The 72089-nt window shown below is 37.4% G+C and overlaps 3 protein-coding genes across 8 annotated transcripts; 2 read left to right on the top strand and 1 right to left on the bottom strand.

Annotated features, from left to right (window-relative positions):
• Positions 1-18290: 18290 nt before the first annotated feature.
• tmem81 (transmembrane protein 81) lies at positions 18291-25453 on the bottom strand. 5 transcript variants are annotated; one of them, XM_028009996.1, is made up of 6 exons: positions 24928-25451; positions 23284-23421; positions 22293-22456; positions 21950-22065; positions 21613-21806; positions 18291-18444 (listed from the first exon to the last, which is right to left on the bottom strand). In XM_028009996.1, exons 1-6 carry the CDS (start codon positions 24928-24930, stop codon positions 18313-18315), a joined length of 747 nt encoding a protein of 248 aa, XP_027865797.1. In that variant the 5' UTR covers positions 24931-25451; the 3' UTR covers positions 18291-18312. The 5 variants fall into 5 exon arrangements, with proteins under 5 accessions (XP_027865797.1, XP_027865794.1, XP_027865796.1 ...); XM_028009993.1 differs by having other exon boundaries at positions 23284-23503; positions 24928-25449; XM_028009995.1 differs by lacking the exon at positions 24928-25451 and adding an exon at positions 24346-24911 and having other exon boundaries at positions 23284-23503.
• Positions 25454-25522: 69 nt separating this feature from the next.
• LOC114140244 (ras-related protein Rab-7L1-like) lies at positions 25523-31890 on the top strand. Its single transcript, XM_028009998.1, has 6 exons — positions 25523-27057; positions 28048-28119; positions 28211-28392; positions 29705-29826; positions 30530-30666; positions 31135-31890. The coding sequence occupies exons 1-5, from the start codon at positions 26940-26942 to the stop codon at positions 30654-30656; spliced, it is 621 nt and encodes a 206-aa protein (XP_027865799.1). The 5' UTR covers positions 25523-26939; the 3' UTR covers positions 30657-30666; positions 31135-31890.
• A 4448-nt stretch (positions 31891-36338) lies between these two features.
• Positions 36339-70676, top strand: LOC114140307 (cryptochrome-1-like). 2 transcript variants are annotated; one of them, XM_028010086.1, is made up of 15 exons: positions 36339-36498; positions 39514-39677; positions 45318-45426; positions 45930-46072; positions 46902-47086; positions 48606-48694; positions 49428-49568; positions 50575-50886; positions 51731-51882; positions 55966-56168; positions 57372-57476; positions 57564-57722; positions 59032-59112; positions 59463-59590; positions 65571-70676. In XM_028010086.1, the coding sequence occupies exons 2-15, from the start codon at positions 39520-39522 to the stop codon at positions 65577-65579; spliced, it is 1974 nt and encodes a 657-aa protein (XP_027865887.1). In that variant the 5' UTR covers positions 36339-36498; positions 39514-39519; the 3' UTR covers positions 65580-70676. The 2 variants fall into 2 exon arrangements, with proteins under 2 accessions (XP_027865887.1, XP_027865885.1); XM_028010084.1 differs by having other exon boundaries at positions 59029-59112.
• The last annotated feature ends 1413 nt before the right edge of the window (positions 70677-72089 follow it).

Raw genomic sequence — 72089 nt, 5'->3', positions numbered from 1 at the left:
TGTTTTGAAGGAAACTTTGTCATGTTAAATTATGTAGTAAACCAAGAAAGAAACTAATGAATACTAAGACCTGAGCAAGGCTATCAGAACAAAATAACAAAAGCAGAAAAAGGTGTAAAATGATAAAGAACCGTTTAATAGCAAATAAACTCTAAAGAATCCCTTAACATTTACCTAAGAAATATTGAAAAGTTGGAATACATTTATTGCCTTAACAGAATATTTCCCAGACACTGAAAAGCTCTAAATATCAACTGACTCACTGTTTGAACTGCAGCATCACTTCTTAGCGTTGTGTGTGATGTGCGTCATGCCGTGTCAAATATTCACTGTTCCTTTCCAGAGCTTCATAATTTATCACACTGGACGATCATTGCTCACAGCTCTGACGCTGATTCCACAAAATGCTTCTTCTGGGCATCCGGCGAGCTTCTCATTGCAGACGTTGTCAAGCACATTTTCTATTTAACCTGTATCATGATTGCACTCTAACAAGAGTCTAACAAGCTTTCCCAGAGTCTGGGTCTGCTATGTGTCTGTATAAACTGCAAGCAGCAGCAGACGTTCACAGAAACACCTTCATTGTTCTGGTTTTGAGAAACAAATAGCATGTTAAATTTGCACAGCGTGACTTCAAAACACCAAACTCCAGTCTACACAAAGACACCAACATTTTAAATAATTAGATGTTCATAAACATTTAAATGCTTCAACGTGTGTTTGGGAGAAAAAATACAAAAATGTTTAAGTTAATGTATGTAGGTTAGGGATAGTTTTGAAATTATTCTTTGTTTTGTTTGGGACATATTGCACAAACCTGCAGCTAGCTGATTAGCCCATTTTATTTACCTGCTTAATCCTGTTCAGGGTTGCACAGGGTCTGTGTACATTATCCCAGCAGTCACTGGGAGATGTGACAGCTACACACACCACCATGCTTAAAGGCATTTTAGATTAGCAAAATGCAGAGAAACCCACAGAGAGAGAGGAAGAGAAAATGTAAACCACACGCAGAATGGCCACTGTAAAGAGACATAAAGGTGCTAACCAAAGCACCTCTGCTGAATATTTATTTGAAATCAATATTCAACATGCTTTCTGCTAGCAGTAGGTCCCAGTTTATTTCCCTTTCACCCATTCATCCCCTTTTTTCCCTCCAACTGGTTGCCATTTTGTCCAGGCTACTTCCATTCAGTCCCTTAACATTTTCATTTTATATTTTGATGAATTGTGAAGTTAATTAATGACTTTAATGCTCAAATTTCATATATATTTCAGTTTATTTGTATGTTGTTTTCCAAAGACTTTTCAGGTCATGTTCTCCCATTAACTTTGGTTCTGTTTCCATTTGGACCAGCTGAAAAATGAGATCATTACGCCTGACCAAACCAAAACAACTGAGTGATTTCCTGCTGGTAGAGAGTATTTATTAAAGACACAGAGCCATATTTTCTTTTTATACTCAAGTCTTTTTATGTTGGCTGATTTTTGTAAACATTAACATCATTTAAGAGTTGACCAAAACAGAAGCAGAACAATTTAGTAGGCAGAAATTAAAGATAATTTAAACAACAAATTCATGGATTAGCTATTTGCATCATACAAGAGCACAAAACTATGTTCTGTGATGAAGTTGTGGTATTTAAAAAAAAATAAATTAAATCCCTTCAATACAATTTTGAAAACAGAAACTTTAACTATGTATTTGCATCAAATCTTCACTGAGTTGGAAGAAACCGATCTGAATGTCTGGTTGGTCAACTGTTAGTGATGCAAACTGCTGGGGCATGTCAATGTAGCATGATGCATTTTTTAATCAAGAACAAAAAGCCTTCAGCCAATACATCACAGCTTTCCAGCTGCTTTCTCAAAGAAAGGTAAAAGCAAAACTGAAGAAAACATTACAGATGTACTTCCTGTACTGCGTTCATGTCTGCAGAGTGTTGATCTGCCATCAGTCAGGCTTACATCGTTATTCCTTATCCCAACAGAAATGATGCATCTCTGAGAAGCTCTGCAGCACTTGTCTTCATGCCTCACACACGTTGTCTTGACAAATGCTTTGGCAGATTATTCAGCTCAGAGAGGGTGAGAAATTAGATCAGTGTCTCTGGAAGAAGATCTTTGTCTCCTGCTTGCAGAGGTGCTGAAGGAGAGATTGTAGGTTTCTGTATGACGTGTGCTGTCACCTGAACTGCAGTGAAGATCACAGAGAGTCGCATGGATCCATGTGGGCCAATGCAGACCGTTCTCTGGGGCGCCAGAAACTGAAAATCCTGTTTGTGACTCCAAAATGTTTATGGAATTTCTTAATGTATTTAATAAAAACTGAGAAAACACAAACCAATTCTATGTCATTTATTACCAGTTGAAATGAGGAGCGATACACTGAGCTGTCTGATATACACCTCCGTGTATATCAGACAGCCAAACATAAAGAAAAGGTACCTGAGTGAAATTAGAGGCCACTTAATGTTTATGCAACAGAATACAAATCTGGATCACACCATCAGGTAACACCTTTGAAAAATTAAATATAGTGATATTCAACATTTCACACCCTGCACAATATGCCAGTGAGAAACTTGATGGAATCACCTCTGTGTATATCAGACATTTCCTGCACAGTGCATGTGACAAAATTAGTTTTTCAGAGATTGTTTTCCTGTTGCCCGTAGGTATGCTACTGCAAAACCTACCGGAGAAGAGGGGAAGCATTTCATTGTGCAGCTGCAAAGTGAGTTGTACATCCTGATAGATGGCTGCAGAAAACTGCTGTGCAAGACCTGATTGCATGCCAGTTGCTCATCCAGATCATCCTGCAGTCCCAGAGAAACAAGACTGGACGGAAAGAGGGAGAATGTATTGGCAGGAATTCTGTTGACGTGTTAGGAGATGTGGAGAAACACCAGCAACACAGCAATGCTGAAACAAGAGTTTCAATCTGTGAACTCTGCTGAGTCTCAAACAAGAAGCTCTAACCACATTTCATCCCAAATCTACAGAAGTGGAGAAAAACCTAAGGTAGATGGATTTATGCATCCAGGTGGATTTATATTTTCAGACCAGAAATAAACAAACATGGCGATGCTAACAGTTGAGAAACAACTGCTGGTAAATCCAAAATGAATATTGCAGTTTAAAATGAAGTATGTGGAAATGCTCGTTGTTATATTTCAAGTTGCAATGCTTGAACACTGCATTGCATATTTTAAGAAAATGTTGAACAACCATCCACAGAAACAAGCCCAAGTTGCAGATCCGTCAGCAGCTTGAGGAAGTCACTGATTTTGAGACATTTTTCATCGTCTGCAGAAGGATGGACTATCCAACAACAACAGTCACTCAAATAAATATTAATTTCATCCATCCATCCATTTTCTGTTCACCCTTGTCCCTAATGGGGTCGGGAGGTGCTGGTGCCCATCTCCAGCTACGTTCCGGGCGAGAGGCGGGGTTCACCCTGGACAGGTCGCCAGTCTGTCGCAGGGCAACACAGAGACATACAGGACAAACAACCATGCACACACACACTCACACCTAGGGAGAATTTAGAGAAACCAATTGACCTGACAGTCATGTTTTTGGACTGTGGGAGGAAGCCGGAGCACCCGGAGAGAACCCACGCATGCACAGGGAGAACATGCAAACTCCATGCAGAAAGACCCCGGCCGGGAATCGAACCCAGGACCTTCTTGCTGCAAGGCAACAGTGCTACCAACTGCGCCACTGTGCAGCCCATAAATATTAATTTAAAAAATAAAAAGATGTTACACTCAGAAGCTGGTGTCAAACTGTCACATATTTTTAAAATGTTTGCAGATTTTATGACATTGAAAACTGAATTTTAAATAATAAATTTGCATCATATAGTTTCTTTCAGGCTTTACTGTGAAAACCTATATATGATTTATGAGAGATCATTTTCAGAAAGGACAATAAATATTGAATCAAACTGATTTAACCAAAAGATATCAGAATTGAAAAACCAAAGCAAATCATGTTGTGTTGGCCTTTTAGTTTATGCAAAAGTTTTTCATCTCAAATCTTCACATGGTCACTTGTTTGAAAGTGAAGGGATTTTTTAAAATATTGCACCACTAAAACTCCAATGTTTTGTAAAATCAAAGCAAGGCTCGCAAATGCCAAGTTTTCGACTATGCAATAACCATTGTAAGCATTTTTGAATGTTTTTTATTTTATTTTATTAGAAACCTTGATATTTAAGCAGTGAACATACACTTCAGTTAAATCTGATTAAAACAAACCATTCACTAAAGATCAAGAGGCCCCTGACACCCGGAGTCGTTCAAAGCAAAATCCTTGAACTTTGAGTCAGACAAAAGTACAGGATGATGGGAATGTCACACATGGAAGCAGTTAATTTATAAACTGTACATGTTCATTTCAAAATCTACATAATCAGCCATTTTATTTGTCCCATAAGTGTTAGTATGGAAAATTAGCATTTTACAGATACAAACTTCAACAGTCCTGGAAAGCAGATTTTCTTCCAAGATAACAACAAAAAGTGACAGTTGCTTTGTTGTTGTTTTGCAGCCATTAATGACCAAGGATGATGAAAAGAGAGAAACAGAGCAACCGCATACTAACTGTAATATTTAATTAATGTGCAATGTGGCATCTAATACAAGGAGGGAATAAAAAACAGTGATTAAAGATTAGATTTCAATAAACAAGGAAGCAAGAGGTCAACACGGTGCTACTAAGGCCAAACTGAGCATTTATCTTTTATTAATGTTCTATTTATGAGGAAAGATAAACCCTGCATCATATATAAATGAGACATAAATGCCAAGAATGGGAAAAAAAAGTTGTGAGCAAAGAAACTGCGTCAAGAACTCTGATATTCAGCTCTGATATTGTTCAGAGTTGTTGTTATTTTAATATTTGTCACTCATTTGGATTGATATTTAAGCTCTGCATCCTCCCACATGTTGCCATCCATCAAACTCTTTCTGTAAATGCTGCCACCCAAGGAGGTAAACAAAAAGCGACAGTAACATGACAGGCTGGAAACCAAACCTCCACTTATTTAAAACAATGATGGTGGAAAAAAAAACCTGAATGACATTTTAGATGTTTTCTTGTTTTTCTTTTTCTTATCTATCTTTAAAAACAAAAAGGATGCAATCTGGCAGGCTGTGTGAAAGCAGCAGTGTGTCTAATTTATTTTTCAGAGGCAAGGAAAGGTTGTCAGAAGCAATGGGAGAAGTTCCTAATGGACGTGCTGCAAAGAGACAGACAGCGGGACTGACGTGGGTTCTTTGAGTGTTTTTCTAAGACTCCATGTCGAAACAAGCTCACATTCCTGACTGAGGTCTCACTCTTATTTAACTCTTTTAAGCCAGCTTTCTTGCAAAGAACCTGCAAAGCATTGAAAGAAAATGTATTTTTTAAGGTTCAGACCTGGCCACAGCCATGTTAGGACAAGTTTGTCAAAATAAAAAACAGAATTTAATCAGAGAGGACTGTCTCCACTTTCTTGTTCTTTGCTGTGGCGCTACATGCATCTCCAGGTCTCATTTGTAAACGGAGTCGTTGTACCTCAGCTGTGCGGCTATCGAAGGCAAATATAAAAGAATCGTCTTTTTGCCCTCCAGCGTTGTCCAGATGCGTAAAATGTCAGGATGTAAACAATAACATGCAAGGGGTCCATAGATTCTCTCCTTTTTGGCTCAGAAACAGACTAAGCAAAAGTTCATACAATGGTTTGATCTCCCAGCTGAAATCCAACATTGAGGTGTTTAGTGTTCATGTCCCTCTAATTATGGTTCTGGAAGAATCTAAAATCTCCCAAGAGATCAAGATGGGAAACCAGGTGAGTTCAGAGACACAGGTAGATGTGGTTTGGTCAAAGCCATATTAACTGTTGAATCCATTTTTGTGCCAACAGGGACCTGGACACTTGAGAATCAATTATGATGCACCAATGGAAAAACGGCAACTCTACAGTCTGAAGTCTCAATGTCTGAAAAAACTGGCAAATAAAAGTCCAGCAGCAGGATGATGATCACCAAAAAAGAAGACTTTACTTTTAGAAAAACAGCAGGATGTGGGTTTAATATACACCATCTGGCAATATGAAGGACACTGATGAAGCCACAATTCATTACTACAATTACTTTATGAGGAAAAAACAGTGCTAGCTCCGTCCAGCCAAAACAGTAATTTTTTACACAATGAGTAACATTGAAACCTTTCAATTTGAGCCGCAGCGCATTGAAATAAATTGTAATGCAAAAATGACAAGGAGAAATGAAGATGAGGAGGACCAGACAGATGAAGAAGCAGCTGCTGTTTGTGCTGGAAATGTAAAACCGAAACACTGGAGCAAAGAGTTCCAGTTTGTAACTCGAACTGCTGACAGTTAGCATCGGGATCAAAACATTTTCTCAAACATATTAAAATATAACTTAAAGACGCTCCAGTGTCACTTTAAAGACCTATTTATTATCTTCCAATTTGTTTTAATTTAGCATCAGCTAAGTGTGTTAGCTCCAGCTAATATAGTAAACAGTAGATCACAAGCTGATCACATTTGTTTGTTAGTTTCAACAGTTATCTTGGTATGATGGCACATTTTGAGGCAGCTTGTGTCCATCCAGGTGTTTTATGCATCAGGTGAAAAAATGGAGGTTAAAAATACAATAAAAATGCAATTTATGAAGTAATCGTGAGTTTTTATGTACCACAAACAAAATGTTTTAGTTCAGGGGTGTCGAACTGATCTACACAAGGAGGAGGTAATTAAGCCATTTCATTCCAGCGTTTTGTATCTGTGGCACATCTAAAGCCTGTAGGTCCATTGAGGACTGGAGTTTGACACCTGTGTTTTAGTTCAATAGTAAAATTACAACATATTTAGGCCAACATGCTCAACGAGTCATGGAATACTTTACAGCCCAAATGCGAGGCTGGCTCTACTGGTGATTTATCAGAGGTGGTCAATTACAATCCTTGTTGATGTCCTGAATTATTTAGCTGTTTTTCTGCACCAACACAGCTGAAATAATGGATGAATTACTTCCTCCGTCAGTTCTGAGTTTGAACTGGAAGATTGTTGATCACTGCCTCTATTTTTGAGCTTTCCTTTTGTCTGTCTGTGTTAGCTGTGAGGCATTGACCAGTGCATCATTTGATGTCAGAAGGAAACACTGAATTATAAAAAGCTCCGACTCTGCAGTGGGCGATGAGAACTGAGAATAAATCACCACTCTTTGTTGTGCGATGGGACACAGTTGTGGGCTTGTTTCAGTCTTTTATAGTTTCTTTTTAGCAGAATGTAACTTTAAAGATCTAAAGTCGACACCAGTGGGAATCTTTCTTTCCTCCAGAAGATGCTGCCTCAGAACTGCCTGAGATTTTTTGTTTTTCTCCAAAGGCCTCTTATAATTATTTATACCAGATGACCAAAAATATCCACCTAGTCTGTACCTGCTTTTCCCTGGTGGGGGATGTCAGTGGTTGAAAAGTGGGGCACACCTTGAACAAGGTGAAGGTCTATCAGTAGGAAACAAACAAAAAAGCATGAAGACACACACACACGCACACACACAAACTTTGAGAGTAATTCATTGAGACCAGTTAACCAAGGTCTGGGCAATAAATCAATAACAGTACATAATGAGATAAACATCAATATCAACAGGTAACATGTTCGGAACACGGCATTCTGTGGGATGTAGGCAGAGAAAAGGTTTTAGCAGCTCAACCTCTCACAACCAGCTCAACTAGGTTGGTGACTTCAACTAACTAACTCACTCTTTGGTTACCTAGCAACAACCAGTTAAGTAACTTGCGCAGCAGCAGTTTCAGGTTTCACCACCATTCCTCATAATTGCTTAAAAACGGAAACAAAATTTATATTTATACACAATATCTATATCTCTTTGCTATAACCCCTTATAGTCCATACATACATAGTCTTGTACATCTGTAAATATTTATATCTCGTAGAGCACTTCTGGATAGATGCAAACTACATCTCGTTGCTTGTACATGTGACAGTGCAATGACAATAAAGTTGAATTCTATTCTATTCTATTCTAAAAAAAATGTTTTGGAGGGAAAACTGTGGATAAGATCAGAAAGTCTATCCCATTAGTTACTTACTTACTTATTTACATATTTTATTGTCTTTTCGCAAAGACACAACAGTGAAATTGGCGATAAAATGTCATTGCTTGGCCCCTAGAGAACACACACACAAAAAGTTTGGCAGTATTTCAGATATGTTTTTCAGTCATTTTGTCCAGCTCCAAGTTAACCCAACATGAACATTTTCTGAGAAAACCCATCTCAGGGAGAAAATGCTAAAATGAAACTGGAACTTTACATTACTAACACACAGCACATAAAAACCAGAAATGCATACACACATTCATCTTTCTACATTTACAAAGTGCTGTTGGGGTTTTAGTTTCAATAAATGCATTTTCTGAAGGGGGATTTTTGTATCGGTTATTACCTGATTATTAATAAGATTGATATATTTGAGGAAAGTCCAATGGAGGCCATTTAGGAAACATGTTTTTGAACAGAAAATTTAAAAAAAAAATTAACATTAAAATTCCAGTTCCCGCTTATTCACACCTCCCAAGAAAAAATGTGACCTAGGTTTTTGAATGCAGTTTGTTGTTTTTGTAGTGGAATTAGAAATGCTGGTGTGAGGTTTGCAGACCGTGTTGGGGAATGAGAAACATATTCTTTTGTCAGACTTCTCTTTACAGCTCAACACAGACTGACAGTTTGCTTGGTTTGATTTGGACTCAGCTGTTGGGGAAGAGGTCAGGAAGGTGAGTTCAGGGTGCAGCCGAAACCGCAGCTGCTCCGGCTAATCAGTCTGTTCTAATGAATAAATGCACAAACGTCAGGATGGAAAGACATGCAGTCTTACTGCTGTATGTGATGCAGGACCAAATCTATCATAAATGCAATATTAACATTAACAAAATAATCTAGACATCTTTATAGGTCTAAAATACTATGGTAAACTATTTAAACTAATAATTCTGCTGCTTTACATTTTTTTAGAAAATGTCAACTTGCCTTTCCTCTAAAGTCATGACTCAACAGATGTTTGGCACAGTTTACCATCAGCTGCTCCATTTTATCCGTCATTTAGGGTAAATTTAGGGAAAAGTGCACCAGATGTTTTCGTTAAGGGGAATCAAACCAGACCAAAAGCAGATCATTAAAGCCATTTTAAATGTCACTTTACCGGAAAGACAAGAAAATGAACTGAATGTTTGCTGTAACACAAATAAAAAGTTCAGAATTTATTTTAAACAATCTCCCTATCATAGTTTTAAGTATCTTTGGCATCTTTTGTATCATATATAATTTGATCAGCATCTAAGCAAGTCTAACAGAGAATTTTTTTATGTCAAAAATGTCCATTTCAGGTTTATAACCATACAAACACTGCTTTTAAATTAGCATAAGAACAACAGAAATGTCATTGGAATATCCTGCTACCCTATGCAAACGCTCTGTTTGCGCTGACAAAGTTTCATTCATCTGTGCAGACCTTAAAGTGACGACTCATCCCATTTCCTCAATCTTTCAATGCATATTTGACCATTAGGTGGCGCTCATGGACTGCATCCACTATTTAAGTTTCATCCCTGATGGTGAAAGGATTATTAACTGAAGTTTCAGCAAAACTTCAGGTGGTATATCTGACATATTTTTCCTAATCTATGCCATGAAAAACAGAGGGCACATCATAAGTTTCACATAAACCGCATAGACAGACTTGATGTTTCAAAATATGTGCTTTTCTGCCTAAATAAATAAGCATCACAAGAGTTTACGATCTGATCTCAGATTTGTCTTCATGGGACATTCACTCCTGATTTGATTGTCTTATTAAAACTGAAATATTTTAATATTTTATTTTCCTTTATTCCCAACTGACAGGGGTGCATTTGTTAACATGTACGTGTAAGTAATAAAACAAAACTGTAGATCACATTAATAAAGACTGAAAAGAAGTTAGTCTAACAAAACTAGTGAATTGTGAGACAAGTAGCAATTTGATACTGAAACCAGCAATCAAAATTAGATTTTAGGGAAAATTTGTGTCAGCTTCATGTCTTATCCTTGTCTTAAGTACAGACTGTGTTTGGCACCAAGTAGAGAACTAAGAACAGAAATAACCATGAAGAGGAAATATATGGGAGAGCAATCAGGAGCCATGGCAGCCAGGAAGGCGTGAATGAGTGACAGCATCACAAAGACGAGCGAAGAAATGGGAGGAATAAAGCCACAGTGACTGACTGCTGCACCGGGAACAGGAGCACTGAGGTAAGAAGTTACGGTTAGAAGAGCGACTTGAGTCTAGAAAAACGAAATGATGAACAAAAACTCAATTCATTTCAGTCCAACTTTTATATAACACAATTTCACTACAAATGTCATGTCAAGGTACTTTAAAAGAAGAAAAATCAAATGTTTAAATACAGAAATACAGAGTCAGTTCTATCCAATCATGCTTTTCTCACCTGAAACTTTATCTAATTTTAATATTGAATAAAGATCACATATTAAAATTAGGTTGACTTCACGACAGACACATTCAGATTCATTGTATTTATTCTAAGAAAAGAGAAAATCAAGTTGGTGATTAACATCAGTCCAGCAGCTTCTGCCTCTATACATTAAATAAAATATAATAAATAATCCTAAACAAACTACAAACCAATAGCAGTTGACATTCGTGAAATTAAACATAGCTAAAATGGACAGCATTAATAATGATAACAGTTAAAAACATAAACAAAACACTGAAAATTTACTCATGACTCACTGCATATTATTAAATTAGCCTAAAATATATGTTAAAATATAATATTTGTAAAGAAAACACAGCTAATCCTAATACATACCACAGTGGGCTCTTTGCACCTGCCGCGCTGACGTCACAACCGCATGCTCAAATGCGGCTCTCTTTTTTAGGCTTTGAGTTACCATGACAGCTAGAAAAGACAAAGTCTTATTTCAGACGCAAAAACAATACTATGAACATTGCTGTCTTCCTAATATAATGGGCTTTTAAGTTTTCAAGGATTTCCCAGCGGTCCTGAATCAAGAAAACTTGTAAATATTTGTTGCTACCAGTTAAAGCTAACGTTGCACACACAGTGAAGGCTGTAAAGCAACGTTTACAGCCTTCACTTCACTCTGGATCAGCTTCTTCAGCCTAAGGAAGAAGGTAAAGGAGCCTCCTGTGTTATTTCCATGGAATCACTTCTGTATTCAGCCTGAAAGAGTTTATGGGAACCAGAGAGCAGACCGGAGCCAGACAGCCGAGCAACTGATCCGCCTGGACACACTGCTGTAAACACCGTCCTGCTTCACAAGAAACATGCAAAACTAATAAAGCGAAATAACACGGAGACCTTAAGGAACACGGCCATATTTTTCTAAAAGCAACAACTTTGAACCTGAACCGTCAGCTGAACTAGAACTCTGACACCAGAGCTGCTCTACTGTTAAGCTATGGGCTTGTTGTTCCTCAGGCTTCAGAAGCAAAAAGCCTGAACCGTAAAATCCCCGTTACTTGGTCTCTGACACTAACGACAATAAACGCACAAATATACTTGAAAACAAGGTAAAAACATTGTCCGTTAATGAATGATGAAAAATGTTTAGATACTCAAATAGCACATTTTTACAAGAAAAATGTCTAGCATAAGCTAAAGCTAATGTTAGCCACAAAGTTTAAAGAAAGTAAAACTCACCTTCGTATCTGTGTATAACGAGGCGAACATCTTAAAACCTTTCTCCAGCTTATTGTCGGGGCTTCGGCTTGATGTTCATCATTAATTGTTACCTTGGACAAGCCCTGCAAACACCCAGTGGAAAGAGCCTTTTTCAATAGATCGGAAACGATTGAGCCGCTTTTCCCCGAACCCGGAAGCTGAGGAGCAAAGAGTCCGTCACAGAACAGCAACAAAAAAGTGGGCGGGGCCTTCATGGTAACTCCCAACTGTCAGGAGCAGCATAACAGAACTTGATACACCAATAAACGTCTGAAGAAACAACTTATTGACTAAGCAAAATAAAGTCACAGAATAAATAAATGTGACAAGCTTCACATTTAAAATATTATTAAAATAAAACCCTGTTACACATTAATTAAAAAAAAACCTATCCAAACCAACATGGACTACTGGGAAAAGGTAATCGCCCCATAAACATAACAACTGGCTGCACCATCCTCAGCAGCAGCAGCTGTCATTTTATCTTCCCTCTGATTAGACTGAATGTATTGGTTTCATCTGAAGCATTTAAGTAAGACAGAAAACAAACAGGAGATGGTTACACTAGTGTAAACACTTCTTCTTTTTCTTGATAAAACCAAACTTGTTGAAACAGCAGAAAGAGGCCATTTGAAAAAAAAACCCAACTAAACATACATTGAAAAGATCTTGCTCCATTTTCATGGATGGCAGAGGTTAGAGTTTTAGTGAAAATGTTAAACAATTTAGTAACAAAACAAACACTTTCAGTTAATAATACATTTGTTTTCAGAGGGAGGAAAGCTGTACATGTGTGACCCTAATAACCTTTAGGTCAAATAGAGATATTTCCCTGCATCTTCATGTGATTTTTTTTTTTTTACTGTCCAGGCACAAACACAGTCTCACTGAAGCGGTCAGCTCTCAGCAGTAGCTCCAATATATAAATGTCAGAGCTCAAGTGAAATTAATTTAAAGTGCTCAGCCATGGCTGTGGGACACACACAAATGGGTGCAGGGAGACTCCCCTCTGTGCCTGTGTCCAATTACTGAGCAGGTGCACCTAACAGGTCTTTAAGAAAAGGTCAATCACCATGTGACGTGTGTGTGTGTGTTTGTGTGTGTGTGTTCCCAGTCTGCCCTCAATTTCAGCCCCAATCTTCAGTGTTTTCTTTTAATCTACCTCAAAGTCAAGCCAATACCAGAGATGGTTACACAGCTCTCCGGAGTGTTCTGCTGCTTTAACGCTCGCTCACATCAAATTTAGCAACATGGAGCCCAGTAGCCAACAAACAAACATTCTTCACTGGAGCTGGAGCTCAGCAAAAACTGCTTTTATTCTTCCCCGTAATGCTCAGAGCTCCACCGCTGTTGGGCTATTTAAAACAAAAAACAAATGCAGGAAACAAACTAAGTTCAACGTTAAACCAGAATGTTCTATGAAAATGCATATAGCCATCAGTTTGTGGGTGCAGACATTTGCACATCAAAAGCTCTGATGACTTAAGTCACACAACAGTCAAACTGAATACAGATAAGGTATAGGTCATAAAATAATAATAATCCTCTGTTATTAATCTGTCATTGGTAAATGATACATGCAAAACAAACCTGTTGGGATGTTGCAAACCTGGCAGGAAGGACATTAATCTGAGCGCTAACACTAAACAGATGACAGATGACCTTCATAATGAACACCTCACCATTCCTTAACCTCGTCTCCAATTAAATCTCCTGGCTGACATTAATATTCCAACAATGTCAAATTAATTTATAAAACACATTTAAAAGACAATACTAATGAGTATGGCAAAACAATTGAGCAATAATGAATGCAGAAAATGTAAATAAACATTAGAAAGTAAGTAAACAATTAGGAAATAATAAAAACTCATGAATCATGACGATATTGCTGCTTAGAAAGATGAAAAAATGTAAGATTAGTTTAGGTTCACAGTTATCTTACTGATATCTCTTATGATGTTCCAAAAACATCAGAATGTTTTAGGAATTAAATTGAAAAACATCTATAAGTGCGTTTCATTTTAACTCAGATGTGGTGAATTAACCAATCATAACAATCCCATAATTCAATTCAATATCTTGTTATGGAGTATGCATAAATATCAGGTTCAAACATTAGGTGGGTGTAGCTTTTCAGCTATTTCAAATCTAAATAAGAAATGAATCTTCCTGATGAATGAATCACCTTGAAGAGAAGTTTAAAGACGACTCAGCAATAAAATGTGGGGTGAAAATACTTCACCAATGCAAAGTTTCTGTCATTTTGCCAGTATGGAAGATGCTCTAAGGAAGCCAGTGAGATAAATATCAATCAGGCCACCATGAGTGACAGTGCATTCCCTTTCTGTGTTATTATGTTGAAAGAGGATACTTGAGCAGCTGAGAAAGGCTGCTATATATCCAGGGGATGATTAAAATTCTGCCTGCAAAGAAAATGCATCATGAAGCATCATTAAGGCGCATTGGTTGGCCTCTTTTAGAGATTTGAGTGTGACTTGAAAGAGAGCAGTGAAATAAATGGCTGCTGGACAACTAGGCATACCTACTATTAGTGCAGGAAATGTTGCAACATACTTTTGGGATTGCAAGGAACCATCTCTGGGTGCCATCAATGAATTTGCATTGTTATCATTCTGGGTAGAAACAGTTATTTGTCCTTCATTTACTTAAAACCAGAAATCAGTTGAGGGCTACCCACACCAAGAGGAAGATGAGTTCTTTGACATTAGTGTGGAGGAATGTTGGCCTACTCTTCTTTATGGAGTGATGTTAAACATTAATGGCCTATTTAAAGTCATCTCCCAGAATACCAATCAAATTTACATCCAGGCTTTGACAAGGTAACTCCAAAATATTCTTCAGGCTTTGTTGCAGATTATTCTGCAACATGAACCAAATTTACTTGAGCCTAAAGAGCAACTAACACCAAATCAAAAAAGAGAAAAAAAAACTTTTTTATAAAAACTAAAAGTTGATTAAAACTTGGTGCTTACTATCTTTGTTTCTGTATAACATTTTGAGTAAAATTGTTTAATTCGGCAGTTTGTGGCCTAAAACTACCTCAGTGCTGCCCTCTTTGGGTTGAACAGTTGAACATTTGGAAACACAGCTAATGCTACAGCTTGGTTATTGTCTACATCGCTCAGCGCCATGTTTGGAGATAAAACTATCTCACTCAGACACACGCCCCCTGGTGGCGGGTCAGGAATGCTTTTACATGTCGCCAAGAAAGTCTACAATAATTCATAAAAATTTAATTCATTGCTGGTTGCTTATTTGACAAAAAGTTGCTAAGTTTGCAACAGCCCCGCTTAACTCCCTCCACCCATCCCCACACTTGACCACGCCCCTTCCTGTCTCTTGGCCCTGCCCATTTTGGAAATGTTCAAATATGGCCTCCACTTTAATCTCAGAAACTTCTGCCTGGAGATTGGGCTTCAGGAATATCTATTAGCGAGCTGAATTCACCACTCAGTCAGTTATAAAACCTTGACCAGGTCAGATGTCATCCATTCAAGCTTCTGCTTCCATGGGTCTGAACTAAAACAGATTAAGTTTAAAAAGTGAAGCAGATAAAACTTGTTTTGTTATTTCATCTGTTAGTTTTCACAATATATTCCTCCAATTGTCCTAAAATGTGGCTGCTGTGAGGAAACCATGTAAACAGAATTAGCCACAGGTGGCGTGTTACACGTTAACGACATCAAGGAAGAGACGGCTCAAAGGTTTGCAAAGTGTGAGATCGCAGAGTTCTCCATTTTTCTGCCATCTGGTGATCTGGGCGTTGAAAATGGTTTTTAAATAGTCTGGCAGTGGAAATTTTAGTCATCACTGTCAACATTTTAAATGTCTTTGCAGTGACTAATGAGTTATTCACAAAAACAAGAGTCACCTTTAAAGCTGAATACATCCAAGAAGAGATTCTAACTCAAATTGTTTCAGTTTGTCAGAACTTCTTAAGGTGATAACGTGGCAGGTACTTACATTAAAACTTAATAAAACTTTAAATCACATCTGGATAAATATTAATATAATGAAAAGTAAAATACATGGAGAATATGACAGGATTAACGTGAATAGACAACCACTGAATGCTCTCAGCCTCGTATTAATTTTAATTTCCACATGAACAATAATAATTGATGCTCTCATTTCCCAAGAGCTTATCCAGAGCTTACTGAATGTCTAACTTATGATCTCCTCTGTATTTTCCAAAGTGCTTTCAAAAAGCAACATTTCCATGTGTGTTTTAATGCTGCAGTGAAACGATGATTAAACTGCCCTGGAAAGCGATTACATCTGCTAAAGTCTCGTTTTTAACTAAACACACAAAGGGAAACGGCGTTGTTCAGGGATGAGCTTGGCGACTTCCACAAGAAAATAAATGAATTATGATGAGCATATATTCATAATTGCATTGCTGTTATTTCCCTAGAGTTTCTCCTCCCAAAATAACTCAAACCAATGACTATGTCACCATAATTGGCTCTTAATGTCCCTCCCTGTTTAGGTCTGGAACCGCTGGGATGATGTTGACTTTCACCTTGTCTGGGTATGGCGGCCTGTTGCCTCTTTGTCATTTTAATGAATGAAAAAGTCCCAGATTTGCTCCGCTCAAGGTGGCAGCATGTTGGAGTCGCTCTGTTGCCTTTCTCTAAACTTTACTTCCTCCATTTCAGGCAGAAAATTTGTGTTTTTTGCACCATTGTCTTCTCTACTTTAGGATGCTGTGCAGCTGGAAGGATTATAGCTGATACTTTCTTTGCTTTAGGGCATTTGTTGTGACGCATAACCATAGCAACAAGGTCGTTTACAACCAGGAGCAGCTGATTACCATCAGAAAAACTGAAATAATACCTCAACTGAAGACACAAAACCCAGATGAGTTGAAAAGGAGGCGTAGTGATTGTAGAGGAAAGAAAGAAGGAGGAAGTTCAGACTACGTCTTCCAACAATCATAATGAGCAACGGGAGATCGCTGGCTGACAGGCTGGATGAACTCCAAGCCCTAAGAAGGACTCAGCCAGAGTTTTTAAATGAAGTATTATGTGTTTTACTGAGACATGGCTGCCGGATCATACCCGCTTCTCTCTCTGCCAGGCTTCCTGACAGAGATTTCAAGAGTGAGAAAAGAAAAGGAAGTGGATTAGCAGTGCTTGTCAACAACAGATGGTGTCATCCAGGACGCGTTACTGGGAAGTGTCGTCTCTGCAGCCCAGATATTAAACTCCTGGCAGTCAGTTTCCGTCCGCATTATTTACCAAGAGAGTTCACCGGTGTAATTTTGGCAACTGCTCACATTCCACCCTCAGCTGTTTCCCACAATGCATGTGATGTCATCAGTTCAATGGTTGCTAAGCTAAGCAACACCCCAAAGCCTTGGTGGCAATATCTGAGGCCTCGTTTATAAATGCGGTGTACGCACAAAACCTTTCCACACAAAGGTTGTGATGTATAAAAAAGCCCAACATGATGGAAGAATCTTGGGTGCCAGTTGTATAATTATACAGTCAAAAATTAACAGCAATAATTTGGGTTATTTAGCCTGTAATAAGAAAAGAAAATGGTTGTCATACAGTTACATTGTTCATATCAGTTTCAAGCTAAATATTTAACTTGCTAATAAAGTATTTATAGGTCAGAGCTAAATATTTGCTCAAACTTTCAGCTCACTGGCTAAATATTAGCTTAGCATTATGTTTCTTGCATTAACCATTTATGGTTGAATGTGGTCACGTAGAACATGAAGTGGAGCTTTTATTAAACGTTGAGGTGCAGCTGTGATTTGTAAACAAAAAATTGCACATGGTTTTATGAGTCCAGATATTTTTGCGCTTCTGGGCGTACATGTCCTTATGGTACAGATCCCTTTTTCCTCCAGATGTGATGATGCTCAACCACGTCAGTTTTAGTTTCATTACAATAATTCAGATTTTTGTTCATGAGGGCATTTGCAAACCGTACTCTGGCTTTATGTTGTTTTTGGAGCTTCCTCCTCTCTGTTTGGCCTTTCAGCTCTTTCACTGTGGATAATGAAACTCCAATCAGCATCTTCACAAGGTCTCTTGCTCTTTTTCTGGGATTAATTTCACATCTATTTAATACATAAAGTCATGAAACGTTTCTACTGCATGTGGCTTCTTCAAGAGTTTTAGTCAACGACTTTTTTTAAACAAGTCTTAAACATGTGGAGCATCTATTCCTGGTCTGCCTGCTGTGTTGCATAAGTCCATTAAGGAGCCACATGTTGTGCTTTTGTGTTTTCTCCTCTTTAAGAACTTGGTTCCTTTGTGGCAGCTGGATCACGCTGTGCCCTACGGTCATGATGTGGGAGGTGATAATTGATCTGCGTTGTCGCGCTTGACTCAGAACTTTCCTGTTAGCCAACGCTGCCATCTGGTGGAGCAGAATATGGCCACAATGATTATACACTTGTACACCAGCAACCTTTTTAATATTTTACCTGATATAATAAAACTGTGCTGTCTATCCATACGCTTTGCGCTTTGAAAAACTTTATTTATTTTAAAATATATTTTTCCAACTGCATCATCTCTGTCTTTCTTTCATTTTTCTGCCGTCTGCAGCGTACTGTCTTGTACAGGAATATTAGTCCAATCCAGAAGCCTGTCAAGATGAAACAAATCACCACCTGCGTTTTTTAGACACACAAAACAAAGATTGTTGGGTCAATAACATAACAATCAAGACGAATTTCCATACTAACCACCTTAAAAGGTGAAACTCTTCCTCACTACTTTAAGAGGTTGAGCTCTCTATCTTTAAATCCATTTTTATTTCTTCTTCACTCTCTAAGCCAAACTGGAGATATCTTAACTATATTTGGATTCTACAGCAGTCAGTCCAGATCTGCTCATTCAGGTCTGCATGTCTCCCTCTCTGTGGTCATTTATGCCGCATCCTGGCCAAGAGTCAAAGTTTAGTCTAAATTGTCTTCAATGCATCTGAAAAAAATAGAGCTAGAGCGTCTTCCAGAGTTGCTGGAAATCATTTTAAAGATGTTAAAGGAAATAAACCTTAAATAAATTCAGATTTTCTGACAGTTGTATAATCAGACACAGAGAAATTCAGATATTCACAGAGGAAATGTATTTTTCCTTAAACATCATTGTTGCTATTACTATCATGTACAACTCAATGTGTCAATAGGACAATACTTAGTCTTCTTCCTTCACACGTATTGAACATAATTCATGTTTTACTGCAGAAATACTAAGACTACACATATACAAAATTATTTAATTGGAGTACATTGTTCTCTTCTCCACAGATCACCTTTCAGACTAAAGTCTGGTCAATCAGATCAACACTGAAGCTTGATTTTGCTTCTGATGAACCAGTCCTGCTGAAAGACCCAATAAGGTCTAATACTTTTCAAATTTCCTGTCACATTGTCTTGATACTTTAGAGATTTCTTTTACTATTCTCACTGCTTTGTCTGAGAGCAAAATTTAATTTTTATCACAGTTCCAAATGTTTGACATCTTTATTGCCCTGATTGCCAATTACAGCAAATTGAGGTAAACAGATTTTGTTTGTTTGCTTGTTTCATTTTGAACGTCACACTGTAAAAACATAAAATCATACCAGATCATTTTGGTCTACTGTAGTTTCTAGTGCAAATATCTTAGCAAACTGGAAATAAGGCAAACCTAACTTAAAAGTAACTGTTCAGCAAGCGATAGAGGGTTATTTTAAGTAAATAATTCCTTAATATTGATGAAAACGTTCTTGTTCCATTGGCAGATTATTAAATTTACAAGACATTTTTACCATTAATGTAAATTAATGTATCTGCCAATAGACTAAGAACGTTTTCATTAATATTAAGGAATTATTTACTTAAAAGTAGCCTCTATAACTTGCTTAAAAGTTACTTTTAAGTTAGTTTGTCTTATTTTAAGTGTAATGACTAGAAACTAGACTAAAATTACTTGGTAGGATTTTGAGTTTTTGCAGTGCGACACACATCTGCCCTACATGAATGATGCAACATGTTTCTTGTTTTTTCCATTTTAATGATGAAGCAAAATGTACCAGTTTCAAGTCATATTTGTGCTCTAAAATGACAGACAAATTATGGATGAATAACTACTCCTGTACAAAAAAAGAAAAAAACTAATTATATATTTAGAAATGATTCAGTTTAATGTGCTTACAGAAATTTGGGGGGATTTTTTTAAATTAAAGGCTGTACAGGATTAATGACAGTGTTTCTACCAGACAGGTCCAGGTTGTGCTTTGCTTCTTATTTCATTAGATGTGAGCATCAATAAAAAGTCTCCTGACAGCTGCTGTAATCCCTCTGCAATCTCTGTCTAAACACCCGGCCCTATTTAGAAAAATGGTTGCTCTGCATGCAGGCAGGACACATGATGGGTCATTGGTCATGCTCAGGGTGAACAAAGGAAATCACGTCTCTCTTATGCTGCAGAGTTTTGTCGAGCTGCTGGCCTCCATGCTGCATTTCATTCTGGAAAAGTCTCGGTGTAAGAAACCGATTGGTCTCATTTCAGTGGGAGGAGCAGCGATTCTCTGAAATGCTGACATGTCAGGAGGCAGGCAGGCAAAACGGCACAAAGTGAGTGGAACGACCTGACCCTCATGTCCTGATTTGGGTAGTAACTAGTTACATTTACCTGAGTAACTTTTTTGAATAAACGTACTTCTAGAAGTATTTTTACTATACTATACTTTTTACTTTTACTTGAGTAAAATTTCTGGATACTTTACCCACTGAATGGAAAATGTTTTAACCAAAAATTTACCAGACATAGACACACACCTGCAGTTTTCGCTGAAGTTTCTTCAGTTTTTTTATGGAAATAAACTAATTTGTAAAAAAAATAGTTTGCCAGGTTTTGTTGTTTTTTTTGTTACTTATCTGAATTATTGTCATTTTGGTTCTTAAAATACCAAAATTTTCACCAATTTGGCTTTATAATTTGGCACATCAGATTATGTAATTTTTAAATATTAAACAATTGATAATTTGATCAGTTACTCAGTATTTGAGTAAACCTTTTACCAAATACTTTTTTACTCTTACTTTCTTCAAATTTCTTGAAGAGCAAGAAATGCAAAGTTTGGTAGTAACTAGTTACATTTCCTAAAGTAATTTTTTTTTAATTGACTTTTAGGAGTATTTTTACTACACTGTACTTTTTACTTATTTTTAGTAATTTTATTATGAAGTGTCACTACTCTTACTTGAGTAAAATTTCTGAACCAAAAGTTCACCAGACACAGACATACACCTGCAGTTTCTGCTAAAGTTTCATAAGTTTTTTTTACTGAAAGAAACTAATTTGGAAAAATTTTCTTTTGCCTTTTTGCTATTTTTTGTTACTTGAATGAATTATTGTCATTTTCGTCCTTAAAATACCAAACTTTCTACTTATTTTTGTCCATCTTATGTATTTTGAAGAAAGAATCACATAATTTTGTACTACATATCTTTGCTCTCAATAAAATTACTTTTTTTAAGTACTTTTATGGAAATGTTTCTTTATACACCAAATCTTATGACGTTATTGTCATAGTATCATAATGCTGTGAATTTATTCTTGTAATTTAAAAATATGTCTTAGTCTGACCCTAATACTCCATTGTGTTGTTCTAGACAGGAGACAGAAGCATTTATAGGTGCCCGGTTAAATGAATAGCTAACAATTTTAAGAAAAAAGATGGTGAAATAAATAGCCTTTGCTTTCGTCTACGGTAATAATTCAATCAGCAGGGTTTGTGACGTTTTGGCAAGTTAATGACAAAAGAAAACCAAAGTTAAAGCAAACCGTACAGCGTAGAGGAGAACTCTCCCGGCGGCCAGCTGCAGCACACCGCTGCCGTCGGCCAGTCTTCCAGGCACGTCCCACTGCGACAGAGAGCTTTGGTAGTCCAGGTTGACGACCCCCGCCGGTAAAACACGGACACCCCAGTAAACTGTCTTCCTTCTGCGATAGTTGGTGTCCTGAACGTCACAGCGATACGTACCTGGAACAAAATTAATTTGTTATTGCAAGAAAATGGGAATTTAAATTGTTTTCTCAAGAAAACAAGTGGAAAATGAATTTGTCATCTCAGTATAACATGAAATGAAGTTGTTACCTCGAGAAAACCATCCCAGGTGTGTTTACCTGCATCCTTCTCTCTGACGGGGTCCAGAACCACTCGATGCAGATCAGGGGCCTTCCAGCGATCAAACAGAGAATCGTCCGAGCTGATTACTCCTCGAGCGTAACGCCACGAAACCCTGAGGGACACCAAAACATCACGCTGAGATCCACAGTCACTCAGAAACCCAATCACACCTCACCTTTCCTGTTTAAAACTTTTTGCAGAATAACAGAAAACTTGCAATTTGCAACAATTTGCAAATTACAAATGAATAATACTAATATTAACTTCAGATAAATAATCACAACATTGGTCTGAGCTTTTCATTTTGAGCTGAAAGTGAATTGAAGACGCAGTCTTTACCTCCAGGAGAACGCTCCCATTGCCGCCATGACTTCTCCCAAACAGTCGATCTCCACTCGCTGACCGGAGGTCACGGTCATGGTCTTCAGTCCACACTGCCACGACTCCACACACTGCACTTGTTGGCTCCTACATGTCTTTGATATGCTGGACTTACTGCCCTCCTGATAGGAGTTCAGAAATTCTTTAGAAAAGATCTGCAAATTTCCAAGCTCCAAAGTTGCAAGAAAAAAACCTTAAAATTTTTAGATTAATCTCAGAGATTTTCTAGAAAAACCTCGGAAATTTCTGAGATCCAAAGGCAAAAAGAATATTTTACTTTGGAAACAAAGAAAATCTCCAAAAGTTTACATTTTTTTTTACTTTACTGGTTCAGAATTTTTCTGATGTTTTTCAAGAAAATTTCTGAGATTAATCTCAAAATTTCTGAGTTACGCAACATTTACATTCTACACTAGCCATGCATGTGCAAGCACAGACTGTAAATGGCAGAAAGATTGGCATATTATATGTATAATGATAGAAAGGTGGGAAGGCGTAAACATAGGATTTCTAAGTTAGACTAAAGTATTGACTTATCAGGTGTATTTTAGTACATTAGTCAATATGAATATGGTTGTATTTTTATTTTATTTTCTCTGTTTTGTGATTATTTTGTTTTGTTTTTGCTGTATGATATTCTTTGTATGATGTTTTAATGTTTTTAAGCAGGTTATTGTTGTTGAAAATGAGAATTTGTTCTTAGTCCAAGAACACACACACCAACAAAGTTAATGAAAGCAGAACTGTAAAATTATTCTTTAACAGCTCTTTGTTTTTCTTGGCGGAGCTTTGATAGCAGTTATACCAAAATATGTGAGTGTTTAAATTGCTAATCAAAGTCCAACTGATTCCAGACACTCAGTATTAATCCAATTCCAACCGTGTGTAAACTATCAATGTTTTAGTCCTAAACAGAACAAAACTGATTTCTGATTCATTTCACTGATACCTTTCCTTCTGTGTTTTCCATCGCTGCCTTGCCGTCCTTTAGCAAGCACAGAGTTTGTGTTTTGACCCCCAGTCCACAGGTCATGCTGCAGGGAGAGCTCTCAGTGATGACCTCCAGAGGGACTTTATCCTCCTCTTCCTCCATGTCAACAGGAAGAAGAAGGTGCAAGAAGAGCAGGAAGTGAAGCGTAACGGTGCTAACATGCATTCTGATCCTTGATCTTTAAAAAATGAAAACAATGGGAGATGATTCTGAATAATGCAACATAATGTCAAATCGTTTTTCACTTTAGGCTGATTTGCAAATGGCTTCTTGACATTAGGGTTATATGGCTGAAAGTTTTTTAAATCAGTCTATATATAATATTTAATTAACGTTTTGTTTTAAATGTGAAATACGACCAAACTGGTGGCGTGACCTTTCCTGTTTTATTCACAGATTTCACTTCACGCTGTTGTTTTTTAAATTATTTTTAAGCAGTTATGATTAGTGGTGTTGAAACCTGAAACTGCTGCTGCGTTAGTTTCTCAACTAGTTGTTGCTAGGTAACCAAAAGAGCGAGTTAGTTAATGGCTACCCCTTTCCTCTGCCTACATCCCCCAGAACGCTGTGCAGTTCTGGAAGGGAGTTCAGTGAGATCACTGATTATATCAGTCCTATTATCTATTGATATTGGTCACATGTCTATAACAATATACAGTATATTGTGGCTAATTTATGACTATGTGACTATGTTTACATTCACACTGCAGCCTGAAGTGACCTAAATTCTATTTTTTCCCACTTATTGCGACCTGTGTCTGATCTTTTCATGACAGTCTGAACTACACAGATCAGATTTGTTCGAATGGGACCCAGATATCAGATATGTGCCTGATCTTTCCAAATGTGACCTGAGTCTGTACAGTCAGGTCTCATTCATCCGATCTGAACGTCATTGATACTCGACAGACGTCACTATTCCGCATCCTTATAGCCGCAAGCAGGAAAAAGAACCATGGCGGACATAATGAGGATTAACTTGTTAATGCGCTGCCTTCAGAATTATAAGATATGCTCCACCTTCACTTCCGCAAACATTGAGCACTTCTTCTTCTTCTTCTTCATGGCGGTAAGCTAAACAGTGAGCACGCTCCGTATGAGTGGCGTTATTGCGCCTTCCACTGCGCATGCGGGACACTTTCAGGCCGTTTGCAGTCGCATATATTTGGACCACGCAAAAAAATAAAAATCAGATTTCACAAAAAAATTTATTTCCGGCTGCAATCTGAATGTAGCCTATCTTATTCGTAAACTTTTACATTTGAAGAAAGTAATAAAAACTTTATTGAAAAATGTCTGTCATTATTCTGGCTTTTTATAGGTTTCATAGTTTATATGTATCTCCAGAATTAACTTTTTTGCCGTTTCTATCTGTTTTTAGAAGTGCTACAAATAAACTTGACATTGATGATTTTGGTAACTAACTCGTCTGAAACAGAGAATTTTTCATTAAATTTTTTTGTAAGGCAACTGGCAGTAAAAAGTGCATGAATACATGTATTTCAATAACTGAAAATAAAAATATGAGGAAAAGTTATTTTGACTTCGTTTGTCAAAGTCTAACTGAAGCTGCCAAAGAAGTTAAAATGCGCTTACCGTCACCATGAAGCCAAAAAGAAATAAAGACACTATGATTATAAATTCAAAGTTGCATTTTTTTCAACTTCATGTTTTGCCATGGAAACGGCAAGTCCAGAATGTGAATGCTGCCCTGGTGTTGCATCATTCTGTTATGTAATTGAAAAATAGGATAAATATGCATTCAAACGTTGAGTACGTTGAGGGGAAACACAGCCTTTGCTTTGCCGTTGCTGTTTACGTCACAAAAACTACATTTTAATCCGTCCATAAGAGGAGTCATGTTGCAGTTCGGCCACTAGATGTCACACGAGCACAAAAAACACGACGAGACTGTTTCACTGAAATGCTTCAAGACAAAATCATAAATTATGAAATACAGAAACAGAATAATTTCTGTATTGGTTTGCTAAATTTAACCAAAGAAACAACAGGAATGATGACATGAAATAAGCAAAGACACAACAAAGGATTCAAATCTTTGTCTTGACTGGATATAAATGTGGAGCATTAATCTTATTTAAGACTGTGGATCTAGATTTTAAGTAAATATATATATTACAGTGTGTTTTACTTCTTTAAAAACACATTAAGTGATGATTTAATAAATAAATTAACTGTTAAAATTCTCAGTATTTGCATCTAATTTTTATTTTTGCTATTTATTGATGAATTTGGATTAAATTACATGTAATTATTAGTTATTTTGAACACACCATTATTTTATGAACGTTAATCCACTCCAAGCTTTATAAAGACTTGGTTTGACTTTAAAGTAATGACTATTTGTGTCTAAAATAAGCCTGTGGCTCCTGTTAACCAAGCAGAATGGGACAAAATTATTTATCTGACTCTAAAGTACAATTTTCAACTTTTTCCAGGTGATGAAGCACCTGGAAAAAGGGCTGGTGCTCTGGCACCACCTAGTGTCTATTATGTGTTAATCGCAGTGCAACAGGGACAAACAGGACAAACTGTGCTTGCATCAACCTACAATCTCTGGTGACCTGAAAGGACACAGCACATGAAAATGCAAACTCCAAACAGAAAGCTGAAACAAGATTCAAATCCAGGATAAACTCTTAATTTCTCCACATTTCTTAGAATCATGTCAGAACAAAAAGTAAAACCAACCAATGCTTGCCGTCAATAAAGAGGGCTTTTTTTGAAAATCTACAACACATCAAGAATATCTCAGCTTCCAGCTCTGTCCTCTATCACTATTAGCAGCATTGCTCCTACACACACACAGAGAGAGAGAGAGAGAGAGAGAGAGGCGTGTGGTGTTGATCACATACTGAGTTTGCTGATTTGCCAAATAGGCCGCCGTTCTTGGCTTCCAAACAAGCTCCAGCCCCCCCACTGAGTCATCCTCCTGATTCACTTTGTGAGAGGTTTTCCTGTTTGTGCGCGTCGTGTCTTGGTTCTCTTCCCATCAGCAGATGGAGTACTTCACAGAACTTATAAATAACTGTTTTAGGACACAACCAGACCCAAATGGTCCCCTTATATGTGGTCCAGCTTGAAAAACAAGAGCTGTGCTTTTCGCTAAAAAATGTTTGCACTTTGTCGCAACTCAATCAAATCAAACTGGAGGCGGTATCCATGAGCCCATGGGGCAAGTGGGTGTTTTAATGCCCTCATTTTCATGCAGTTTTTCTCAAATTCTGCATGTCTTTGTGCCACCAATCTCAATGAGCAGTGAAACCAATGTGAGTACATATGAACAAACAATAATTTATATGGAACACCAAAAGGGCCAAAAAGACTTGAAATTTCATGCATATTTCATACACAAAGTACGCTGTTAAGCTGTTAAGATAAGAAATGCCCTTATCTTCATTTCTCTTTGCATCCTTACTGTGTTTACTGTAGCTCCTGGATTCCTTTGAACTTTGGAGATTATTAACTTATACAAGCGCATAACACGTTTGTGTTGCTTTATGAGTTTATGAAATCCCATTTCCTGTTTGAACTTTGGGCTACGGCACCTTTCAGCTGAAGAGTCCCTCTGGTTCACTTTCTGAGCAAACAAAATGAAAGAGCACCTGCTGAAAATACTGGTTATCGGAGACGGAAACGTTGGCAAGTCTTCATTTGTGCATCGCTACGTCAATGGACAGTTCAACAGAACATACAAAATGACTGTAGGAGGTATGCAACCTGGTTTTAACAATTATAGTTTTTAGGCTCTTTATCTGGGCTGACTTGGTGTTTAATGCTTAATATTGAAAATGTAACTTCTGAATCATTTGAATGTCAGATCTATGACTACTTACAAAGTAAGCAGTCAAGACTTTGTTGAGTCTTCGGTCTTGGAAAGGAGACTTCAACTATTTGTCAAATACTGATGTTTCACAAAGACAGATTTAGTTCTGATATTCTGTTTTCAAAGATTGTGTGTTGCTAGTTGCTTGTACTCAGTGTCTAAGCAAGGAAAATGGCAGAGAGAGTCAAAAATTAAAGCTCTTCTTCTATTTTTCCATGGCCATGAAATATGGATCTTCATCAAAAGAACAAGATTCTGAATAAAAGCAGAACAATTAAGCCTAGGTTAGGAGCAGAGCCATTGTTCCTCCATTTCAAAATGTGTCTGTTAAGGTGGTTTTAAAGGTTTGGAGCATCGGTTTCCAATCACATCTTGATAGGAGAAAACTCAGGAAAGACCCAGAATTTATCAGACAAACCATTCAAACTTTCTGGACTCCAGAAAAAGATTATAGCAACTGAAAAATACTTTGTTTCCTCAGAATTATGACTTCAATCTTTTGAGACCAAAAGTCAGAATTCTGATATAAAAGTCAAAATTTTGAGAGAAAAAAAACAGAATTCTGAAATAAAATTCAGATTTTATTTTTTTTATCTTATGAGATCAAAAGTCAGAATTCTTTTTTTCATTTTATTTATTTATTTTTTCCAGTGGCCCCAATCCTCTTCCATTCGCTCTCGTTCATGTTGAGCTCTTCAGAATTAAAGAAAAGCAGAATAATTTAATTTAATTTCCTTTTGGGATTAATTATGTATTTCTGAATTGAATGTTAATATCCGGGTAAATATAAACATAATAAATATGTTTATGGTGCTTTATGAATCTGAGTTGTTCTCAAACTGTGTTCCTAAAATGAGTTTTGTTTACTTCTGTAGTGGATTTCTCTGTTAAGATGCTGCACTGGTCTGACAAAGAAAAGGTCAGAGTTCAACTTTGGGATATTGCAGGTATGAAACATTAGTTCAAAGTGAACTACAGATCTATGCATACGCATATGTTGATCACTGAAATGTGCATGAATGTTGTCTGCCCTTCCAGGCCAGGAGCGTTTCATCTCCATGACCAGGATTTATTATAAAGGAGCGGTGGGCTGCGTTGTGATGTTTGATGTCACAGACTCATCAAGCTTCCTCAAGTGTCACCAGTGGAAACAGGACCTGGACAACAAGGCCATGCTGCCCAAAGGAAGCTCCATCCCATGCATCCTGCTGGCGAACAAGGTGAGTCGGTCTATTTAGCCAATACATGATGCACTAGGAGAGCTTAGCGCTGCTGAGTTACCATCGTCCTCATCTTTTTATAAAAAGCCACATGAGAAATTTGAGATGGTGCACATGTAACTGTGTTTTCACACCTCGATTTGACTAGGGATCAAAATTCCCACATTTGTTACATTTTCAGCTCATGCAACTCGCTTTAATGCTGTACAGTGTCAATGATCCGAACTAATTGAAAAACTTATTCACCTCCTCACCTGTGGGGGCGCTGCACCAAGAATCACTGAAGGAAATAACATGAAGACCAGTGCAAACTTCCTTCTTCACAAAATGTAAACAGAAATGGAGTATCGTTAAATTTTAGCGATGGTACACAAGCTATTTCTCTCTGTAGTGCAAGACTCACGCATTTCTTTTGGCTGTTTCGGCCCAGAATGCCTTGCGCTGTGGCTGGGAGCGGTTTCCGGTCCACTTCCATCCCTGCATTGGTTCACTAACACCGAACCGAGGTCGAGGTTTTAGGCAGGCCAGAGTTAGACTAGTTCCAAATCCCCATATTAAGTACTTTCTAGACAAACAAGCTAGAGTTTGATTAAAGCGGACTAAACAGGGTTGATGTGAATGTACCCAGTCATGTTGTTTCCAAATCCCAATATTAAGTACAGTAGCTGTGTAGTCCGTGTAGTGCTGCCTTTAGCCTTTAGCCTTCTCTGAAAAATGTGCGCTACAGTCCAGAGTCATAAAGATGAAGAATATCCTCCTCTTCCTCTTGTCCGTGGGATATTTCAGCCCAAAGTTCTGACTGACAGGAAACTAGCAACACTTCCTCTTATTTTTCGCTTTAAATGAAGGTACTAACTCAAAGTGAACCAAACTACAGCGCCCGTAGTGGGTACTGTGGGTAACAACCTACAAACAGCATAAATAATGGAATGGGCATTTACAAGTACATTCCAGTAAATTAGTTGCAGAAGATTAGATACGAAGGACAGGAAAGAAAAATAAATTATTACAATAAGCAAAAGTGCAGGAATGGAACATACAGTTGAAGCCAGATGTTTACAGTCACTCTATGAAAATATGCATGACTTTTTTCTCAGTGTTTGGTATTAAACCAGGTTACAAGTTTCCTGTTTGGGTAATTCAAGATCCACCCATCTGTTTTCTATACCTGCCTATAATGGGAGGTGGTGACTATGTGACAGGACATTTATGTTTTTTAAAAGAAGAAAATTCAACAGTACTGATCTGCAGGAGCGTTCTGTATTTTCCTAAATGTCTTTTTTTCCCTCCTGCTCTCTCTACTCCCCCACAGAGCGACCTGTCTCATTGGGCCGTCCCAGCAGACCGCATTGAGATGTTCTGCAAGGCCAACGGCTTCTTCACAAGGATGGCAACTTCAGTCAAAGACAACAAGAACATCGACGAGGCAATGAGGTAACATAGCATGTCCAGAGCTTACATGGTACAACATGGCAACTACCAGGACTACATTTAAATCCCATCAATCTGATGTGGGGCGCCATGTTTGAGGATTAAGATGCTAATTCATGGAACTACATGTAAAATGTTCACCTTGAATCATAAAAATAGGATTTGTTTTCCTTCCTTTGTCCCCTTACTAATGTAAGCAACAACAGCAGGTGTTTTAAATCCAGTATATTCCAGTTCATTCACAAAATGATCTCCAATGCTTCGCATGACTAACCGATCTACTGGGTTCTTTTTTACCTTCTTTGTCCGTCCAACTTTGTTTATTTCCAACCTTGCTCCCTTTCTTTCCCTCTTCCTTTATTTTCTTTTATTCTTTGTGTCCTTCTATCCTTCCTTCCCTCCTTGTTTTCTTCCAACCTTGTTTCCTTCCTGTCTTCCTTTATTTTCTTTTATTCTTTGTGACCTTCCATCCCTCCCTCTTTGTTTCCTTCCTGTCTTGTGCCCTTTCATCCTCCCATCCTTCCTTTTCGCCTTGTTCACTTCCAACATTGTTTCCTTCCCTCCTGTCTTCCTTTATTTTTTCTTTGTGTCCTTCCTTCCTTCCTTGTTTTCTTTCTTGGTTATTTTCTGTCGTCTTTTATCTTTTTTATTTGTATCCTGCTCGTTTCTCTTCCTGTCGTTGTTTTGCGTCTCTGCTGTGTTTCAGGAGTCTGGTGAAGGAGATTCTGTCCATTCAGTCCAGTTTGGATCCGCCGCTGCCCAAAACCGAAGACAGTGTTGACCCAGAGCAGGACTCACAGCTCAGCAACGGTGCAGGGCAGAGTTGCTGCTGAGGCAATAAGGGTAGTTGTGAATCCCTTTTGTAATTCAGAGCACTTAATATTGATGCGCTATATTTATTTTTTAAGTGTAAATTGTCCTTGGAGGCATGCGTAGGTCACAAATTACCTGCCAAATATTCACTGTATGCGTCAACTCTGCAGCTGAGATGTTTTTAAGTGTATTTGGAAACTGCACTCTACAAAAACTCACACCCAAAAAATAAAAATAAAAAATACATTTTCCCTTGTAACATTGCATTTAACTAAAAAAGATGAGGGAATAAAACTTGACTTTGGTCAAAGTTTGGTAACACTCAATTAAAGTAAAACTAATGTTGAATTTAATTGACTTAACTTTTTTTAAGTACGGTCATCTTGTCAAATTGAAGTAATTGTAGTTTGTACCACCATTGTAATTGAGTGTTTTTAATGTGTCCTGTTCAACGATGAATGTTTTCTCTGTTATAAATTAAAATAATCATATTTTCAGGTTATCACGGACCAAACAGCAGAAGCAAAAGGAGGAGAGGAAGAGGCTGTGAATAAATTTTGTTGGGAAGGCCTGTAGATGTGGATGAGCTGCAGATGAAAAGTGCTTCTCCTCCGACACGCTGACTCATTCAGACGCATGACGTCCGCCTGCTAAAACCAGGCGTGTGTGTGGATCCACTCTGCTTGCCAGTAAGGCAAATAGTATGAATAGTAATGAGTGTTGCTGGGTGTTTGAGAGTGTGTATCACACAGGCACATGGATATGCATGTGCCTCAGAGAAGCGTGACGTGCAATACTGGATTTTTATTTTTTTTATTTTGCAGAGAAAGTGTTCATGCATATTACGCAGAGGAAAAAAGAGGATTTTATAAATTTTATTAAGATTAGAACCTCCTAGAAGAAAAAAAAAAATCTGAATGGTGCACATATTTACTGATTATTATATTTATTGTAATCAGTGCCAAAGATGAATTTCAGGTCACACTGAAATGAACCAAATCAGTTTTAACTCTGACTTGAACGCCTCACGGTTCCCCAGACAGACCTGAAAGTTAAATCTTCACATTTTAATCTTATCACATTATATTATCTCTCCATCTATTGACCAACATATTTGGTGTATATTAATCATTTTGATGATGGCACTCGACAAAATATAGTTTTCATAGCTGTTTTTATTTTTGTGTTATTATACTGTGAAGCATTTTGAACAACTTTGCTGCTGAAATGTGCATTGCAAATAAACTTGATTGATTAACTGATTGAATGAGGAACAGTTCAGACTGAATGTTAATGGGCAGAAACTGCAGACAGTCTTATAAAATCTGAGATTGTCATGTGATTGGCAGCTTCCAATTTCACAGACTTGGAAAATATGAACTACTTTACATCATCCATCTCACACCTGATTGATCCATCCAGTGTTGACAGTAAAAAAAAGAAAATTATAAGTTTTTGCTTTAGGTTGATATGGTTTTGTATCAAAAAGTGATCAACAGCCAGATGTTACTACTGGTGGAAAAGACAAAAACAACAGGAATTGTAGGAGGATGGCACAGCATATGTTTTATTGCTTTATTGCATTAACAAGTTTATTATAATGGGATTTTAATTGTTTCTTATTTAATGGAAACTCATTCAACTTTAGCGCAATATCAAGTTTAGTGTTGCGCACATTTTTAATTTTTAATGGTTGATAAAATTTGGAATAAAATTTTTATATTTGCTCTTCAGAGGCAAATTTAGAGAGAGAATATTAAATTAAATTTATTTATTTGCACAACAGATATCTTCTCAAGGCACTTTTTATTTATTTATTTAACAGACAAAAGTAAAATCAAGAAAGAAGAAAAAGAAAATAAAAATTAAAACAAGTTATTATGCCCAAGGGACATGCAATTTTATATTACCTGTTCGAAAAGGAGCAGGTAGAAGATACAAGATCTTATAATGTCCTGCCCCTTTCATACTCATCAACTTATAATCAACAAAATGTCAAAACACCAACAAGACTTAAATTTCCACCTTACATAATATTTAAATTTCACATTCTCATCTTTAGATGTACAATTATTTAAACACTTTTTACGGACTTTAAAACACTCATCTTATAGAACATATTTCCCAATAAGTTCCTTTTTAAACAGTTTTTTGAGCTGGTTAAAAAGGAGCTAATTGGGAAAAATGTTCTATGCAGGCCTCTGTGAAAGACAAATGGGTTTGATTTAGGTACAGAAATATATTAATTAATCAATCAAATCCTACAGAAATATTCAGATTCAGAAAATTAAAACGAATTTAGTCGAGTTCAGTTTATGATGGCAACAGGTAAAGAAAAGTTTTCTATCTGACTACATTAAGTCGCTGACTTTGTCCTATTCTGAGGCATTGACATGTTCACTGGTGATCCAGGAAACTCCAGGTAATCCATGGAGTTTTGTTTTCATTTGCGAAATCCTGAGGATGATTCCATAAAAAAAAACTGTAATAAAAATGTTTTTGGGTCATTTTTAAGTCAAATTGTTTGGTATTAAAGAGTTTGTCTTGACTTATTAACATTAGTTTAACATTGGATTTGAAGGATAAATGAATGTAATCCTGAAAACCATCGGTTGTGACGCTGGTTGGCGAATTCTATTAGCACAGCGGGTGGAAGAAAATATTAGATGCAGCAACATCTGAGGGCATTTCTGGAAAAGAATTTGTTGAGCTCAAGGCGCTGACATCAGCACGCTGCATGACCCTGAGACGAGACGTCAGCACGGCAGGAACACCTTCAGAGTGGGAGGCCGCTCGCCGTCTCCAACCAATGACCCACCAGGAGAAACACAACAAAACCGCCAACTGAACCAGAGTTCATGACAGGCACATACACAAACACACGGCTGAGATTTCTGATTAAAAAAGATGGTAAATAAAGTTCTGTTTTCTTTTTTTCTGTTTTCTTCTTCTGTGGTACACATGCTGATTTATTATCTCTCTTCCTGTGTCAGTATCGCAGCTGATATGCTGTATCATATTTTGGTGAATATTCAGTTCAGTTTGACGGGGATGCGCACATTAGATGACACCGTATCTGATGACAGTGTCGTAAGCAGCGACTGTTTGTGTTAGTGCTCCTCACCAGACCATCTGCTGACTGGCAGAAACAGAAAGCAAAAACAAAGAGGAAAAAGAACTGGACCGGGTCCAGCAGACAGAAATAAACTGGCCAGGCTGCCCCACGTTCACTTCAGAAGCTAATTAAAACGGCCTTATTAGGCTTTTACTGCAATGTACCAACAAAAGAACATGTCATATAATTTTTATTTGTACTTATTATTATTTTTAGAAGCCAGTTTTAGGTAGTTTTCCAATCATTTGTGCATGTGGAATGTATAATGAGCTTTGTGGGCAAGACCATAAAAAATATGGAAAAGAAGAAGTTGTGAACAGCAAAACCCCCCTACATATCTCACTGTCAATATGTTTCTATCATTTCATTATCCTTTTTCATTTAAATCAAAATCTACTAAAAATGTTAGACACAACTCAGTGATCAACTTTTCCAAGTTTTCTTGTTTCCTTCAAATCGAGCCCAAAATACTGAGAAATCTGGAGGCCTTTTTTAACAAGGAAAACCCATTTGAGGTTTTGGATCTATGACCCAGTTTTTGTTTAATTAGAATGGCTTGCGCTTAGTTTGTAAGTGGATAAAACACAAATCACAAAATTTTGGATCTATATGTTTTTAAAGATAAAATTATTTTGGCCCTCTTGACAAAAGGTTTGGACATCCCTGTTAGAGTTAGAACAATTTTGGGAAATTGTTCTAACACATCTTGTTTTTCCTGTCTTTTAATGATATTTGCTAAATCACAAAATAATAAGACATAGTTTTAGTTATAGTTTATATTACTTTCTTCATTTATTTTTGATTTATCTTTTTTTCCAATATAACGAAGGTCACGATGACCAAATACTTTATTGTAGTTTCATTAGAGTCTTGGCTCCCATGTGGAAGTACAGATTTTAGTCTGCCTTTTAATATCATCTTTGGAGTGATGGCTTCTTCGCCTCTCAGTGGCCTTTCAGTCCATGTTCCCTACAAAAATAACTCTCTTACCCACTTCAGGAAAGTGTCTCCACAAAGTTTTATTTTTATTTTTGTTATCAACTGCAAAGAAAAAAATTAAATGCAGTTTGTTTTTTTCACAGAACCTAAAAAATATTCTAATTGGTATTATTACTACTAATATAGTAGGGATGTCATCGTTATACTTCCACCACTATTGCGCCCACTAAGTTTGGTTATTTAGACCAATTAACCTTTGCATATCACACTGCATTATCATTACTGTTATTATTTATCTATATTTTTATTATTATTGGTTACTGTTATTATGTGTTTTGTAAATATTGCGCATCTGTATTTTCAAAGGTATTGTAAGCTTCGGGCTGCACAGTGGCGCAGTTGGTAGCACTGTTGCCTTGCAGCAAGAAGGTCCTGGGTTCGATTCCCGGCCGGGGTCTTTCTGCATGGAGTTTGCATGTTCTCCCTGTGCATGCGTGGGTTCTCTCCGGGTACTCCGGCTTCCTCCCACAGTCCAAAAACATGACTGTTAGGTTAATTGGTCTCTCTAAATTCTCCCTAGGTGTGTGTGTGTGTGTGAATGGTTGTTTGTCCTGTATGTCTTTGTGTTGCCCTGCGACAGACTGGCGACCTGTCCAGGGTGTACCCCGCCTCCCGCCTGGAACGTAGCTGGAGATAGGCACCAGCAACCCTCCCGACCCCATTAGGGACAAGGGTGAACAGACAATGGATGGATGGATGGATTGTAAGCTTCATCACAGAATCTCCACGTAAATATTAAATTTTTTTGATCAACATACACTGTAATTCGGCACCCATAGTATTAAGAAGCGTTTTGTGCTAAATACACTTAAGTAAATAAATTGAGTAAAATGTACGGTACATATATTTTTATATTATTAGAGTTCTCTGGAATATTTTGTCTTTCAGTGTCAGTCCATGCACTTAGATAAGATAAGATAAATCTTTATTGTCATTGTCACAAGAACAACGATCTACACTATAGATATATTTACATGAATATCCACCTGCTTTGTTTATTTATTTATTTGCCACCAAGATTCTTAATTAAACGAGTCAACCATTCACAACTACAGTGTGAAGGAACTTCCGCAATTCCATGCCTCCTAAACGTGACCGACATCACACACGTGACAACATACCGACCAATGGGGTTGTCCGCCTCGGAAACAGGTCTGAGTTCACGTTCGGTGTTGCCTTTATTGACATGGGAATTATTAGATGTTTTAAATGAGGCGCAGATATGAATGCTCAATAAACAAAAAAACAGACGGTCAGATGGACAGACAAAAAAGATTTTGCTCAATTAGTATTCATGATAGTGTTTCTTCATATTTGTTCTGAAAATAACAGCTTTAACCGACAAAATAATGACATGTTTGGCAAAGTTGCTTAACATCTAAAAGCTAAAGTATGTACACAAAGTTGATTATTCAATATTGAATGAATAAGATTTCGTATTTGTTCTTATTTTCTATAGCTTATTCTTAAACATGGTGTGTTGAGTGGACAGGATTAGAAAAAACGTTTGTTTACGTGAAAACCCTTGGACAGTGAATGCGACATAAAGCCGGCGTATATATAGCTCCGAACATGCGCAGTAGCTTAATCTGTTATGAAACACGTTACAGTAGTAGGGCACTGGAGGAGCACCGAGGGATTCTCAGGCAGAGGCTGCTGGCACGTACCCGGTACCCATCGCAGATCCGTACTCCTCCAGGACCGAAGAAATGCTTCTTTCTCTGGGCTTGACATAAACACCACTCCCGGTAAGCCAGCACAAGCTTTATTCGCGCCTTGTGTGTTTAATTTCAATCTAAAGTGGTAGAAACAGCGCCGCGCAGGTTACATAAACTCCGCTCCGGTGACCCCGTTTTGGTATTTCCTAGCAGACAAGTAAACTTCCTCCTGCTTAAATTTACATCTGTCTTCAACTACTTGAGGCCGAAATGAGAAATTAAGAATTTGTATATGCTTAACATTATATAAATATACATTTTTGAGTTCATATGAGGTGTTGTGCAGCATTTCAGGCCCCATTCAGACAGACGACGTGACCTAATTTCCATCTGGAGAAGTCGCAGTCGCTGACCTAATACTTTAGAAAGAAAGCGTCTGTTTTTATGAACAGAACTCAGCTTTTTGACTTTTATAGGATTTATCAGAAGATAATAACCATTTAAATTAATTCTAACCAGACAAATATACTTTATAGGGTATTAATGCAATACCTTTTGATATAAATAATCCCTAATATATATTGCAAAATTAGATTTTCAATTATTGTTGAATAGATAATGAAATGTGAATATTTAAATAAATTACTTACCCAGCACCTTTTTATCAGCGTCCTGTTTCCAGTATAAAAAACAGTAAATAGTTATGCATAAACAAAATGTTTCTTTTTTTAATAACTTTGATAATAGTGTTGTTTCACTTATTAATTTGCATGATATTTGCAGTCATTCTTGTGTTAATATTATCTGTTAAGGTTTATTAAATTTAGTTAAGTGTGTGCTGTTAAGGTGCTCCATTGTCTTATTTTAAATTGTAACATAATTGATTAAATTGCATATATTTCATTGAATCTGTATTCATCTAAACTGTATTGGAGTAATATGGATTGAAAAGAACAAAGTTGCATTTAATTAGATTTGAATCTGAATCTAATTGTGTTGCACTGAAATAAATTGGACGAAATTGGATGTGAACTGGTTATATTACATTGAACTGTGTCCAAAATAAATCTGATTGGATATATTTTGAGTGTGAAACTATGATTTATTATTGGATTTTGGCCGCATTAGACTGATTTGGAATAAGCTGGATTGATAAATTAGATCTGTATATGAATGTGTCTGTGTTGTATTGAATTCAGTGGAGTTGGTGTGAGGAGAACAAGTTGATTTAAAGTGAATTTAATTTAATTCTCATCCATTTTACGGCTGTTTTCTCTCATGAAGTGTCTTGGGATTTCTTTTTTTGTCAGAAATGTGATTAATTTGGAGTGAATTGAGTTGATGCCGTTAGGATTTCTGTGAAATGCAGCCACCTGTTGCCACCGCCTGGCTGTGTGGATCCTCACAGAACACTCTTTAACACTCATCCTCCATGTTTTCCTCTTGTAACATACCAACACATCAATCCTTCATCACTTACTCACTGGAAATGACTGAATGTGTGATAGAAGGAAAGCTAAAACATGCTTATGAGTTATGATTGTTGGTGTATGAATAATAAATGAAAAGGTAAGCCCATGGTTTCATCAGTGACAAACCATGAAGCAAGATGTCAGTTTTTACATAAAAAAAGATAATGAATTAATTATTGGATTAAACGCATTAAGCATAGAGTGTGTGAACTAGTTTAAACACCAAATACACCTTAACATGCCTTAAAACATACAGTGGAAACCATCTTAGCACAGAAGCTAACATGTATGGTTTTCCATATCGGCTCGGGTTACAACCAATCAGGGACAAGAAAAATTAATGAGGCTCCTGGTGATTGGTCACCTAATTTAGACACAGGACAAACAACCATGCAGCCTTAAAGGCAATTTAGAATATTTTATTACCCAAAGTCATGTTGTAGGAAGCTGGAGCGCCCAGAGAAAACACATTCATGCATCCGGAGAACATCTACACTCTACGCAGGCTGAGATTTGAACCCACAACTTTTTTGCTTAAAAATGGTTCCCATTGTGAAAAAAATAAACAGTCAGTAAATAACTAAACTATATATATATATATATATATATATATTTTTTTTTTAAATAACATCATAATGTGTTAATAGCTTAAAATAGTGTTATTTTTGCAACCATAACATGAGAATCTAGTTCTGTAGATCCATTTAATGCGGCAGTTCTCTTTGGCTCCTGCTAGAGCAAAAAGAACACCCACATCTCAAAGAACGATGAGCATATGGTTCTTCTTCCAGCTGGCCAGGGAGTGATTTTTCCGATTCTTCCATTCAGAAAACAAGCCGGTGAAAGGGGCTGCAGGCCAAGCGGCAGCTTGCTCTGCAGCGGATGAGCCTCTTCTAATTAGCAGCCGTTCGTCTGCCACGGACGCTCTGCTCGTCTTCCTTCAGCCGTTCAGTTCAGCTTCCGGTTTCCACACTGGAGTCTCAGGCGCCGGACCCTTTGGTCAAACGGGAAAAATAAACTGTGCTCAGAGATGCATTGAAAAACAGACGGAGGTGACCCATCTTTGTGTTTGTATCAAAGCCAGCTGAGTGAATAAACGGCTTTTCTACGCCTGCCGTCCTCCGCCAACAGAAAGACTCAAATTTTAGGGGAACATTTTGGATCTGCAGCCAAGTTAGAGTTCTTATTTTAGTAACTTATCTTGTACCTAAGCCTGTCATAATAACTTTGCTGGATGATAAATTGCCAGACGTTATTGTGATAACAATAATGTCGTTTTGAGATCATTTTCAAGTAATATACAGGGAATAATTTCAAATAAATTCCCAACCAATCAGAAGGAGAATTGATGATGGGATGAGGTTTTCTGCGGTTCCTGCAGAACTTCAACGTGTCCTGGACGTTTTCTGGGACAGAGGCGACTTCTTTTCTGTCCTGCTCGTCTTTGGCTTTGTGTGCAGCTGCAGCTCTCACACAACCACCTTATGATCCAGAAAACTGATGTTTATGCTGCAGTTTGGACTCAGAATAATGAGACCTGGTTAAAAGCTGCATTCAAATCCAGATTGTTTGCCCTGAAAGCACTTAGCTCCTGATGTTTGATTATTTACTATTTTCTATTCGTCCATTGCAGATTACAATGGCCCCAAATTCCATCCACTGGTTCCGTAAGGGACTGCGCCTCCATGACAATCCGGCACTCCGGGAGGCGGTGCGGGGGGCTGGCACCGTGCGCTGCGTTTACTTCCTGGACCCGTGGTTCGCAGGCTCGTCTAACGTCGGGGTCAACAGGTGGAGGTAAGACGATTTGTCTGAGTTTGGCTCCGAACTATTCACTCCGTAGCTCCTCACTGTGGAATCAAGGAACGATTAACAAGTTTCACTCACTGCTAATATTTTTATTTGTGCTTTTAAATGTTAAGTTAAGAAACGGAAGTGAAGCACCATTAACTCTGGATGTGTTCTGTTGGAAAATATGTGTGAATTTCTAAATTGTAGTCTAAAATTTATTATTCTCAGAAGTATCATTTCTTTATATTTAGCTCCCAAGGAAAACGGATCAAGTTTTCCTTCCATTACTAACATGATTGGTATAAATGACGAAATCGGTCTAGTTAAATCAAAGTTCAGGCAGTTAGGAAAGTTAGAATCAATCATTTCAGTTTTGTTTTGTACGGTCAAGAGAAACGACCGTCCCTCTTGACTCTTTGGAATCACCTGGTTGGTCCAGAAATATCTCACCAGTGAGACTTTTCTTCAAAAGTGTTAATAATTTCTTCAGCATTATTAACACTTTCTAAGTTTTATTGTTTTGGTTCATTAAACAAAGATTGTAGCTTCACTCTCAGTCTCATGTATTATTATTTTTGTTATTGCTTCTTTTAGCTGGAACCTGAGCTAAACTTTGAGATGATTTTTGCTCTGACTGGGTGTAAAAACAAGAACTGATCATTTAATCTGGGAATCATGAACAGGAGGACTTTCCTCCAGGCAGCTGCAGTTCTGCAACCTGCAGCATGATGTCAGCATTTCTCTGCTTTTAAAGCTTCATTTCACTTATTTCCAGAGATCTGAAACAAATCTGTAAAGTTTAATTTTTGCCTTAATCACTGAAATTAATATTTTAGATCTGTATTTGCCTTTAGTGCTTTAGGTATGGTGGATTTTTTAAGGCGCTAAAGAATATGTAAGCATGTTTTCAGAACACAGATTTTTCTAGTTTCATTCAGTTTTTATTTGCAAAAAATGCAAAATAATAATCAAAGTTAAGAGTTGTGAGCTGGAGGAGAGCACTCAGTGGTTCCACAGCCACAAGGTGCCCTTTGGTTTAAATCTGCTTTCCCATAATCCCCCTGGTGCAGGTCAGTCTGCAAGCAGACATGAGGCTCAGTGTCTGCCTGAGGAGAGCGCCTCTGCCTTTCAGGGTCAAAGGGAACCCACCTGGGTCCAGTTGTCTGAAACTTAAAGCTGCGTCTCTTTGGGCTGAGTTTGGGGAAGCGTGTTGGTGCTGAGGCGGTGGTCACTGGCCTGCTTTGGTTTGTTTCCCTCCTCATGTCTGTTTTTAGCTCATTACAGAAGCAATCAATGCAGAGAGCTTTGGACTCGACGCTCGTCTGGGTCTAAAAATGCTCAAGTGCCGCCGGCAGTTCCTGCAGGAAACGCCAGATTTCAATACCACTTCAGATTCAAATGCATTTATTTGAGGTTTCAAGTCCAGTAATTATAAAGAAATCAGCAGTTACGTTAAATATGACCTTACATTTTTATATTATTAGCAGCATAGCATGTTTATCCTCTTATGATGGCATATGATCCAATATTATTATCTGGATCAGTCCCTATGTTGAAAAAACTCTAGATCAGGTATTAGTGACAGTGTTTCTGATCCATAAGGGCGGATCTATTCAGTCTAATTTTATACTTTTTATTATTTATTTATTGTTTATTTTACATTATATTTATAGTAATTATTTGTACTTTCTGAACCATTTCAAAGAAGGTTTGTTGCAGTTTATTTTGACATGTTTTTCCCAGTTTGTTATTCTCCTTGATTACACTCACTGAGCAAATTAAAGTTGGGTTGTTTTTCCATGTTTAAGAGATTTTGTGTATTTAAGAGGGCTGTACTGGTGCTGTACTGGTGCAGAGGTGGCTGTAAATTAGCATTTACAGCCAGGTCAGCTGTTTTTCTGTATCAGATCGGTATCGGCTGATTCTAAACCTGAGATATCGGTATCGGAAGTGGAAAAAGTGGATCAGTGCATCCCTAATTTTGTCCCAGTGGAGGCAGTAGAAAACAGATCTTTCCTGACACGTGTTTTAGACTCACAGAGCAGCTTTAAAAGTAAGTACACCCTCTGAAACGTGCCTGACACCTGGCAAACCATCATCCAATTAGCGCTGGTGATTTTATTTCAATGCTCTTTAACTTTGTCTCCAGCTTGAGGGTTAAAGATGGGACCAGGTTTTATTTAGTCACTTTGTTTTGAATGAAAACATCTTTTTTTATGTCATCCGTATGAAATCAGGAGGAGGAGCCTTTCCTGATAACCCCACTGATACCTGCACATGCTTATCCAGCAGCTTCTCAAATGTTGCATTGTTCTGAAAAACAAAACTCGTGCATATAACAGGAAACTGATCTGCAGGGTCATAATAGACAAATGGAGGTTTTACCCTGCATTATCTCTCCGGTGATATATATTATTCTAACATAAGGACTTTTAGTTTTATACCTGAAGTGTAAATAATCAGAAGTTTTTCCCAATAAAAGGAGAAATGTAGGTGAAATTTTGAAGGTAATTTAGGCCAGTGTGTCAGCGCAGGAAGCGGTTATGTGATCATGACCTACTTGTGGCGAGATCTTCCTGTGTGGCCCGTTACCCAACCGGTATTGCTTGAGGTGGAGACGCAGATAAAAGCAGCTACGTCTCGGTGAGCTGCTTGTAATTAACGCTAACACAAAGAAAAACATGTCACCATTCATCATCAGCAGGAATACAGGGCTGCGCTCTTAGTTTAAAGAGCAACAGGTCGTCTTTGTGATTCAGGTTTCAGTTCATCCAGGGAGCCAGAATCAGAAGTTTAGATAAAATACCTTTATGTTTCTTTCCTTTACAAATTTATCCCCTTTTTTGTGTTATTTAAATTTTTCAGATAATTGTTTTGCTTATTAAAAAGAAAAATCTACCAAACCAGTTTGGTCTGTTGTGCCAAGCTTGTATAGTCAAGTTTATTTGTATAACACATACGATAAAGCAGGTCAAAGTGCTGTAGATCATAAAAACGTCATAAACTCACCAATTATGAAACTACCAATAAATATTGCATTGTATTGTTGGATGGATCATTTCCACAGGAGTTGATATTGTATGGTCTCTAAAAAAACAAGGTTTTCTTTTTTATAATGAGGTTTTCTTTGCTTAAATCTCTTTACAATTATTGCAAAAATATATATATTTTAGATTGTTTCTTGTTTATTTGAAATATGACCCAAAACTGGGCTTTTCCCGACTCACTATAGGGCCTCGACCCTTACTTTCACAACCACTGAACTTCTTTCTACTTTTGCTAAATAAATGTTTTTTTCATGTCTTAATTTTATTGTTAACTATTTTAAAACAGCTTTAGTCGTTTGCAACTTTCTGTAGTCAAAGTTGCTTTATGCTAAACTTTTCTTAATTTCTGTTAGTTTAAATGTTTTTATTTTATTTTATTTTGTTTTATATAAAAGATTTAAGTGATTATAGTTGAAATCACATGAACATGTTGTCAGGAAACCTGAAACCAAAACCTTCCAGTTACCGCTCCGTCGCTGTTCAGTCGCTCGCTCTGAAACACCCAGCAGTGAGAGAGCGATTAAAATCTGACTTTACCCTTCTCAGTGTGTGGGGGGGGGGTTGTGTGTGTGTGTGTGTGTGAATGAGGTTACTAGGCTAAAGGATTGTGTTATGGTGCAGCCGAAGCTGTGTGTGTGTGTGTGTGTGTGTCCGCTGCAATAGATGTAGGCCATATCATTTATATAAGGTGGAAACAAAACTGCACACACACATTAAAAACACAGAAAGGCCGTTAAAGGAACTCAGTGTTTCGGCTGTTTTGCAGTTTTCTGGAAGTTTGTTCCAGATTTGTGGTGCATAGAATCTGAATGCTGCTTCTCATGTTTGGTTCTGGGGATGCAGATCAGACCAGAACCGGAAGACCTGAGAGGTCTGGAAGGTTGATGCAACAACAGCAGATTTTTAAAGTAGTGCAGTGATTTATGAACTCTTGTCATGTTCGGTATTGTAGTTCTCTGCGTGCTTGTTTGCTTTGGTGCAGCCATAAAACCATTTGCGTCATCGCTCTGAATCGACTGATGCAGACAGCGAGTATCCTGCCCTAAAAAGCAAAGGTTTCTAGGTTAGTGTCAGAGCAAGGTGTTAATTTTTCACAACACTGTTGGGTCTAAATTACAAAACCTAAAATGCTTGTACATGAATAGATAATATCAGTTTTATTAGGGTAGATTCTCAACTTGAATGACCATTTTTGAAAGCTTTGTCTGCTGCCCTAAATGGTGAGCCGACAGCCTGGTCCGGCTCATGAACAGGCTGGCACGTGCCTTATTGTGTGCACTACTTTGTCTCGCAGCTCTGTCTGTCTGCGTGAGGATTGGGAACAAACGGAGCTTTAGCTGCTCAGGTTCAGTGATTAGGCCAGGAGTTGGACAGGAAGCAGCAGAAGTTAGCTGGACGCCATGCAGCTGCAGGTTCTGTTTGTAACGCAGGTCCGTCCAAACGGCTGGTGCTATTTTTTGTTACTTTTATAAATTATTGTGATTTTTGTCCTTTAAAATACAAAAGTTTCCACTTAATCTTATATTAACTTTATATATTTAATAATTAATCATTTGATCACTTATCAGTACTTAAGTAGACTTTTTACCAAATACATTTTTACTCTTACTTGAGTAATTTTTTGGGCGGCTATTTTTTACTTTTCCTACTTTCCTACTTCAAAGATATGTTGAAGTAGTGCTTCTTGTGAGTACAACGTATACTCTACCCACCTCTGTATATAAAATATAGACTAACTCAAGTGCAATAGCTGTAGAGATGGACAACCACTTAGACTCACTGTAAAAATAAAATCATACCTAGTATTTCTTGTCTAGGTTTTAGTGTAACTATATTAGTACACTTAATAAAACAAAACTAACTAAAAAGCAACTTTTTTTAGAAAACAGAGTGGAACTAGTATTTCATCAATATTAAGGAATTGTTAACTTAAAACAAGCTCTTAAAAGTCAGTTTTGTTTTATTTCAAGTGTACTAACATATTATAGAAAGAAGATGAGGAATGCTTGGTTAGATTTTGTGTTTTTGCAGTTAAGGTTCAGTTTTCCGTGATCTTTTTGACTCTACCTGCGTTTTGTGTTTAATTTAGTTTAAAGTAGAGCAGAGGATGTGGATCTACAGAGAAATGTGTTAGGGCCAGTCAGATTCCTGGAAACCTTCATCCTCTGTCCCACTGACCACGACCCCTGACCATGACCCCTGACCATGACCCCTGACGTCGTGCAGCGCTGCAGGATGGAAATAGCAGTGACGTGTTTTCACTGATATGACGCTCCTCTATTCTGAGCAGCAACATTTACACAATGAAATGAGTTGGTAATCAGCTAAAATACTTCACTTTTAAAATGCAAACTTTTTTACGTCACACCTCAGTTCAAATTCAGAAATACTTTAATTTCAAGTGTACTAACAAAATTACTTTGTAAGATTTGGTGTTTTTGCAATGTTGGTTTTAAGGTTTCTGATTGCAGTTATTTAAAAAACCTCATAAACAGTTATTATTATTAATTTTATTGTTAGTTGTGAAGTTGGGACTTAAATGTTTCACACAGGTCTAGATCGTACTTCCTGTTGTTAATGAAATGTTTTTCCTCTCCAGGTTTCTGCTCCAGTGTTTAGAAGATTTGGACGCAAGTCTCCGAAAACTCAACTCCCGCCTTTTTGTCATCCGGGGCCAACCAGCAAACGTTTTCCCGCGCCTCTTCAAGGTCAGCACACAGAGGCAAACGCTTCACTAACGCGAACACAAGGGTGTCCAAACGTTTTGTCACATGGGCCAAAATTGTTGAGTCAAAATTAGTTGTAGGTCAAAAAAATAAAAACTTTGACTTTAAACTATTTGCACCCAAATAAACCTTAAAAAGTTGATTTGGGTTCATCATTTTCAGACTTTTCAGTAAAAGTCTCTGAATAAACGTGATTTTATCTTGATTTCAGCTCGGTTATAAAAAGACAAACATTAATGTTGCACTTTACATTTCATACTGTAAGAAAATTAGAAATTAAAACTCCATTTGCATCAACGGGCCAAATTTGGATCAGTCCAAGGGCCTTTTATGGCCCTCGGGCCGCACTTTGGACACCCCTGCTCTAACACATTCTTGCTTGTAAACCCACAGTCTGTGTTCTGGTTTTGGTTCGACTAACACACACACACACACACAGAGTTTATTGACATGATTTTCTGTAATTTATGACCTCTGCGGCTCAGGAGTGGAAGATTTCCCGGCTGACCTTTGAGTACGACTCAGAGCCGTTCGGGAAGGAGCGGGACGCCGCCATCAAGAAGCTGGCCATGGAGGCGGGGGTGGAGGTCATCGTCAAGATATCACACACACTCTACGACCTGGACAAGTGAGACCTCGCTGAGAAAACGAGTTTCTAATAAAACCTTTCAGGTTATTTATTTATCTGCAATAAAACATTAAAATCCTGAAGTGGCTTAATATCAAGTGTTCAAATTTAGTCATATTAACAAAATAGGACATCTGATGACGGCCTGTATTTTTATTTTTTACATATTCAGATTTAATATTGAGTTTAACAATAGTGGAAAATGTCAAACAATATAAACAAGCAAAATTAAAATACTAAAATTGTGGTGCAGAAATTCTCCATAAATATGAATAAATGCACGTATTTTAATCCTATTTAAAATGGGATTAAAATATTTTGAGCGATCTCAAATATCATTAAAATATTTCTAAGAAAAGCCCAAATTTCTTTAGATTTTGAAATGAGCTGTTCTACTGGTACCCATAAATCAGTTTGTGTGAAAAATGTGAAATAATCTCTTAAATAAACTTATTTTGAACCAGATCTTTGCTTTGCAACATGGAAAAAAATCAAAATCATCCTGAAAAAAATCCAAGAAGAATCAGATAAAAACGGAAAATCATCGGCCTAGTCAAATCCCAGATGTTGATCTCAATGGTAGAACTTGAAACATTCTGAACGGGCAAAAAAATCCTCAAATATCTCCCAGCTGACAATCCTGTTGATTTCTTTTGCTTAATGGATTAAAAAAATGTTTATTTTTGTTTTTTAAATGCAATAAAATCACTGGTATTTTTGAATAAATAAAGTTGAATACGTGAACAGAACTTTTTAAAGCAGGTTTTATAACTTCTGTGCCATAACCAGCAGGTAATCAGTGTGTTTTTCCTCATTTCTCCGTCTGAAGGATCATCGAGCTGAACGGCGGACAGCCTCCTCTCACCTACAAGCGTTTCCAGACGCTGATCAGCCGGCTGGATCCGCCCGAGATGCCGGTGGAGACGCTGTCGGACGCGCTGATGGGCGGTTGCGTCACGCCCGTCTCCGAGGACCACGGGGAAAAGTACGGCGTCCCGTCGCTGGAGGAGCTGGGTGAGGAAACAAACGATCGATTTATAACTTTCTCCTCATTCATTTTTAATTCCATAAAAGGAATCGCATTTATTTACTGACTTCTACAGAGAAATATTCCAGGAAACCCAAATCTGCTTTTATTGATGAAGTTTTGCTTGAAACGGAAAGCAGTTTTAAAGAGAGAGTGACCCAAATCTGGTTCTTACTGCTGAGAATCAACAGAATGTTTTTATTTTTTCATCTGAGCCCAAAAGAATTTGTAAAAGTACTTTCTTTCTTTTAATAACATTTTTAAAACCTAGTTTAGCTCTGGATCTACATTGATTTTGCTTCATTTCGTTACTTGTTTAATTAGAATTATTAATTATTGTTGAGCAGTAGAAACTGTAATTTTGTTGTAGTTTCAGACATTTTGATGATTTTGGCCAAAAGGTTTGAGCACTGCTGGTTCTCTAGTGTTGTATATATTTATTTAGTAAACATTTAAAAGGACAAATTGGATGCAACAACAACAAAACGTCTCTCCTTAATAAAAGCATTAAGCGCCTTCAGTCCTGTTTCTCTATTTAAAGTCTTTTCCTATTGGATTATTTAGGTTCAGCTGCTTAGAGGAACCTTCCAGATGCCTGCTTTCCATTCACAGACCTTCAGTTCATTCATATATTTAGCCGACCTGCAGCCATCTGCAGTTTACACCTGCTCAACCCGACTCTTTCACTGATCCACCAGCCACTTAAGCTTTAGCTGGACGATGTCTCTGTGCAGGTTTTAACCTCACAGGCTGTGATTTATCCCTGAAATGAACCAGAGGCCACGTTTAGCCTGCTTATCCCGACTCCGTCCAGACGTTAAGTTTTCCGTTCAGAGTTCCAGGATCTGTCCCATCCCAGATCCTGGCACCATCTGCTGGCTGCAGCTGCACTGCGTGGGAAACGGCGCCATCTGCTGCTCAGAACCGTTTGCGCTTTATTTCTAACTCCGAATGTAGCTCAAAACTCTCAGTTTGTTCTGTCGATGATTCACCGGCATTTAGGAGTGTAATGTTGCAGCAATAAATGACCAAGCCTTGCTGCGCCCGGATGCTTTAACAGAAAGAAGACACTTTATGTCAGTTATTTATTCATTGTGACGTAGTTCAGTGTTTTGTACAGAATTTGTCCATCAATTTCAATGAAAGTTAAAAAAATTGGAATTTTATTATGGAAGAATGTTTGTGTTCTCACCTGGACTTTATTAAAAATCAGATTTTTCCTCAATATAAAGTACAGTTTTAGGTTTTTGTCCAACTCTTTAATTTTGGTTTAACGTTTTGGTCTCCAGACATCCTGAGATCAGGGAGTAAAACTCGTTTTATTTAATAATGGATCCAGTTTAAATATCAAACCACTCACAAAATAAAGTCTTCAAAAAGCACAAACTGTCATCAGTTGTGTTTAATTTAATGTAATTTTGTTTATTTAACAAAACTAAATTCTTTTTTTCTGATATTTGAATGCTGGATGTCCTGATTAAGGTGATTTAAATGAACATTTTTCAGGTTTCGACACCGAGGGCCTCCCTTCAGCTGTGTGGCCTGGAGGAGAGACTGAAGCTCTGACTAGGATAGAGCGCCACCTGGAGAGAAAAGTCAGTATTACACCCTCATGTTAGGATTACAGAACCTTTGTGATTACTTATCTTTTATTTATTTAGCTTAAATTTAACAAGACAACGTGACATCCTCACTCCAGTTGATGAAAATACTTAAATATATAAATTGGTTTCTTTTCATCAAACAATCATTTCTACTACTTATCTATTTCTGTATTGGTTTTGTCCTGTTTTTTTGTTTCTTTTGCATTTTTGTTTGGGGTTTTGTTTTTCAACATTGTCAGGTGTTTTTTACTCATGAAAAGGTTAAACTTTTTTCTTTATTTCATAGACATAACAATAATCTATCAGGCATATACAATGGTGTACATTTCCACCCAAAAATGTGGGAGAAAAAAACTAAGACATTTTTAGATTAATGTGAAAAATGTTCTAGAATTTTTAAATTAATCAAAATATTTCTGGTTTTTTTTCTACTTTTCGAACTCAGAACTCATCTTGAAAGTTTTTGAGATTAATCTCAAAATTACTGAGAATTTTGAGATCCTTTTTTCTCCTTTTTTCTGCCTACAATGTCCCTAATACATTATTGTAGGAATAACTGTAACTTCTGCTTTATCTGCTAAGAAGTTAGATGTTTTCATGGATTTAATCAAACACTAAACAAATTTCTAAATTTTAGAAACAATCTTTTAAGAGATTTTGTCAGAAGCTGACCAAACCTGTCTGATCACATCTTTATTTCTGTTCTTCTCGTCTCTCTGCTCAGGCGTGGGTGGCTAACTTCGAGCGTCCCCGGATGAACGCCAACTCGTTGTTGGCCAGCCCCACCGGCCTCAGCCCCTACCTGCGCTTCGGCTGCCTCTCCTGCCGCCTCTTCTACTTCAAACTCACCGACCTCTACCGCAAGGTTGGCCCCCAAACTCACAGCACGCTCCATAACGACCGATTTATCCTAAATACGTTGATAAAACCCACTAACAAATCGTTAAAATATTAACAAGCAGCTGTCAGCAGTCGATAGATTCGTCTTAAAATTAAATAATATTGAACATCTTGTCAAATTGATCAGTCCCTCCAGGGTTTCACAATTGTTTTTGTGATTCTTATGCATTCAGAATAATAAATTTTATATTTGCATTGAGTTTTGCAATAATTGTTCTTAAGAACAGAATAGAATAGAACACAATTATCATTTATTGTCCCACAATGGGGAAATTTCTTTGCAACAGCAGCAAAGTGACAGGCAATAACAGCAAATATACTGACAAAATTGAACATACCATATTTATAAAAATAGAATAAATTAAAAAATATTGTGTAGAAAGAGGAAAAATTATAATAAATGTGACATTTTGTTAGTGTGCTGGATGAATCACAGACTATAACTTTATTTTAATTAAGGATAAGGCAGCAATAAGAAATACTGCTACCTGCAGGTGGGAGTTAAAATCACTTAAGCCCAATTTCTTTGACTATTTTGCAGAAAATTAGCAGTAAACTCACTCACAATGATGCACTAGTGCTAAAAACAAAAAGAAATCTCTTGATTTTGCGTGAATTTCTTCCTAGATTTTGTTTTTTGGTGTCTTTTTAGCAACAAGAGCAGGATTTTTTCACTCTTGCTTTATTTTGCCAAGTTTATTGAATAGCCCTTGTGTGGATTTTAGTTAGAGCCACTGAATGTTTTTCATCCATGTTACTAATAAATCAAATTAAATTAGGGAAAATGTCCTTATTTTTTAATGTGTATCGCCATCGACAGCCTGAGCTAAGGAACAAATTTTAGGCAGTAATCAATGGCCACCCGAAATTGTTCTCAGCTGGTTTAAATGGACCCAAAATTAAGGTAAAATTGCAGGAAACAAAGTAGCATTAATAACCAGTTTTTTCCATCTCTGTTTAAACGGCTCCAGGTAAAAAAGAACAGCTCTCCTCCGCTCTCGCTGTACGGACAGCTACTGTGGCGCGAGTTCTTCTACACCGCGGCTACCAACAACCCGCGCTTCGACAAGATGGAGGGAAACCCCATCTGCGTCCGCATCCCGTGGGACAAGAACCCCGAGGCGCTTGCCAAGTGGGCCGAGGCCAAGACCGGCTTCCCCTGGATAGACGCCATCATGACTCAGCTGAGGCAGGAGGGCTGGATCCATCACCTGGCCCGGCACGCCGTGGCCTGCTTCCTCACCAGAGGAGACCTGTGGATCAGCTGGGAGGAAGGGATGAAGGTGAGGAATGCAAAATGCCCCCTCCATTTTCACTGAACTATTTGGATCAAGAAGGAAGAACTTCAGCCCTTAAAATTAAAAATGTAGCAAACAGTGACCTTAACTCCTGAAACCCAAGGTACCAGGAGAACAAAATCAATCCAAACATATGAAATGCTATATGAATTTTGCATACCAACATAACAGATAGATGTGCACTGATTGCAGTTTACTGACCGATCGCCGATTGCAATCTTTAAAAAGCCTGATGTGCCGATTCCAATTTTGAAAGAGACCATTTTTTTGTCTGAAATGTTGCTAAACATAGCAAGAAAATTGCTGAGTTAGCAGCAGTGGGGCGATTATTAACTGCAGACGTGACCTGGTGGTCTGCAGGTCAGTCAGACCTCTCTAATGGCAAAGCAGAAAAGTTTAGCAGCTGATTTTTAGACGTTTGCTGAGGTAGATAAGATACTTAAAACCCAAACTCTGCTATTCTTAAAACATAATAATCACCTAATGACATGAAAAACTCGTTGAACCAATATAAATTTACTCCTGCCTTCACAGCGTTTTTTATCACTTAGATCTTTAATAATGTTTTCCACAAAAAAATTAAACCGTACAAAGATGTGAGAATGATCTATATTAAAACATCCATTTCTGTCGACCTTGCTACTGTTTACTTTTCATTTCCCTCATCAAAACTTCTATGCTTCATTGTTTTTGCATGAAATTAGTTTTTAGATTTTTAGAGTATTCTCTGGAGTTCTTCCTTTGTTTTGATACCAGAACCATTCAAATGAACCTTGTAGTTCCTGAGATAAACTCAGAAATGATAGTAAAAAACATTTTGCTGCTTCAGGTTTTCGAGGAGCTGCTTCTGGACGCAGACTGGAGTGTGAATGCGGGCAGCTGGATGTGGCTGTCCTGCAGTTCATTCTTTCAGCAGTTTTTCCACTGCTACTGCCCCGTGGGCTTCGGCCGGCGCACCGACCCCAACGGGGACTTCATCAGGTGGGTACCTTTCCTGTCATCGCCCATTGGTGCCAACAACTGATTCCAGCCGCCTGGATGCTGCCTCCTTCCCTCCGTCCCTCTCTCTCCATAAACCAGATATTATTAGGTTACTGAAAGCAATAAGACCTTAAACTTGATCCAGGAAGTAGCTCATATTAATAGATTTATTTCTCTAAATGTTTGGAAAGTTTTCTAGACTTGCTTTTTTATCTTTAGTTCATAAAATGAGGCTCAGATCAGGCAACTATTCAGCTGCACAGGCCAAACTAAAGCACATAACAAGAGAGAGAGATGGGGGGATAAATGCGGGGCCTCCAGATCTCTGGGTAAGTGATGAGGTAGAATAAGACTCCTTAAACTTTTTGCTATTTTCTTGTTTTGCCATCATTCCATCTTTCCATCTGTTCCAACTTCAGTACTGTAGCCTTTGGGATGTCAGGCATGTCTTTTCTAACAACCTCAGTTCTCTCAGTGTAATTTTTAATTGTTTGTGAGTGTTGGTGATTGTGAGCACGTATACATCAGTAGGTTTATACCTGTTGCTAGCAGATGACTCGCTGCAGAGACGTAGATTATTTCCTCTCTTTTTTTCTGGATGTAGCTTTGTGTTTGTGTTTTTGGCTCATCTGTTTTTTTATGGGGGGATTGGAGGAAAAGTTCAGCTGTCCCTCTCCCCTGTGTAAATTGTAGCTGATTGCTTTTAAGTTGATTGGCCGTTCTCCAGCCCCCTCCTTCCACCCAGGTGCAGTCTGGGCCGCCCGGCTCCAGACCGCCCGGGGTAGAAGTTGGAAATCCAGCTGAGAAATCGGTGGCCGTTTTGTTCTGATTCTACCTGTGCAACCCTGAGGGACGGGACTTGCTCACGCCCCAGCGGCGCCCTCTGGGCAGGTTTGTGACTCGGTAGCGTCTCATTTCGTCAAAAGGGACTCTGACCGCTTGGTAGGGAAATGCAATCGCCTTGCCTGCGTTCGTTAGGTAGAGCTCTGTGAAGCATTTCCCGGAGGGTAGCGAGGAGAGGCGTCGGACCAGCTGTAGCTCTGCCAGCGCAGTGTGGCGCTGGTACTCGTTACCTGCGCGGTGCCACGCGAGCCGGTCCATTGTCCAGGCGCTGGGCAAAGCCCCTCGTCCAGCCCTTTGTGAAATGTTCAGTGATGCTCTGCTTAGGTGAATGCAGTCCTGTTGGTTCCGGTGGGCCTGGAGCAGCGGCTGGCTTTGTGCTGAAAACAGACATGGGTTTGGTCATCTAGCTAATTCACACTGTGGTACCACAAAAATGAAATAAAAATTTATAATATTTCAAGTACTAGAATTGTTTTCAATGCAATACATGCAAAAATTTCCTCTTTTATATCCAAAAACACAAGAAAAGCAAACATTAAGCACCTTAAATAGTAACTTAAATTGGTTGAACCTGTGATAGTCGTTAAATTTATATGTAATAATAGACGAATTTTTCTTTTTAGTCTCACGGCTTATTCATTTATATCCTGAAAACAAACATTAACTGCCTGAAAATTAGGAGATGCTGGGTGAGCCAAACGTTTTCAAAGTTTGCAAAAATGCTAAGGTGCTAAACAAATAGTTAGCTCTGCTATTAGCATATTAGCGTAAGCATTCCCACCGCTGTGCAGAGTAAAACTACTTCAACATGTTGTTACTAAAGTAAAAGCAAAAAGTAGCAAAGAAATTACTCAAGTAAGAGTAAAAAAGTATTTGATCAAATGATCAATCATTTAATATTTGAAAATTACATAATCAGGTGGACCAACATATTAAGTTAAGTTGATATTTTGGTATTGTAATGATGGAAATAACAGTAATTCACATAAATAACAAAAAATAACAAAATCAGGCAAAAGAAAATGTTTCCAAATCAGTTTCTTTCAATAAAAAAACTTTAAAAAATACTGCAGGTGTGTGTCTGTTATTGGTAATTTTTTTGATTAAAATATGTTCAGTGGTAAAAAAAAACAAAAAACAGAAGTTTTACTGAAGTACAATGAAATCACTCAAGTAAAAGTACAGCATAATAAAAATACTCCTAAAAGTAATTTAAAAAAAAGGTTACTCAAGCAAATGTAAATAGTTTCTACCCAACAGCCTCTGTGTTTCTCTGTTCTCTTCCTGTCGTTTTGATTATATTTTGCAGTCTGATAAAAATAACTTAAGCTAATTATTGGATTTTAAAGTATTTCAGCTAAAACAGCAGAAGTAAATCTCTTAGAGCTTTGTATCACAGTGTGCTGCCTTCCTAAAAAAACAAAGTATGTAGGAAGTGTAGACTCCGCCCCCAACACCACCCGCTGGTCCCTTCCAGGACCGCTCGCTACTAGCAGGTCGCGGATCTTCCTGACAAAAGGGTTGTGGTCCTTTTTGGTGAAATGAGGGGGCTCCCTAGTGGGCCGGCCCAGAGTGTGGCGCTGTGGAGGAGACAGTCAGCAGGGGGGCTATGGGCCTGCTGACCACTTAAAAGTTAACCACCACAGTCTGGGGGATGGGGAGCATGTGTGAGCTCTTTTCTCAGTCCACCACTGTCTGATCATGGGAGATGAAGGTTGGAGGGAAGGAGGGTGGGGGCCTGGAGCTGTGAGGTATAATGGGAAACTTCTGTCATCGACGAGTTTGGAGCATATTTCCTTTAACGACTGGCAGAGTTTTAGATGTTTTTAAAAAAAAGAATATTAGGGATGCACCGATTTTTATCAGCCGGCTGATTCATCGGAGCCGATTTCCTCAATTTGGGGAGTTTGGTGATGGGCCGATGCTTACTTGGACATGAAGCCGATCTTATTTATCTCAGCAAAGGTCTGAAAATCAGCTGCTGTCTTCTTCTCTCCTGTTAGAGAGGTTTGACTGTTAGCCCCGCCCACCAGGTGACATCCGCACGTTTGCTGTTAACAAGAGTCACTGTTACCCACTCAGCCATTTTTCTTGCTACATTTAGCGCCACTTCAGACAAAATAAATCTGGTCTGAGCCTTTTTAAAGATTGGTAATCGGCGATCGGCCAGAAAACTGCAATCAGTGCACCTCTAAAGAACATTAATCAGAAACATTTAAACATGGCAGATGGATAGAGCTGAGTTTAAATGCCAAAGGAATCAAGCAAACTTTTTTTTCAGCGAGAAAACAGTTTTCTTTTTTTTTTTTTTTTTGATGGCAGAATTTTCCCAGCATACACCTGCTCTGGTCGGGGTGGGGGGAGGGCCGCGGGTGGGTGGGGTCAATGCTCTCTGCTTTCTAACCGCGTGTTACAGTAGACGTCTCCTAGCATCTTCTACTCAATCGGCAGTGGTCTCTCTCTCTCTCTCTCGAGTGATGGTGCGATCTCCGTAGCGAGCGGAGCGTCGTCCGTCACGTGCGTGCGTGTCGGCCCACTGGGCCGGACCACACCAGCCCCCACCCCTCTCTGCACAGTTCCACTCGCCCCCCCTCCTTCTGTCCTGTCAGTCTCCCCTCCTGGGAATAGGTAAGGTTGGACCGAGTCCAGTAGGTAGGTGGCCTCTCTTTGTCACACTGAGCGACTCCTGGCAGCTCAGTGACTCAACGCTATTGTGAGAAGTTGATTTTTTTGGTTTCATCTCTTGGAGGATTATACTTTTCCTATTGTCAGTGGTGTGGCTGTTGTCACGGTAACTTGCAGTAAATGTGTTCAGGACCACAGCCCCTCGTTTTCCATCAGGTTTGGAGCTTCAGTTCTCACTCTGCACTGTCATCGTATCTCACTGCAGTGCCAGAAATGCTCAAAAATGAGTTTCAGAATGGAAGAAAAAAGATTTTCTGCTTGAGCTCTCTTGTACCGTAGCATGTTGTGGTTGTACCTCTCATTTTGTAGCAGCTATTTTCCACAGAGCCTGTAAGCATGATGGCCTCCCTGCTCCGATTAATTGGAACACAATGATGGGCGGCAAAATAAAACACACATTTTTCTTAACACAGATGAATAGAAAACTGTGTTCATACATTATTACAGCTATAAAACTTGCATTAAAACACATTTTTGTTAACTATTAAGTAAGATAAGTAAGATACTTCCCATTTGGCAAAAGCAAGAGCATCTAATGTCGTCTTGTGCTTCCAGGCGATACTTACCTGTTCTCCGAGGTTTTCCCGCCAAGTACATCTACGACCCCTGGAACGCCCCAGAGTCCGTTCAGGCGGCAGCCAAGTGTATCATCGGAGTCCATTACCCGAAACCCATGGTGCACCACGCGGAGGCCAGCCGGCTCAACATCGAGAGGATGAAGCAGATCTACCAGCAGCTGAGCCGATACAGAGGCCTGGGTGAGGAAATGAAGTCAAATCGTTGCTGTTTAAGGATTTTAAGTACAGTCATCGTATAAAAATAAATCAAAAAGTATCACGCACAACAAATGGCACAATATCTTTCACATGCAGCTACAAGAACCTAGATTTGTACAGATTATTGGGGAGGGGAAGCCCTAAAAAATTCAAGATGGTGGCCACATTTATTGCAGATTTACATTTTTAGTGACATATTGTATTTAATTCAACCTATTTACTGATCATTTTCAAAGACCACCACCATGGTTGTCATGTAAAATCCATTTCTGAAGTAAAATCATCATTTATATGAATGTGTTTGGTGTCAAATCCTACATATTTTGAACCCCATATTTTTTTTTTTATCTTGTTTTCTTTTTCTGGTAGACTTTTTTTCAAAATGGCCACCATGGTTGTAATGGAGAATATATGTTTGCTCTAAAATTGGCTGGCAGTAGCTGTTGCCAGTGATGGGCACAGCTAGCCAAAAAGCAACAAGACTCTTAGCTCTGCTAAAAAAGTTAGCGGAAGCTAACGCTAACCATTATGTACAGCAATCTTAAAGTGTCACACACAACAAAACGCACAATATCCTTCACAGGCGGATACAAGAACTTAATTTGGTACAAATTTTTAGGGGGTGGGAGGGAATCAGAAAAATTAAAGATGGCCGCCGTCATGGTTGTCGAGGAACATTTATTTTTGCATTGAAAGTGCCCAGAGGAATCCTTGTAGTATCTAATCATACTTAAGTGAACCCATACAAATCATATTTACTGATCATTTTTAGATTTCTCAAGATGCAACAAGAATCTTGGCTCCTCTAATATTAAACACATAAAAGTAATTAGCGGAAGCTAACGCTAACATTACATACAGCCATGGTACAAAAGTATCACACACAACAAATACCAATAAACAAATAAAATGTTCTGGTATATGGAGAAATGTGAAGGCATTTAGCATGAAAAATGTTAAATCGAATATTACTAGTAAATTTTGATGTTAGTTCGTCTCAGTTTAATATAAAAAAGGACAAACATGGCAATATTTTTGTTTTTTATGTAGTTGTGTTCTAATTTTCATGCATTAATAGTTGCCCAATAATTGAACACACACAGATATCCTCCAAAGAAAACAAAACTTTTTAAAATATTTCTTAAATATTCAAGATGATCAGGAGTGTGTGTTTGTGTTTTCCAGGTCTGTTAGCTTCTGTCCCCTCCACAAACGGGAACGGAAACGGAGGAATGATGGCCTACTCTCCTGGAGAGCAGCAGTCAGGGACCAACAACAACAATTCACATTGTAAGAAATCAAGGAACAAAATATAACCTGTGCAGAGTTTTTATTATTGATCAGGATCCGTTTGAAGACACTTTTCTCTTATTTCAGTGCCTGGAGTGTCAGGAAGCTCGGTGGCCACAGGGAGCGGCAGCGGGAGCATTTTATTTAACTTTGACAACGAAGAACAGACGAGACCCAGCAACGTTGGACAACAGCAACAGCAGCGACTTCACACACTGCCACAGAACCAACATCAGCAGCAACATGGTAAGAACACTTCTAATAGGAATGTTTCCTGTTAAATATCACATTTTTATCCTTTATTTGTCTGAATGGAAGGTGGCAAAAACATGACGGCCTGCCGAAAATTTCCCAAAACACAACAGAAAAACAATTGTTAAATTCTGATAAAAACCAACATTTTGGCCGCAGTTCCAGAAGGTTTGTCTGGTAAAATAATAATGCTACACAATACCCACTGTGAGGCATGGAGGTGGCAGCATTATGCCCTATGTCTCTTCAGATGGACGGAGATTTCAGTCAAGGTGAAGGAAATTATGACCAGTTCTATAAACTATTCAGTTTTGATCCAAAACCTCCTTAAAGATAAGAAGGAGATTATATTTGTCAGCATCGATGTGAGTCCAAATCATGAAAACGAGATTTAACCAGAGAAAGTTTCTAAATCAGAGAAACCTACAGTCTGGTGGATCTAAATAACTGAAGTATACTTGTTCAAACACAGACACTAAATTATAAATTTGAAAACTACAGCAGTACAGAACATTTAAATACACCAACAGCTTCACAAGGTCAAACGTGTAAAAACAACTTTAATATGTTCAGTCAGTGCATTTAGGAGTATAACAGCCCATGTAAAATAAATTATAAAGAAGCTGAAACTGACAAAAACAAAAGGCTGGATACTTTGGTCAAACATGTAAAGTACAAACTGCAACAAACTTTCCTTAAAATGGTTCAGAAAGTGAAATTGTTTTTATTTAGCCTTTATTTAACCAGATGTATCTCACTGAGATTAAAACTCTCTTTCAAGAAATACTTGGCCAAATTAAGCAAATTAGGAATTCTAAATATAATGTAAGTTAAATAACAAAGCATAGAATTAGACTGAATAGATCTGCCCTTAGGGATTAGCCACATTATCACGATACCCAATCTAGAATTTATTCCAGAATTGGGACCGATTCCGATATTAATATCGGATCGGTGCAGCTCTACTTCTACCCAGGAAAAAAGTATTCTGAAATTGAATCATAAAGTGTTTAAAAGTTTCAAGTGCAAACCTTTTCAAGAATATCTGTTATTTATCCAGAGAAATAACAGATATTTTGCCTCCTGACAGATTTGTTGGATTTTTCTGTTAATTTGTGCAGACGTCACATTTATGGGGGAAAATGTCTTTTCATTACACAAACCTGGATTTTGATGATTGTTTTCACTTTCAAGTTACTTTTATGTCCTAATCTAGATTATTTCTGAATTTACACATCAAAATGAATGAACTTCATGTTGTGAATGTCATAATTAAGCACAAACTGTGTTGTGTCTCCAGCAGGATACCACTCAGTGCCAGACGCCAGCCAGAACATCACCAGCAGCCGACTCTTTCATGAGTTTGCTGTGCCTCAACACCCAGGTGAGAGCTGTGAGCAGATACGATTCTCTTTTAGACTCATAAAGCATTCGTGTAATAATTATATATCAATTAGAAAAACACATTATTATTCTAATGTAAGTACTCATCTCTGCCACAAGGGGGCAACACATTTACAGTAGCGGCTTGTTCCTGCGTGTTTTCTGTGCGTTCATGCTTCAACACGCTAAATTTGAATGAGTGGGTCAGTAAAAGTCCTCCATAGAACCTAGTGACTCACTGATCAACTGATGAAACTATTTGAAACATGGAGCTCCTGAAACTCCTGTTTCAGTTTACTCCAGGTCATTCCTCTCATGTCCGTTTTTCTGCTTGCCCTCGGCGGCTTTCAGGCCTCCTCCTGCACACCAGGGGCAGCGGCATCACAGGAAAGCGAGAGCGCGAGTCGGAACGGGAAGCGTCGGGGGAAGAGGAGCCGGCGTCCTGCTCTGTGAACAAAATGCAGAGACAGAGTGCAGAGGTCAGCCCTCAAAGTGCTAAAGAACTCGGCACTTCTTTTTCCTTCCTAACACAAGAAACATATGCAGGCTTAAATTAATGTATCTAAAGTTAAGGCCTTAGAAAGTCTTAAAGTCATTTCATAAAAGTAAGTCAGGGGTATCCAAAGTGCAATTAAAAAATGATCCAAATTTGGAGACTTTTAATTTATAATTTTCTTACAAAATAAAATGTAAAGTACAGCACAAAGTGTTTATCTTTTTATAACTGAGCTTTAGCAAAAGGTAAAATCATCATGTTTAATCAGAGACTTTTGCACCCAAATCAGCTTTTATTTAATTTATTAAACTTGGCTAAATGTAGGAAGGGTTTTGGAAGAAAGTGACCCAAATTCTGTTTTTATCACTGAAAATAAATGTGTTCAATTGACCTCAGAAGAAACTGAAAACTAGATGCTTTTCTTTTAATACAGCAACCGTGCAAAATTTACGACGGCGTTTTAGGGCCATTGTAGATAAAAAAATTTAAAAAAACAGTAGCAAATTTAAACCAAAGAAATTGAGATTAATCCCAGAAATTTTCTACAAAGATTTGTGCATTTCTGAGTTTCAAATGTTGAAAATATTTCACTTTTGAAACTCAGAAAAATTCCAAAAAATAAAAAATTTAAAAATGTTTTTCAAGAACATTTCTGAGATTTTTTTAATTTATTTATTTATCTATTTATTTGTTCTTTGGTGGAGTTTTATTTTTTTTATTATTATTTTTATCTCCAATGGCCTTAACACACAATCATAAAAATCCCTCACAAGTTTTGGAACTACAATAAAAATCCATTTTGAAAAAAAATTAGGCTACTTTATTTGGCTACTTTTAGGGTTTTTTGTGTTTTTTCTTTTGGGCTACTTTTGACTCAGAGATTTTGGTCCACATGACAAAAAGTTTGTACACCCCTGAATTAAGCTGATTCTTACTTCAATGACAGGTGATTATTGATTAGACTATTTAATCGTGTATTTTATGTATTTTTCTTTATCAGGACTTTTCTGTCGGGTAAAGGTTTGCGTTGCATCAAACATCTTCAATGCGTGTGACTCACTTTTAGCAAAGAACAAACTGGAATTAATTCTCATTTTATTGTTTCCTGCCAGACTTTGTGTTTCGTTTTTATCAAGGAACCTGCGGCTCATTTTTTCTCATTATGTGTTATTGACACAAAATAATTCAGTTCAGTTAAATTTATTCATATAAATGTCACTTCAAGGCACATCAGGAGAAAACTAAAAATAAATGGGCTGGTGTGACGTAAACAGAAACCAGTTTCTACCAGGGAAAAACCGATCTGTGCGTCTCGGAATGAATGTTTTCTGGATGTAATTAACTTGACAGTCGTTTATAATTTATGTGCTTGTGGTTGGTTTTGTAATTTACTGCTAAACTGCTTCAGGTTCAGGTCTTCTTTTTAATGTAATCAGATTTTCCTCTCAAAGGTTGCAAGTACGGCTGCAACTAAGTTATTTTAGTAATTGATCATTTTGATGAGTTATCGATTAATCACATTAAAAATTTCTCCAGGATTTTTATTTAACCTCTTGCGCCTTTTTATACAATGTTAGTGATACATTAAAAGATGCAAGCGCACTAATAATTCAATTTGTTTAAGTAAGAAAATAAGCATTTTAATCCCTTGAATGCAACAACAGCATTTAGTGAACAATTAATCATTTGTAGCAAAGAATGCATCTGCAGCTAAAAAATAATTATAACACCAACATCTGAAAAGCTCAGGCCTTTAACATAAACGGTGTACGGCTAATATTATAATAAGAATTATATAAATGATTGAATTGGAATCATAGGAGTGAAGGTAAACCTTCGGTGTGTATTTATATATTAATTACTACTTTGAGTGTGTTGTTCTTTCAGCAAATGGCATTTTTGAGTCTGTTAACAATTTATCAATCACTAAATTAGCTGATGATTATTTTTTAATAATCAATTAATCCAAATGAATTGATTAATCATTTCAGCCCTTGTTGAGAGCCTGAATTCCAATAGGAAATACGAGATCAACTTTTTAGTTGTTCAGAAACTGAGTAATTGTGCAAAAGCTTTAAAATAAGTTCTTATGGGAACACAATGATGCCAAATGTCGCTCTTTCTGTGTGGAGCAGAAAGATGAAGTTTTGTCCTGACCTAGCCTTGTTTTTTTGCATCATTTTAATGTTTTTAGTTCTTGCTCTGACTGTACATTTTTGATCAGGTTCAGAGGGAAACTCTTTGCCTGAAGACATTTCCTGACTCATAAAAATCAAAACTACTTTTCTTCAAGTTTTATTTACATTTATGGCTGATTTGCTGAGGCACATGCAGCCCATGTGGCAATTTCATTTAGCTTCTATGGTTACATAGAATATACATTGTAGTTGTCCTGTGTGTGTATATATATTAGAAAAACACAAATCTGGTTTATAACAGTTACAAACTGTCAACTTTAGTTTGCTTTTGTATTATAATTCAAGACAGTGAAAAATAGCTGCACATCTAAATGCTAACTGAAGGGTTTGGAAATGCTCTCCAATAAATTTTTTAAATCTTTTTTTAACTTTCAATGCAACCAGTAAAATATATTTGATGGTTTGAAGTCATTTTTTATGTTTCTTTTGGAATTTTTTTACACAATAAATTTGGAAAAACATTCAAAAATTTGAACAACTTCCTGGTAAGTTTTGAAATCCTTGCTTTATTTGCAGGAAAATAGCAATTTCTATGAACCGACTTTTAACTATTTCTATGGTAAAACTGAATGCAAAGAGTTTAATCATAATTTTACCTAAAAAAAAAAATCAAAACTTCTAAATGTTTTAGGGCACATTTTAGAAAAACACAATGAAACCTGTGTTATATTTTCTTTTTTTAAACTGACATGATCATTTACAGCCTTTTTTAATAATATTTTCAGTAAATTTTCCATTAATATTGTTTGTCTGAATTATAATTTAGTCCTAAACACATTTACTCATTTCTGAATATTTTTCTCCAACAAAAATAAGAAATTGATGACACTTCTTCACCTTAGATCTGTTTACTAAATATCTGAATATATTTAATAAATTATAAATGTTATCAATTTGCTCTATATGTCAGCATTAAACACAACCTTTGGAAAAGGCCCTGTGGCTATTAATGTTTATTTTATCCCTTGGATAACCATCAGTGAGGCAAAGACACAATAAATAGTGACTGTTTGTATGATGTGAACTTTCCTCTCCCACTTCAAAGCAAATATATTCCATTATTTGCAGTCTGTTGACAGCGCAGGGTAGTCATCTATGCAAATGTCAGACCTGTCATGAAGCTGCTCACAATAAAAAATACAAAGCAGATGTTTGTATACAGGAGCTTAAATATGGAAAACAATGGTTCGCATAATGGGCAAAAGCTGTGGAAGTGGGAGTGCAGGAAAAAAGTCACCAGACATTTCGGAAATGAAAGATGGTAAAACCATGAAGATTACGTAATGTCTGGTTTGGAAAAAGTATCAGCTTGTATTTACATTTGAGCTAAAACGGATGTCCAAAAATACTTATAGTCTTCTCTATAATCAGTGCTAGAAGCTTTTTTTGGCATTGTAGATATAAAAAGTTTCTTTTATGTTTTTATCTCTTGAGTTGAACACCAAACGTTTGAAAAAGGAATGCCTCCTTGCCATCACCCTAATCTTTAAGCACCCACAGATTCTCTATCAGATTTAAATGACAGTTTTAACCGCATTTAAAGCATTGCTATTACGCCCAGTCAGAAACATTAAATTAAAGGATTACTTTCAATCAAACTGCAAAAGCACAAAATATCACCAAGTATTTTTGTTCTGGTTTCTAGTGCAAATATCTTAATACAGTTGAAATAAGACAAAACCAACTTAAAATTTACTTTTCAGCAAAATATAGGTGCTTCTTTTACGTTAATATTGATGAAAAAGTTCTAGTTCTATTGGCAGATTATTTTACTATAATATGGGAAAAAATCTCTTGTTATAAGTGAAATAATTTGCCTTTGGAACTGATACTTTTTCATCAATATTTAAACACTATTGACTTAAAACAAGTTAATATTTCTTGTTGAAAAGTTACTTTTGAGTTAGCTTTATCTTATTTCTAAGTGTACTAAGATGTTGAACTAGGAACTAGACCAAAATTAATTGGTGAGGTTTTGTGTTTTTGGAGTGTAAATCTGAATAATTTGGGTCCAAATGTATTCCATATCTGTTTAATCTAAGTCTAGAAACCTGTAAATTACCACAGTATAGTAAATATTTTACTATAGATACAGATTCAGAGCTGAGATATGCCAGGCTAAGTTTCTCCAGTCATGCCTCTGGTTAATAAGCAGCTAACCTGCTATCTAAAGACCAACAACACTCTTCCTCTTTTGCAGTCTGACTGTTGAGTCTGCCTTGCTTGTATTGCAGCAGCATTTTCAGTGTTAAATGAATCATATTTAACACTGAAACAAAGAGAAATAGTGTGGATTTGTGATTGATTAGCATCCTAATCAGTAGACTTACCAATGATCTTTTTGGAGAAACATCTCACATGGTTTAAGTGAAATCAAGTTTATTTGTATAGAACATTTCAGCAACAAGTCGGTCACCAATTATAAAGCAAGCAATAAACATTACATTTTGTCAAACGCAAAATATATCCAAATATATTGATTAATGTTTCAGTAATTATTAATCAAAAGCAACTCTAAACTGGTGGAGTTTTAGCCCTGATAACTTTGTCCCCCAGAGGGGCAATTTGCTTTCCAGACAACTGGACAGTTTGCAGATAAATGAATAACATAAAGAAAAAAACAATAATGAAAATACACCACAGCATCCATATAGCAAACAGAACCGTTATTTACCACCACAGATTGTTTAGGCTTTGAGACCGACACTAACGGGGATACATGAACATTTATACCTTTCTGTTCCAAAGGAACTCAGTGTTCCAGCTGTTTTGCAGTTTTCTGGAAGTTTGTTCCAGATTTGTGGTGCATAAAAGCTGAGTGCTTTTTCTCCTTGTTTGGTTCTGGTTCTGAACCAGAACCAGTACCAGAGAGGTCTGGAAGGTTGATGCAACAGATCTTTAATGTGTTTTGGTGCTAAGCAGTGATTTATAAACTTACAGAAGTATTTTAAAGTCTACTCTCAGAGCTCCAGGGAGCCAGTGGAAGGACTTTTAAAAAAACGTTCGTCTTTGGCCATGTTCAATCTTTTCCGGTCTTAATTAGATCCAATCCTATTGCTATGCTAGCAGTTCTATTGTCTATATATATGCTGATGACACCAAAGGCGCTCACATCTCTATCATTACAAACCACCTTTCACTCAAAGCACAACCTTCCTAGCTTAGATTACAGTGGCATTATCTGCAGGAACGCCTCCACAACTTTCTCCGTAAACCAGATGTCATCTGTTTTACTGCAGTCCAGTTTGTCCCGGGTTCTCCTTTCAGCACTCACCATGGTAACCAGTGTTTGCTTGTCCACTGGGCACCACCCCATTTTTTCAGGATACTACATTTGGACTAGGTTACAAGTTAATTTTTGAAAAACTGATGGGCTTTCAAGCTGATTATTAATTTGATGTGGAAGTAATGAATCAGCGTCTTTCTCTGATTGAGAGAGATGGCTGCCTCAGTAACAAAATATTTGAGTGATTGTTTTCTGAAAGTTTGGTACATCTGAAGCCAAACTGGACCAAAAGTCCAGACATTATCATTTCTGAAAAGCTGTGTCAGGAGTTTGCATACAAGTAAACATCAGCAAACTTCAGTTAATCAAAGCTTTATTAAAAGGCTGAACTGGAACTCCTCTTCATGTGAGTTTTTATTTATTAAGTAAACGGCGTTATTTATAGTTTTCCTTCTTGAATATAACCCAAGAACTACATTATTTTTCTGTCTTTAAAGCAGATTTTAATATTTCCATGTCGTCTCTGGTCTTTCCTGCAGACATCTTAGGCCTGGTGGAGACGAGACGACTTGAAAACACGTTAGCATCACCATCCTGTCGGATGTTTGAGGAAAAGCCCGACGTCGCCTCCTGAGCTCCATCCGGACACGACGACCTGCCTGTCGATCTCAACGCACCACAACTGTGTGTCTTTTTTTTTTTCTTTTTTCAAAGCTCCCAGAGGTATAAACACAAAGGTGAAAATGGGATGATTTTTTAAATCCAATGACAATTTCTTTTTTTTTTTTTTTTTAAAGAAATTGGTTCTTTCAGGTGGGACAGCATGAGAAGAATGTGCAAAACGCCTCAAACCTACGTCTTGGTTAAAATGTTTGCAAAAAAATAAGTTTAATTAACAAGAAAAATAACAAAAAAGCACTTAATTGTCTTAAAACTGCTGCCACCAGCCAATATAAACTGTACAGGTACTGAATTGCAGCTATAATTGTGATAATGGATTTATTTTTTCTCCCTTTTACAGTAAAACTACCTAAGACACTAAATCCCACCCATCAGTTTTACATCTTCACAGCAAAATAATGCAGTTTTAATATTTGTTTTATGCACCGGAGCAATATTTGTTTTATTTTATTTAATAAAAATGTGGACATCTAAAAATGAAGGACAGTTTTTATTGAAATATACAGAACTCTGAGGGTTTTTTTCTTAAATCAATAAAAGTATAAGTTTTGACAGCGACAACCAGGCAGGTACTTTCAGGGACTTTATAGAAATAATCCAAGTACTTTCTCAGTTCACCTGTTGTTAGTTTGCATTCATTCGATGTCCAACTGGTCGTTTTTTTGTTTTGTTTTGTTTTTTCTTTAGTCTGCCGCTGCCTGCTTGGTGTAAGAGATTATTTGTTGGCAGCTGGTGACTGAAGGTTTATTTTTGTTTGGAGGTTTTAAGGCACAAAGCACAGGAATCTAATTACACAATGTGTAACGAAGCACCTCAGACCAGCTCCATTCTTCATCTTGGATTGTTTTTACAGTGTGTTACTACAGATTACTTTGAAGATTGCTTTTAACTTGGTTGTTTATGCTGTAAAAAAAAAAGAAAAAGAAAAACGTTTTAAAGATGTGAAATTTTCCATAAAAAATCTTTTAGGGTTCCTTTACTTTTGTTTTTTTATTTATTGTCATAGATGTCATTGTGAGTCACCCACATCACAAACAATAACTATAAAAAGATTTGTAAATATGGGTTTAGTTCAGTGAAAAACAGTGATAACGGATTGTTTCAAAGCAGTTTAAAAAGCTATTCAAATGAAATACCAAGCAGCCAATTTAATTATACCTGTAATCAATCTTTTACTTTTCCTTTCACAATGCCACTATTATCCTCACACCATCTGTCTTCATGTCTCCCTTTGCCACTTTCTCCAAATCTCTCATCATGGCAGATGTAAACTTTTTCTTTTTCTCCTGCAGCTGTCTCTTACATCACCTCTGAAACTCTTTACCTCCACCTCTCCCACCTACACTCACCATTCACCAGCTTTGAATGCCTCAGCAGTCTGTTTAAACTCATCAACATTTGTCCTGTTATTGCTGACTTCCAGTCTTCTTCCACCTGCTTGCTGGACTCTCCCAGAAAAAAAATGACAATATTTTCAGCTAACGTCATAATCATTATTAGAAAAATCTGAAAAATGTAACATATTTTGCAGTAGACATCTCCCAGCCCTTTACCTTGTCTATTTTTGGTTTACATAAGCTTATCCGTGACATAGAAAAGATCATTTTTATCATGTGACGTCACAGTGAATAAAACACATCATAGCAGCTGGAAACTTTACTTTTTTCCTGCAGATATCTCTTAGATCACCTCTGAAACTTTTCTCCATCCACTCCACTCTCCCTGACCCAATCTCCTTAAACTCATCCATTTTTTGTCCCTCTCCTTCCTCCCATTCAAGCTCATGAATTTTGTCCTGGTGCCACTGACTTTCATTCTTCTTCCTCCTATTTTCTGAACTCTCCCAAAAAAATCACAATATCATCGGCAAACGTCACAATTGTCATACTATGAATATATAAAAATCCAAGTCCTTGTCTGTTTTAGTTTGTTTACACTTGTTTACGTGAGGTTACCAGTGGTGTTCGGAACCATTTTATCTGAAATCTCACCCAACACTCAACAAAATACATCAGAATGTTCTGCAAACATTCACTTTACATTCCTGCAGATATCTCTGTCCTGAATCACTTCTGAAACTCGGGCCGCCCCGTCTCTCATTCTTCCCTTCACCTTGAATGGTTCACCCCATCTGCTTAGTCACATCAATGAAAGACTTTCATTCCTTTTCTGGACTCCACCATAAAAATTACAATATCATCTGCAAACTTCATAATCGTCTTATTTAAAAAGATATAGAAACGCAATTGGATGCCTCATCTATTTTTTTGTATATTTACAGTGATTTACATGAGCTTACCAATAACGTAGTAGAACACGTTTATCACCTGAAATCACTCTAGAGAGCAAAATACATAATGGCTGTCAAACTTATTTATGCAGATATCATCTCTGCCCTCCATCATGTCTGAAATTCTTCAACAAAATTCTTAAACTCTTCCATTTTCTGTCTCTCCTCCTATTGAAACACATTAATTCTGTTTTGAATTCACTGATTTATTATTTTTCCACCTGCTTTCTGGACTCTTGCAAAATAAATAACAGTATCATCTGCATATGTGATAATCATAATATTAGGAATACATAAAGTCGCAGTCAGGTACCTTGTGAATTCTCTGTTTCCTTGCACTGATTCATGGGATCTTACCGGTGACACAGTGAAAATGTTTGCATCATCTGAAGTCGACAAACAAACATAAAACTGAGGTCAGACGACCTGCAACTCTGGAGTTTCTGAGTCAAAAAAAAACACTTAAAATTGCAGATTAAAGTCGAATTTCAATCCAAATAGACCTTTTCTGTATTTACATCACTTTTCTTTTTGATGTGAAACTATTTTAGGCCCATTGTAGGGTTAGATTAGGATTTATTGTACTTTAGATAAAAGTACAGCTGTTTAAATTAAACCCTTTCTCTGGTTCGTGTGGTTCAGTAGGAACCACTTGAATGTTATCGCCCTGTACCTTGATTGTACCACATTGCAGATTTTCTTTCTTTTATTCTTATTGTTTTTGGTGTGGACGCCCACTAATGGCATAAAAACGACTCACAACATCTCCCCCTTTTGATTTTTTGTTTGTTTTGAAGAAAGGTGTTCGGACTCAGCTGTAAATATTAATTAGCTTTAATCTTTGCTGTCCCAGTTAATCAGTTAACCTGCCGGGGGGAGTGCTGTTTGACCATCTACATATTTAACTTAAATGTTCCTAAATTATTATTCACAAACCCAACGTCTCTGTGGTTTTTCCACCTCAATGTAATCTTGTTACAGTATCGGTGATTTAGTGTTTCAAAGATTTTTATTTAAACTTACACGACCAAATATGTAAAAATAATAATAATTTTCATTGAGTCAGTAGCATTTTCACCTTTCTGTTTCTCCCCCCAAAGTCTCAGTTTGTTTAAAAATAACAACTTCAGAGGATTAGACTTTTGAAATTAATCAATTAATCTGAGGGCTTAGAAGACGTTCAGTGTCTTTACAAAAATTGCTACTTTTTTTTAAAGATTTCATATAAAACTAAAAAGTCAATGAACAAAAAGATTAAAGCAGTAAGTTGAGCTAAAATAAAATAAGCGATTGTGTTTAAATGAGCTTAATTCTGTCAGAAAAGCAGAAACCGACATTCCTTAGAATAAATCAAATCCTGTCTGAAGGATTTCTACCACCAGAGAAGAAGTTAAACCACATATGAACACATGGCTTCTTGTCACGTTGTGGAACCAAGAATTGTCCAGAATTGTACAAAACTGTTCATTTAAAACATAGATAAAGGCAGAAAATTGTTGTTAAACGTTAGAAAGATGCAGCTGGTCTTATTCAGGTTCTGTATTCGTCCGCCGGCTTTTGCATTTATTTACATCTGTTGAGTTGAACCAGTTAAGCCAGAAAATGTACCAAACCCACTCTCTGTAAAAGATACCTCTCTGAATTATAGAAATCCATATCTATTCGCTGTAATTTATAAACAAAACACAAAGGATTTAAGAATTAAATCTCAGTGGGAAGATGAAGCTGAGTAGAGAACACAAGCGTCTGGAGAACGTGTTCAGTTTGCGTGCAGCAATATTCGAAATCCATATTAAGTTGCTAACTCTGATGACAACTCTAGTACATCAACCCTCGTTATTCTGATAAATAGGCAATGCTCCCTACAGCATTTTCCAACCCGTACACATTTCCATGAGCATCTTAGATTACAGTGACGATGACATCCCCCACAGGATGCTTCCCACACACAAATCCAAAGTCTAAAAATAAATACAGAAAGTTACATTTTTGTCATGTTTAGGCAGGAGAAAACAGATCAAGTCCCAACCTGAGATCAGTGCCGGTTTTGTTTTATGTGGGACGAATAAAAGCAAGAGTCAAGTTACTTTGGATTGGCTCTATTCAAATAATCCGTGCTCTCCTGGCCAACGTTTGCGCATTCCAAGCATTCTAAAAAAAACAGATCACTGCAAAATAACTTAAACGCTTCATTGATGGGTGAAGTGAAGCGTTTTACTGTAGTCAGTCTTCATGATGACTGGTGTTTCTGCTCTCCTAAGAAAGCTCTGGTGACTCATGTACAGTTCTTGATATTTGTTAATCTGTGGTCAGGCTGCCCACGGCTTCAGGAGTAACGTAGAGGGGGAGGGTGGGTGGGTGGATGGGTGGGGGTGATATTAAGATGTAGAGTTTCTGTATTAGAATTCTGTATGTCCTCAAAAAGATTGAAACATTATTAGGTTTTTGTAGTTTTTATCACAATAGTGAAAGCAAGTTGAACCAAGTTTTTATTCCTGATTTTATTTCCCATTATTATTATTATTGTCTTTTTGTTCCCTTCTGTGACGGGAAGGTGAAAAATACACCATCTGTCATTTCTGTACGTACTATGTTCTCTCTGTTTCTCCTTGTATAGTGAAAGGCTTTTCTTGTGCTTGAGTTCAAATGGGGAATTAAAACTGCTACAACTTGACTCTGTCCTCCATGTTTTGTGTTTTATTTGCATCGATGCAGGAAATCTCATCTGATTTTACTGAAACTGGAACCTTGTTACTTTCCTACAGAGTTCATCATAGATAAACAAACCAAATTTAACTTGAACGTGCCTCAACTGAGTTCCAGGTTTCGGTGGAACCTGCTACGTTTTTTAATACAATTACAACTTAAAAAATGTAATATTGCAAAAAAAAATTTTTAAAGTTCACTATTTTGGTGTTTTCAATATGAGGCACAAATCTAAAAAGTAGCAGCAAGCAGGAAAGATGTATGTCATTATTAAAAAAATTTTCCATTTTCATTACAAATCCAGAAACAAAACAATTAAATCATAACATTGATGAGCTGAAATCTTAAATCTTTTCTCTACAGTTTAGATTAAACAGCAGTAATAATGAAAATTAAAATAAAGGGAAGATATTTCTCATACTATCTTTTAATAAAAAAAATAAATAAATACCACAGCTGTGACACTTCCGATGAAGACAGAAGTACAAAATCGAAACGTCACATGTGTTTGAATAACTGTCTAAAAACAAAAGAATCTTTTAAGACAAAAAGATTCAATATGTACCTTTCTATTCTTCTCAAGTTGCTTAAAAACAAGACTGTTGTGGCTCTATTTACATAAAAATAAGTAATTAACTAAACTTCTCGTATTATCTGTTTTCCAGCCACATAGTTCCATTTTATAACAGAATCAAGTAACTGTTATACAACTTAAAATAAAATTGACTTTGTAATTGAATGCTTTGAAATGGGGCCTCTGTCTCTTTAAGAAATTCCACCTTCAGAAAGTCATCACATGGCTCCTCTATTTATTAACACTTTAACAAAATTTGTACCGGCGCTTCACAGGTGTGCAGTTCCGCCAGGTGTTTGCTATTTGCTGCTGGCTAGTCTGAAGGAGCTGAGTGGGGGAGTTGCTGTGGAAGGCTGCTATGTGAGGTGGAAGCTGTGAGGAGGAGCTGCATCCTCGATGGCGGGGCTAGGTCCACCCAACCATTAAGTAGAGCTGAATGGTTGCCATGGAGATTAAAGGATTTCTCAAGGCAATACTCCAGGTACGTTTTTGAAGGGAATAACGTGAGCATAATGGAAAGTTCAAAAAGTTGATTTTACATTATAATGTTCCTTTAAATGCGCCACAGAAGCCCAGCCTGACATTTTTCTCCCCTCGCAATGAGATACGTTGTTGTTTGAGCACAGAAACAGGAGCCAAAGAGGTACATGGTGAAACGAAGGACACCAAACTCAGTCGCACCATCTCCCACTGTACAGGCCAAGCAACCAACCAGCAGAACCACCTAGCACCTACCAGGACACACAACCAACCCACCGCAGCAACCGGGGCTGTAAAGAACCAAGGTAGGGAGGCATATTAAGGTCC

This window comes from Xiphophorus couchianus, chromosome 24, assembly GCF_001444195.1.
Source record: "Xiphophorus couchianus chromosome 24, X_couchianus-1.0, whole genome shotgun sequence".
NCBI classification, from domain to species: Eukaryota; Metazoa; Chordata; class Actinopteri; order Cyprinodontiformes; family Poeciliidae; genus Xiphophorus; species Xiphophorus couchianus.
Note: the sequence above shows the minus strand (reverse complement) of the source record. Positions and strands in the feature narration are given on the sequence as shown.

Excerpts from the sequence above, each read along its gene's own strand:
- LOC114140244 (XM_028009998.1), top strand. The coding sequence starts at position 26,940 with ATGAAAGAGCACCTGCTGAAAATACTGGTTATCGGAGACGGAAACGTT. Across the intron at positions 27,058-28,047 it reads ATACAAAATGACTGTAGGAG|TGGATTTCTCTGTTAAGATG; the intron begins GTATGCAACCTG and ends TTACTTCTGTAG. Across the intron at positions 28,393-29,704 it reads GCATCCTGCTGGCGAACAAG|AGCGACCTGTCTCATTGGGC; the intron begins GTGAGTCGGTCT and ends ACTCCCCCACAG.
- tmem81 (XM_028009993.1), bottom strand. The coding sequence starts at position 23,490 with ATGCATGTTAGCACCGTTACGCTTCACTTCCTGCTCTTCTTGCACCTT. Across the intron at positions 22,457-23,283 it reads TGGAAAACACAGAAGGAAAG|GAGGGCAGTAAGTCCAGCAT; the intron begins GTATCAGTGAAA and ends AACTCCTATCAG. Across the intron at positions 21,807-21,949 it reads CGTCAGAGAGAAGGATGCAG|GTACGTATCGCTGTGACGTT; the intron begins GTAAACACACCT and ends ATTTTGTTCCAG.
- LOC114140307 (XM_028010084.1), top strand. The coding sequence starts at position 39,520 with ATGGCCCCAAATTCCATCCACTGGTTCCGTAAGGGACTGCGCCTCCAT. Across the intron at positions 47,087-48,605 it reads CCCGTCGCTGGAGGAGCTGG|GTTTCGACACCGAGGGCCTC; the intron begins GTGAGGAAACAA and ends AACATTTTTCAG. Across the intron at positions 56,169-57,371 it reads GAGCCGATACAGAGGCCTGG|GTCTGTTAGCTTCTGTCCCC; the intron begins GTGAGGAAATGA and ends TGTGTTTTCCAG.